This window comes from Temnothorax longispinosus, chromosome 5, assembly GCF_030848805.1.
Source record: "Temnothorax longispinosus isolate EJ_2023e chromosome 5, Tlon_JGU_v1, whole genome shotgun sequence".
NCBI classification, from domain to species: Eukaryota; Metazoa; Arthropoda; class Insecta; order Hymenoptera; family Formicidae; genus Temnothorax; species Temnothorax longispinosus.
In genome coordinates, this window is record NC_092362.1 from 536,758 (window position 1) to 605,469 (window position 68,712).

The following is a 68,712-nucleotide window of genomic DNA, read 5'->3' on the forward strand; positions in this document are numbered from 1 at the left end:
GGCATCATCCGGGACGATCGCGTTTCGAGGTGACGCCGACGTACGCAGTGGAACTTCTGAAAGACATTAGACTGTTACAGCGTCTTTGATTTATATCTCAATGTTTGATCGCGATTATATCTGTTGTCTGCGAAGTCAGACGATTTCTACGTAAAAAAACTGTGGAGCATTCGCAATTTGGAAATTACTGACATTTTTAATCTGATTAATTAACACTCACTTGGAGTCGTTTTATTGTTTGTTGCTAGACTTGAAAATTAATTATGTGCGTATACTTTAAAGGGTTTATCCACAAGTTCTCACTGCATCTACATCTGGCGCAAATCGAGAGAATATTCTCGAGTAAAATGCGATTCAAGGAAACTGCGTTCTCACAGATACCTTTGAGAACCTCACCTTCGCACAAGGCTTACCGACTTACCTCGGCTTCCGGGGGTCCCTTCCGGCCCTTAATCCACCTCTGAATCCCGGTCCACCCTTCGGCTCGCGTACACCACGCACACGCGTGCCTGAGCATTCGCACGCGTATACACGGTTCGAGTCGAACGCTTCGGAAAGGGGATGGGCGATGCGGAGCGAAGGAGAGGGCTCATTCAATTCAATTACGTAATGAATTGTCGTGTCTTGAGTAAACACCCTTCCTCGCCGCGACTTGCCGGCGGAAAATTCAGGGCGGTATCCACGGCACCCTCCTTCCTCTCTCTCTCTCTCTCTCTCTCTCTCTCTCTCTCTGATTTCCAGCAAGAGGGGGACGGGATAGCGGTTTAGGTAAACCAAATCAATCTGGCACCGGCCGTACAAAATCTCCCCTTTCGCGTGCGCGTGTGGGTGTCCTGCCCGTGTGCCATGCACGCAAATCCGGATTTCCGCGTGCGGCGTCGGTGATGGTCCTTTACGTGCGCGCGCGAAAGCGCGAACGTGCACGCGCCCGTAAAACGCAAACACGCGTGCGATAATGCGTGATTACATTGCGTGTAGACTCGATTTCGACTCGGTCGTGCGCGGGATCGGGATTCTATAAGTCCCGGCTCGTTCGATCCGAACTCGGAATCGATCTTTTTCTCTGATGCGCGTGGATCATTTTACAGGCGTTGGTGGCGGCTCTCTGATTATGAAGAGGATCGAAAATCGCTATCTTCACGAAACTAAAAGGGCAATAACGATTGAAATGGCGTTATTTTTATATAATGGAGGCATTTCTAAACATATATGTATACTTACATATTGTCATTGCAATTTTGCTGATTAGCTTAAAAATGTTCGGCCTTGCCGACGTCCTGGATGCATATTCCTGAATTTATTCGGACGAGATCTGCAAATCTCGATAATTTTTTTATTCCTAATTTATAATTCGGAATCGAAGAGCCCCTTATTGATTATATATAACAGCGTTAAAGACCTCCTCTCGTCTCTCATTTACAAGAGGCATCGATAATTCTGGCGTTCTCCCCGAATTAACTGGAACGGCTCGACTGGCGGGAATTGCTCGCCGGGGGGATTTGTAATGTTTGTATCATCGGGCTCTAATTCAAAGGAGCCAAATCGACGGTGCTATACGGCGCCGATCGAATTAGCGCCGCGTCAGGACAAACGACCGTCGACCGCAGCCTCGTGCCTCGATTCAATCGCGAAATCATATCCAACCCCTCGCAAATATTCTCGCGCTTTCTCTGGGATCTCATGCACGGTGAAACGATATCGCATCTTCGAATTTGTCGATCTGCATCTGTATAAAAACTCTTCTTCTCGCGGTCGCCTAGAACGGTCAATTTGGATAAGGAAATGATTTTAAAGTTATCGTTGCCGTTTTCAAAATGGCGAAGATGATTCGAGGAAAATGAGAAAGTGAGATGAATTATATTACGAGCATTCGATCGCCTTCGTGACTCCTTCGAATAAGCTTCGCGTCAGATCGTAATAATGGAGCGGCATTGCCACTATTGCTAGTAAGGTGTAGGTGACAATCTTAATTCATAATCTCCGTCTACAATACCAATATTGGCGGTACAAAGCGTCAATTAGAAATCATTACGTGACAAAGGACGCGTGACAAAGGGTAATAATGCGGCGGAATGGCGGGAGATGGGCGCGCTTTCTGGTGGAGTTCTCGGGAAGATCTTTGCGGATCATTGGATAATTCGCATTATAATCCGAAAGAATAGATTCCTGTATTACCACCTGTTTTACCTTGCTGCTCCATTTAATCAGGTTCCTGCATTATCAACGTTCGACTCTCTTGTCCAAAATCCAAAATCACTGTTGTTTTCATAATAAAACATAAAACATCACGAGGTGAGTACGACGATAATTGACCTAACAAGTCACTGCTTTTCACTCATATTACGCAGTTATTATTACGAATTCTTTTAATAGTAAGCGGAGAAAAATAGATTGAGTAAATAAAAAAATGAATTTTTTTAGATTAATTATATATTTAATGTTAAACAGATGACTTGTAAAAATCTTGTGTATGCAGCACTTTCTGAGGCATTTTTAGCCCTTTTTAATATTACAACTTTTTTCTGCTAGTTCTATAGGCATTTTTTAAGATATTGTGCTTCTATAGGATCGGTTGCAGGTTGCAGGGTCATCACAAATGGGTATCATCGAGTCATGGGACTGATAAGAAACAGTCACGTAAGCATGTTGTTACAGCTCAGCAGGATGTGAAAGGAAGATAAATCAACCTGAAGGAATACATTTACTGCATCGCACTGCTACTTATTATGTACTTGTCGAGTTGAAACACATAAATCATGTATCATTTTGAAAAATTAAAGTCAGTGTTTCACAGGCAAGTGGCATATGATATCTTTTCAATATTTTCTTTTGTTGTATGTATTATCTTAATACATATTAATTACTAACGTGATCGTAGGAGTCAGCTAACCTCGTACGTCCGGGGTACGCACCAGTCGGCTTCCAGGATCGACAGGATCAACAAGGTCAGTTTCCAGAATGACTGATTGTCGCTCAAGAGATACGCTTATTTCAACATAGATCCGTGTTGCAGATTCTGATAGCAAACCGAGGAGAGATAGCATGTCGCATAACGAAAACTGCCAAGAAGCTCGGCGTAAGGACCGTGGCGGTGTACAGCGAGGCAGACAGGAATTCCATGCACGTGGAGCAGGCCGATGAGGCTTACTGCATCGGTCCGGCTCAATCAAGCCAGAGTTACCTGCGACAGGACAAGATTATATCGGTGGCCAAGCAGGCGAAGTGCCAAGCCGTGCATCCGGGATATGGATTTCTTTCGGAGAATACAGAATTCGCGGAGCTGTGCCAGAAGGAGAATATCATATTTATTGGTCCACCAGCCAGTGCCATCAGAGATATGGGTATAAAGAACACCTCAAAGGCTATCATGACAAAAGCTGGAGTTCCTATCATAGAAGGTGGATTTTTTTCCTATTCTAAATATATATATACATATGTATAAAATAAAACAGAATCATATTTTTCAAATATTCTGCATGTTTGTAGGATATCACGGTGAGGATCAGACGAACGAAACCCTGTTGGCAGAAGCCAGGAAGATTGGCTTCCCATTGATGATCAAGGCCGTGCGCGGTGGCGGCGGGAAAGGTATGAGGATCGCTCAGAGGGAGTCCGATTTCGTCGAGGCGCTGGAATCCGCGAGAACCGAGTCCGAGAAGGCGTTTGGCGATTCAGCGGTGCTTCTGGAAAAATATGTTATCGACCCTAGGCATGTGGAAGTACAGATCTTCGCTGACAAGCACGGGAATGTCGTCTATCTATTTGAAAGAGACTGCTCCGTGCAAAGGAGGCATCAGAAAGTGATCGAGGAAGCGCCTGCTGTACGTATCCTTTCCCTATTGTAGAGATTTACGGAACGATGGAAAACCAAAGCGATTATATGTGACCCTTTATTTTACAGCCTGGCATTTCTCAGCAGCTGAGGCAGGAATTGGGCGAAGCGGCTGTGCGTGCCGCTAAAGCAGTGGGATATGTAGGCGCCGGAACGGTGGAGTTCATAATGGATCGGAATAATCACAGTTTCCACTTTATGGAGATGAATACGCGTCTCCAGGTAGAGCATCCCGTCACCGAGGCGATTACCGGCTTGGATCTGGTTGAGTGGCAACTGAGAATTGCGAGCGGCGAGGAACTCCCGCTTAAGCAAGAACAGATTGGTCTTAACGGCCACGCGTTTGAAGCGAGAATTTATGCCGAGGTAATGGCTCATCGTATTTTGTCTATTCGCGTTCCATGTGCCTAAAGATCCTAGAATTAGAGTCTGGCCATAAAGTAATTTTGTCAAAATTCTGCGAGAGAGAGAAGGATATACATTCGCTATCTACAATATCGCTATTTATCTATTACTGCGATACTTATAAAACTTTTACAGCATGGACTGTCATGTATGAACAGAAAAGGCTAAGTTAAAGAGAAATAGAAAGCGAATGTACTCTAACTCGAGGATCTCTACATGTGTCAAGATGAATGTGTATAAGTGTAATTTTATTTATCATGGAATGGATTTATCGTTGTGATATCACAGAATCCAAGGAATGGTTTCTTACCAGGAGCCGGGCAGCTTTTGTACTTAAAGCCTCCTGAAGCAACGGGCAATGTCAGAGTCGAAACTGGAGTGCGACAGAACGATGAGGTATCTGTACATTACGATCCGATGATAGCGAAATTAGTGGTCTGGGGAAAGGACAGGGGCGAAGCCCTTAATGTACTTATATCGAAGCTCAGTGACTACAATGTAAGTAGCGCAATTAAAAAATTTAAAATTTATGGCAAACGAAGATTGAACTTATTATATTATAGAATTTATGATATATTTATAATATAGGACTGTACTATTATATATTTAATTGATAATTGAAATAATTATATTTACAGATAGCTGGCTTGGATACGAACATAGAATTTATTAAAGATCTCTGTGCGCATCCGAAATTTCAAAATGGCGAAGTGCATACGGGGTTTATTGAGGAAAATTTTGAGCAACTATTCCCTAAGTTACACATATCTAACAGAATACTGATACAGGGTACTCTCGCCTCGATACTGTATGAAGATATGGAGTCGTTAAGCGTGTCTTTGGAGACAAAGGATCCTTTTACACCATTCGCTGTGGAAACGGGCCTCAGATTAAATCACGTGTTAAACCGTACATTTCTCTTCGATGTTGGAAAAGAAAATAACATAGTGGAGGTGAAATACCCTGAACCGGATGTGTATCTGATGAGAGTCAATAGATTAGGACCATGGAGGAAAGTAACTGGAACTTTGAAGAAGACTGATGGTGCTTTAGAATTGTTTGCGGAAATTGACGAGATTGTCACTAAGGCGCGAACGGTGAAACTTAATAACAAGCTACACATATTTACCAAGGTGATTAATTAATTGCGTAGCATTTAATGACTGTAATGCTTTGCGTATTAATTTCTATGGAGCGATTTTGTTCGTAGGATCGTGAATGGCAATTGGTTATTCCCACTCCCAAGTTTGTGACCGCGATTACGAGCCAGGACGAGCAAAATCCATACACCGCTTTGAGCCCGATGCCTGGATTAGTTGACAAGGTTTTCATCGACAAGGGGGACACAGTAAAGAAGGGCGATTCGTTGCTTGTTATTGTCGCTATGAAAATGGAGGTGAATTTATTGGATCATTAATATCCATGCGCGATACGCGTATGATGTAGCTAACGTTTTTCTGTTTGCAGCATATTATTAAAGCGTCTGTAGATGGAATTGTTGAGGACGTGCTGTGCTCTATAGGTGATAACGTTGCCAAAAATAAGCTTCTCGTGAAATTGACCAAGTGCCAAATATAATATATATTTTATAATAAAGATAGCACTGAGATAAAAGGTACTGAAATAAGGATGCAGAACTTATAATTGTTGAATGATTATCGTTAAATCTAAAATAAATTATATTTTGTTACATGTATTTTTTAATAAAAAAGAAAGAGACAATAAATTTTGCAAAACAGACAATCTGTATTTTGTGTATTTATAAATGTAGTGTCAAAATTTATATGTTAGGAAAGCTGAAGTTATCATTTCGAAAAAATCTATTTTGTTTTGAATAACAGTGTAGTTAACATAATAAAAAAATGTTACTCTCCTTGCATAATGTACGGAAAACTGTTGGCAGCAGTTACAAAACACATTTTGAAGTTGAAAGCGGAGCAAAGTGGAGTGTGGAGCCGCGAAAGCGAGGGAAATAATATAGTAGTTCTCTCGGAATTCAGAGTAATAATAATTGTTTAACATTAGCGTGATATAGATTTTTTAACATGAGCAACTTCAACTCTCCTATGAAATGCATATCTTCTAACGCGAGGTAAACATTCTTTACAAGTTATTACGAGATGAGGTTAGAACGCACTCCTCAAAGAATGTTATTTTCTAAAACCACGTGTTACTTGCAGAGTTTTAACGCCCAAGCCGCAAGTGCAGCAGTTACTGGATCTAAGGCAAACGCAGAACAAAGCTCGCAACAGTATCATATGGTTTTTTATCAACAGTGTGTTGCTTAGCATCGTAGTCTTTGATATGTGAGACTTCCTTTCTCTTAAATCGCATCTGAAGCGATAGCGATTATTACAAGCTCGGCTTTGTTTTGCAGATTCTACGGTGGATTCACGTACAAACCGGTTTATTGGGTCGAGTGGTGCCTAGCATCGATACTTGCTTTGAATGCTCTGTACCACATTATACAATATACCTGGGCCACTTTGAGCCTGAAGCCGATTACGCTTAGCCCTAAACAAAGGCCGCTTTTAGGAGTCACAGAAGATGATCCCCTATTCAAGGACGAGATGCCGCAGAAGCAGATGACTCCGGAGCCAAGTCCCTCGTTGAATTTGTCTTGCATAAACCTTAGCAGACGTTCAACGACTCTTGGATCTTCGGTTCTGAGTGATATCAGTACGTAAAATACTTCCTTCTATTGTAATTATGCCTTAAATTTTATTATGCAAAACGTAGCTTTTTATATTTGGCTTTTTCTTTTTTTTAAGAGGATTATTCGCCATCAGTCCCATTTCTTAAGTACAGTAATTTTGTATCTTCTAAAACGACCACGAGCTCCAACGGATCGCTAAGTAGATCCACGAATATTTCTTTAAATGGCAGCCTGACAAACGAGGATCTCATTCAGGACGAATGCGAACTTGAGAGTTATCTCAAAGAGGTTGAACAGCAAAGGAAGTGCGCATTATCCACGACTGTCGATCAACCTTCTAATCTCTTGAGTTCCTTTTGGTCTCATCCTGCTACCCGAAGTCCTGGTGAGGTATCACCATTGTTAAGAAGATGCGCTTATCAGCTTGCGCCTACAATAGGTAAATCTGAAATTTATTTTATGTCTCGTACTTCTCTATGAAAATTCTTAAAAATCATTTACATCGTTATTTAGATAAAACAAAAGCGACCAGCCCTGCTGAAGAGGGAAGTTCTCCTAGAGGTACATTTGGTGCACTAGATATATGGAGAAAGTACAGAGTTGATTCCAACAAAGTCAATGAATGGACTGCCAATCTCCGGATGGTAAGAATTACGATACAAAACAGAAAAATATATTGTGCTATGAAGAATTGTCTGGTTTAATATTTCAAATATGTAAATAATATTTTAGTGGGTCAGCAAGACAGTCGTCGAACGCGTGGCTTTGGAAATAGATAATATATGTGCAACATTAGTACGCCACGGCTTGAGCGACTCACAGCCGGGCCACGTAGGACTGGACAGACTCAGGAAACTCGCGCAAGCACAATTTCTAGTCTGTGTGATTCCCACTCTGCCCACTTTGGTTCCCTTTTTGGAACTCTGTAACAATCAGGAGTACCTCGTGAAGAGAATCAAAACGCTCGCAAAGGGAGGATCCATGAGCGAATTTAAATGGAACGGTGGTGGGTCTCACAACGGTAAAGAATGGGACTCTAGCTTGCCAACGGATTCCGCTGTAAGCAGCATAGAAAATTATAAATTTTTTATATCGAAGAGATTGTAGCTCCTCCGAAATTTTTACTGATCTTTTCTGGCATACTCTCTCTACGTCTCTCTATGCAGATAATAATGCATCTAATTTCGACCTATATGGACACACAATTGGAAGCGCCCTTGGATCAACCAGACGCCAGGCCGTTTACATCAAGATATATGGCGAGATCTGGCATGGAATTGCCGCGGAACAAGGGCCCGGTAATAGTCTGTCAATCTATAAATCCACCGCACTACAGTCTAGCGCTATCCGGTGATTCTCTTCCGAGCGATTACGAGGAAGTACAACGGGTAATTAAAATCTCATGTAGATAGATATACTTATATCGCTTACATTTCTCGCTTTATAATGGCGATTATATTTTTAGGGACGCAATAATTTGTTCCATACGCTCTTACTCTTTTTATACATAGTCAAGACGCGAGATCACGGCATGTTAGGGCGAGTTAATTCAGGATCTTCCGGAATCAATATTCTGTGGGTGATAGACGGCTGAAACAAAATGACTTTTTTATACGCTGCCCAATGAAAATGAAAGGAAAAAAAAAGAGAAGGATTGTGATTATCATATAGATTCAGATTTACGCCCATAAGACTGCGCTTAATATTTTGTGTGTAATATTTTATATTGTTTGTTTTATAGTGTTGATTTAACAAACGCGACTAAATAAAACAAATATTTATACTAAAAAGATTGGTTACACTGAGTACTTGAATACCATTATTTCTTTATTCTTATTGCAGTTATATTTGATATCATCATAAGATAACAGGAATTATGACTTTCGACTGTTATAAGTTTCTCGTTTGTCATTCTTCATTTAACAAAAATCAACCTGTGTATTTCTCTTGCCAAAATCGAGTCAAGACTGATAGTTTCGTCAACCATCGATAATAGCTCAATAAAAAAATGTATACATACATATTTTTATAAAATATAGTTCTATAAATGCGCATAATGCAATTGAAAATATTTCATTAATTACAACTGTTACAAGATCACTCAATCGTTATTATCACTTTGCGTGAAGATCTCGAATAATTAATTCAAACCTTCTCACACGTCTAAGACAAAAGGAAAAAAAAGATTATATGTGTGAACTTCCATTTCTCTTTCTCATTGCTATGATCAACTTATCATTGAAACATATTCGATATGATGAGGTAAATCGTACTTAAACGAAGTTCTATAATTTATTACATTATTCTTTGGATTAGGATGTATATTGTAAAATTACAAAGGATTCTTTCAGTTCGAACCAATATATACAATAAAAGTATATCAATACAGTAAATTTAATAACTCCGATAACCATAAACCACGATGTAAGATTAGAACAAATACTTTATTTATTACAACAAAAACTAATAAGAATTGTCTCACACATATGTAATAACAACGTTTATATGATATATGTAGTTTATACATGTGGTTTAGTTTCGTATTAATTTTACATATGTTATGCAGACATGAATTAATATTATGTGTAAGAGCACATTGCATGTGAAACTTATCTATTATAAAATTTATATTATCATTTTTTTCATTTTGCTATGTTTTAATGAAAAAAATTAGTTAACTTATTGCAATATGGAATTTAATAATAATTTTTGTAATCGTAACTGTTCTCTCTCTCCGTAACTATTTTTGTAAAAAACTGTTTAGTTTTAAATATACAAGAAATATAAGAGTTAAAATTTTATGCGAATTAATTCCAATAGACGATATTACACACAACATCGCTTTAGGATACTCCTTCTACAAGAATCAATGATAACGTAATATAATATATTTGCATAATATTAATTAAACAAAAATATAAAAGAGTTAACAAATTCAGTTTTATAGAGAATTAAATGATGCCCGATTATGTCTTCACTTAGGATTAGTGTAATTTCTAAATATAATTATTATGTAATTATATCAATAATTATATATATTATAATTACATCGTCACTTTATTATCATTTTGTATTATAATTGCGTATATAATTACATATAATTATACAATTACATGTTACAAAAAACCTTTATTATAAACATAATTAAAATGACGAAATTGTCAGATTTATAACTTTTAAGTTGTTTGCAAATCAATTTTTTTTTAAATAAAAATGGTAGTATTCAATTAAAGAAAACGAAGAAAGATCTCTGGAAGAATAAACTAAGCGAAAGAGTAAATCTAATATTGTTTAATACATGCTAAACTTTAAGTATTTAAAAACTATTCTCTTATCCATATTATATCTCTTAAAGAAAATCAATCTATATTACAACACACATTCGTGATAGACATTTGCCTCTTCCTGTCCTTTTCATAATTCGTCACGTTTTCAAAATGTTTACACTATTCATTCTCGGTAATATATGGGAATGAATAGTGTATTATGTCAACGTACATATATTTAAAATTTCTAGATAAATTATACATATATCACTTATTAATGCCTTCACCGTTGCAAAAATAAACTTCAATATAACGTTTCGTACATAATCAAAATGATACTCCCTCTGTTAAATCCATACATTTATCGTACACCTAATGGAGCATCGCACCCTTTCTTATACAATCTAAGGAAAAATCCCTCGATAACGTGAACCATCTCGTCGCGAAGTCATCATTTCCGGATTTCCCGTGCGGAAGTGTGGGAATGAAAACGATGGTCACAGGGTGTCAGGAGAACAAAAGTCACTCTGATTCGCATTCATATCGTTAACATGCGCTTTCATCCTCTTGAACGGCACACACGTCCCTTCTTTCCTATATTATTTAACGAGCACGAGAAAAACAGCTCGATTAAGAGGTGGTGTATATCTTTGTACCCTCGGGTAGTATCACCTCCTCGCCTACGTCGGTGAGAGTGACGGTAAGCGGCAGGATTAGAGGCATCAGTATCTCCTGATGCTGCATAACTTGTTGCGCCGTGGTTACCGTGGTAGGCTCAGCCGGTCTCGCTATAGCGATCGTTTTGATGTTCTGCGCCTTGACTACTTGCGCCTGGCCGATCGTTTGATGCAACCTGACTGAATGCGGCTGCTGCTGCACCTGTATCTGCACTTGCTGCGGCTGCGGCTGCTGCTGTTGCTGCTGCTGCTGCTGCTGTGGATGCTGTTGCTGTTGCTGATGCTGTGTCGTCTGCTGGATCATCTGCTGCGCCCGGTTCTGATTCTGCAAAAGATTCTGCTTACACCGCTTGCTGTGCGCATAGCGGCTGCCATTATTGTTGAACTTCCTGTCGCAAGTTGGACACTCGTAAGGCCGCTGACCCGTATGAATAAACATGTGCTCCTTCAGCGATTTCAATCGTCGGAAGTTCTTCGGACAGCACTTGCAGTGATACTTGGCCTCGCCAGTGTGCGACGTCAGATGATTCGCCAAGGTGTCGGCGCGCGCGAACGCTCGCGAACAGTACTGGCAGATGTACGGACGTTCCTGCGTGTGCGTGCGCATATGCATCTTCAAGTAGGCGTTGGTGGTGAACGGCCTGGAGCATACCTCGCACACGTACGGCTTGATACCGTTGTGGGCGCGCAGATGCGCTATCAGCGTCGTCGATTGCGTGAAGCTCTTGCTGCAGATCTCGCAGAGGAATCTCTTGGAGCTGTCGGTCTCCTTGGTCTTCTTGAACGTGCGATCGTGCTTAGGCAGGTGATTGTTGAGCTGCTCCTCCTTGATGAAGCGCTTGGTGCATCGGGTGCATTTGTACGGCTTGATCATGTTGTGCTTGGCCACGTGGATCTTCAGATGTTCCCGCCGGTAGAACTTCTTCGGGCATATGTCGCACAGGTACTTCTTGCCCTCGTGCACCTGAATGTGCCGCAGTAGACCTTTTCTGGAGGTGTACTGTTTGTTGCATTCGGTACACTCGAGCCCCACGATATCGGTTCTCCTCTTCCGACCGATCTTCTCGCCCGGTTTCTTCTCTTCGGATTTCGGCTCGATGTCCCTCAGATCCTCCTCCGTTAAGATGCCTTCAGTGACGTGCTTGGCTCTGTGCTCGCGCAGGATCTCGTTGTTCTCGAAGCTGTCGCCGCAGATATTGCACTTCCTCACCTGGTCGGGATTCTTCTCGGAACACTTGTCGTAGTGCGCCTTCAGCTTGTCCTTGCGATAGAACTTGGCGTTGCAGATGTCACACTCGAAGTTCGGCTCCTCGTGCAACAGCTGGTGGCGCAGCAGCGACTTCTTCGTGCTGTATCGTTTCTTGCACGTGGTGCATTCGTGACTGTCCATCGGCCAGTCGAGGCCGCTCTCGAAATCGGAGTCGATATCGTCATCATCGTTATCACCGATGCTGCTCGTCGTCTCCTTCTTCTGCGCCTCCTTCTTCTCCAAAGCGGCTTTCTTCAGCTTCTCCGCCGCCTTCTCCGCTGCTTTTTCCGCTTTCTCCTCCTTCACATGCTGCTCCATGTGCTTTGTCAACGCTTGCTTCGAGCTGTACCTCTTGCTACAGGTCGCGCACTCAAACTCCTTCTTATAACTGTACTTCTTTGGTGTAGCGTCGCGCTTACGGCGATAATGCCCGTCCAACTTGGCGTCGTAATCGGTATTGTCGTCGTTATCGTCGTCGTAATCCTCGAGGCCGTCCTCCGTCTTGATCTTGTCGATGATCTTCTGCGCCGCTCTCGCCGCCACGCGCTTTATACGCTTATTCGGATCGTATTCCTGCCCGTGTACGAATGTCTTGTGATTCGTGGCAACCAGGTGATTTCTCAGCGTGAGCTCGTTGCCGAAGGTCTTATTGCACTGGGTACACTTGTAGGTCTTCACTCGTGCGTGCTGCTCGGCATGCCTGCGCAGGAGATCCTTCCGTGTGAATTGTTGACAGCATATCTTGCATTCGTAAGAGCGGGTGCTGGAGTGCGTCGTCTCAATGTGTCTGGACAGCGCTTTCTTACGCGAGAACGTCATCGAGCACGTCGGGCACTTCAGTTCCTTCGTGTTTTCGGTGGGTTCGCCGTTGCGCTCCTCAATCTCGATGTTCTTGTTGTCTTCATCGTTGTTCTCGCTCTTCATCTGCTTCATGTCCTCTTCCAAATCCTGTTCGGTGAGCACTCCTTCGACCACGTGCTTCGTTCGATGATTTCTCAGTTGTTCCAGAGTGTCGTACTCCTCGTTACACACGCTGCATTCGAAGCTAACATGCGTGATCGAATGCTTATGCAAGCCTCGCTTTGTGTCGAATTTTTCTGAACATTTGTCACACGCAAACTCCTCAACGTGACTGCGCTTTCTTCTTTTATCCTGATCGCTGTCGCTCGTGTCATCGTCGGCTGTATTTCCTCTCTTTCGTTTCTTGCACTCGCTATCCGATCTGTTGCCGCTATCGAAGTCTAGACTGTGCTCATCCTCATGGAACGATATCTCGAGTGGCATTGGATCCTCCTTCGCTTCCTCCCGCTCCCGCTCGTGTTGCTTAATGTGTTTGGTAAACGAGATTATGTACAGATACTCTTTACCACAATAAGGGCACTTGTTGGCTTTCTTTCCGGATGGCGGCGTCTTCGCGGAAGCGCCGGCCTGCACCTTCTGCGGTTTCTCCGGTGTTTTCTTCAGAGATAGTGTTTTTCTCACTTCTTCGTGGGAATGCATATGTTCTTTCAGGACGCTCTTCGAAAGGAATTGCTTATCGCACAAGTAACACATGAAAAAGATCTTCTCCGTCTTGTCTGACTGCGCTTTTTTCAATCGAGAACTGAGATTCAAATTTTCGAAATAATTCTCCTCGTCGGAATTCCGCTCGGTAAATATCCGACGAGCCAATCTACGTTTACTTCTCCTCGTTTCATTCTGGGATGATTCCTGTTCCACTGGCTCATCAGTATTAGCTGTGAGCGTTTCCTCCTTGAATAATACCTCTATGTCATTTTGATTTTGCTCAGCTTGATTCTCCTGCTCAACTTGAGCTTCTTGATCTAATTCAGCCTGAATCTCTTGATTTATTTCAGCCTGAATCTCTTGATTTATTTCAACCTGAATCTCTTGGTTTATTTCAGCCTGAATCTCTTGGTTTTGCTCAGCTTGAATTTCGTGAATTTGCTCAGTTTCAATCTCTTGATCTTCCTCAGCTTGAATCTCTTGATTTTGTTCAGCCTGAATCTCTTGGTTTTGTTCAGACGATGTTTCTTGGCATTCAAGTGTGTCTTGCTCAAGTTCTGGTACATTTTCCTGCATTTCTTCCTGCAAGGAGAGTTGTTCAGCAGGCAAACTACATTGCTGCATAATGTAATCATGTTCCTCTGTTGGAATTGCATCTGCGCAACTTCGAATGATATTCTCGTCGCTGGAAGCTTCTTCCGCCCTAGATTCATCGATACCATCTGATATATCATTGTCTTCCGCGTCGGCCAATTCTTGCTGCAATTCTTCCACAATGCTTTCTCGCGAGTTATCTTGTTCTGAATCTAAACAGTAAAGTCAGTATTAATAAAACATTTGGAAAAACTGTATAAACATCATTGATTCGTCAAACGGATTTTACTCACCTTGTTGAATTTCCTCTGTCTCTGACAATTTCTCAGCTTCCAAAATTATTAACTGATTTTTCAGAAAGTTCTTGTCAGCTGCTGACTCCACTGGCAATACCGTAGTGGTAGATTCATAATCAGTACTGACACTTATCTCTTCTATATTGTCATTTCTCTCGGCATCCAAGTGTATTTCGACTTCATTAAGAAACAACTCCTCCTTTATTATTCCACCGACGAGCTTTCCTCGAAGAACGTTGTCGGCTTGCTCCACTTGTAACTTAAACTCGTACGCCGACTCCAACTTGGCGGCGCACATGCAGCACACCTGTGCCGGTAGACCGTCGCCTGGTAACATCTGATCGAAGAATACGGTTCAGTACATCTTAGAAGAAAAACATTGACGCTGATAATTATGCAAGGAATAAAGCTAGTCCGATGTCGCGATTACCACCCTGGCTGCCACGCGCATCACCAGTGATACACACAAAATTTTTACTTGTGTGTCACATGCATTACTCCTGGCCTCGACAAGTCATCTATTTAACATGTATTATTCTGCGTGGTCTCTGAGGTAACATTATAACGGTTTTACGGTGGCAGCGAAGATGTGTGCTAAAGGCAGGACGCGCGAGAACGCGTCGTGCAGGTTCAACAAGCCAAGGAACTTGATCTAACGCGGGAATGGCGGAGGGAAGGTGGGAGAATCGCGAGAAACTCGAGAATCGTCGGGGAGAGGTCTAAAAATCCGTCCGGAACCAGAAGCAGGAGAGCGACGGTAAAGGCGAGGAGCTCGGGATACAGCGTCGGCACCTAACCTCCAAATTGCGCATCTAACCTTAACGTTGGCGAAGCTCATCGCTTTCGCCGACAGGGACGCGACCTCGCTCTCCAGGAAAAGGTCGCGCATCATCAGGTTGCCGAGCAGGCAGACGCGGCATATCTTCATGCCGGACGCGATCGCGTCCTCGCCCTGCGGCGGACCCGACGTATTTATCTCCACGGCGTCCATGTTTCGTTCGGCGGAACTGACTTGGACCGACCTGGGAACGAATCGGGCTGCCCGGCCACGCTCCTCCTCGCTGGTCCCGCGCACCGTCTTCCTTCACCCACCACTAACTAGGAGATGCGGAAAAATATGTTTCTCTTTATTACATCGTTTTCGTTTTGACATAACGAGAGGTCGACACGTTCAGACATATGAAGGCTGTTCTCGGTAGCTGCACTATCGGCATACTTTTTGCACCTAAAATGGGAATATAATCGGAGTATCGGAGTAATCGGCGAGAGAAAGAGGAAGGGTGTGAAGAGTACAGCTGCAAAGAGCAACCATATGCGCTCGTGCTATCGAAACGGCACGGAGTCGCCGAGAAATTCGCGAGCCATGAAAATCGTGATTTCTCGGAGAATTGCTATCTTTGCAATTTCAATTATCTGCTGATTATAATTCTAGTAAATTCTGGTGATTTTCGCAGGCTATCTTCACTCCTCGGCGATTCTGCAAATCTAGTAATTTCCATTTACTTCCGGGAGATTTTATTACAACTTCCGGCGATCACGTTTCCCTCCGCAGTTTTGAAAGGAAATGCAGAAAAGAAAAATTTCTTTTGAATTTGTTTCAACCTCTTTTATATCGTAATAAATATTTTGATATTTAACATTTACAATTGAAATTTAAAATTTTATTAATGTAATTATTATGTAACGATACGTGTAATCGACATTGTAATTCGCTTATAATTACACATTGATGTAACCGTCACCTTAAATGCTATTAAAAAATTGCGTTAATACTTAATGTTCAACATTGAAAAAAAATATAGTCTCCTTTTATACCTCATGTTGCCCCGAGGTCGAATTTTGTATTTTATTTGGAGATCGAACGCTATTGAGCTTTTGACACGACTCCATGATCAGAGACGCGTCACCGCCACCAGATATGGTACATTTTCCTATCTTCTCCGTTATCTCGGACTCAATTAAACAGCTTTCCGTTTCTGGCCTACCAGTTTGGCATAGTTTTTCCACGATGTTGAAAGCCAATTTCTTATTTACGTTCTGTGAAGATACGTTTTCTACTTCTGACAATTGGCACGACGAGAACGTTGCATTTTCCGACGTGGACGACGAAGTTATCTTCGCTAAGGCAGCTGAAACGGCTTCCAATGTAATCACAGTTATTATCTAGACGGCCTTTTCAAGTATATTACCTGTTAAATCCATGCTTTCTTCAGCTATGTCGAAGTCGACGTGAATACTGAAGCTATCTCTGCTAAAAAGATGTTGTCTAATGCTAGACAGATTCCTAGGGGATATCTCGTTTTTAACGGCTGGCTCCGCTATATTTTTGTTCTTATGCGGCGTATTGTACATAATGGAATGCTCGCTGCGCAATGTACGGCCGTTCCTTATGTAAGGTATCAAATATGACAAATCCGACGGTTTTTGTACTATACTGTTTGCCGGTTGAATGGATACCTGCGGTTTGTGCGTTTTTACTAAAACACAGAGAAGACTTGACATTAATTCGAAGGCATATAAGCAATTTGTATGGAGAATAAAAGTTTTCACAAACCTGTATAGGGCGTTCTAATGTAAACCGAACTATTTTTATCGCGCGGCAAACCGTAAATTGTAGATGGAAAATTCATGGCATTTGATACGCTACCTGTAACATACATAGAATTTAATTAATTTAATTCTTCCTTAACGTTACTTGCCCTTTCTTGCATTTTAATAAACGGTATTCCGTACCATGACTGGAATCTCCTTGGCCTCTCGCAGATTTTTCATGCGTCGTATTGTTTATAATTATAGACAGGGCGGGCTGCAATCTTTGAACGACATTTAATATTAATTCACACCGTTTTATCACCCGCAACTGTTGAGGCTCCGTTGCGTTTTCCACCAGAAGAGTTTTTGCAGCTTTGTTGGCTTCATATATAGCTATAATAAAAAAAAGACATGCCAAATATCCACTGACAAAATATATGTTTCAATCGTAAGTAATACGGCATCGCAATTACCTGCTTTTAATTCTCTCGTCATCATTATCGTTTGACAATCGATGTTTTCAGGACCAATGTCGTCTACGATCGCTGTAACTTGACTAGATAAAGCTGAAGCACGCTGAACGATACCTTGCACTTGAAGCTGCGTTACTGGCTCTCTGTTATCCAGACAATCCGAGATTGTTCTTATACGTTCTTGAAGATCGTCCATAACTACCTGGATAAAAAATATATTTAAGTACTCGTAAAATCCTTATAATCTTTTATAATCCGTTATACTTACTTGACAGAAGGCAGCCGAGTTTATAATGAGATTTACGGCATTCTGAAACTTATTCATCTCTATTTGCCATTGCGTAGTCAACAACTTGACACTGGAACGCATTTCTTTGTTATCTGGATGCAGATAGAAGGAAGTTATAGCAGAAATTAATTCAGTTTCTAAGGATTCGAATCCTGCGAGACAATTACGAATTTTGTTATTGCCTGAAATAACCAAATCTATATTAGATATATATATTTTATTACTTGAAAAAATTGTTAGCAGCTTTTTATGAAGAAAAATAATTATGATAAAGAGCAACTAACGGTTCTTGTCTTTGCAACAAGCGATCGCAAATATTCCAATTTGCACAGTTTGATCAAAGAGTTGATCAAAGTCTTCTATGAGATCGTTTAAATCACTCTTCGATCTTCTTTTCGCGCTCAACGAATTTCCGCACGTCATAACGAGTTTCTTCAAAGCCGCGTAAGGATTGCTGAACACCTCCATCGCGAGCGTTAATACAGCTATGTTAACTTTACGTTCCAAACGATGAAGCGCGTCAGTCAAGGTATGCGTGAACAAATTGTTTAACGCCGGATCAGGGATTTCCGATAGTAATTGGTGTTTTAGTTTCTCGTATTCCAACACTATGGACTGGCACGAACCAGTTATGGCTTTAAAATTATACGGCTGACACACTTGAGTAATTGCCATAGCATGAGAGAAGACATCCTCCAGTCTCAACCACAGTTCCGCGCATTCGGATAGTTGCTCCTCGCGCGTTTTGCCCGGTATTTCTAATACAATGTCTAATGCCAAATCCATTCTGCAAGTGTACCATTAAAATTACTTGCGCGAATACAATTATAAAACATAAAAAAAAAATATGTTTATTTTCTCACCTGTAGACGAAATGATTCTCCCTCTCGCAAGTTTCCTTTTCCGGCGATGGGTTGGGACCGTTCAACAAGTTTAAAATCATTTCGCAGCACGTACATGTTCTCTCGCAAACGTACTTCTTGCAAGCCTGCGCATATTCATACAATGTAGATACAGAAGCAGCTTAAATTGTGCAAGAAAATTAAATATGTAATTATTACGTAAATCGGCGCATTTAACTGATGCTGCTCCTGAGCCAGTTGTACTAGCATCTCGAATGACGTGCACAGTTGAGAGGTATATAAAGCTAGTTTCTGTGACAGGAAAGCAGACGCTAAACTTTTTCTGTAATTCTGCAGTGGTTCGAGTATCTCCAATATTGAAGTGCCCAGTTCCTGTGAAAGCACAAAGGGAATTAATATTCGTGTTAAAAGATTAATTATTATCTGGAGTTTATTTCGTTACCTTTATATTTTGAAGATCCTCAATCTCGTTCGCTGTGCTCATTTCTCTAACGTAATCCAGACAGTCCTGAAGTCTCTGCTTCAACGGCAAGCACTCTAATTCTTCTAATGTTCGTAAAGCTAACACGAGATTATCGAGCAGTAATTCCATCTTATGTTTGACTGCATTGCCATCAGTATTGTCATATTTAATATCCTTAATCTAAAAAAGATAGCAAGAAGTAATTGAAATTTATTTAATGGAAATAAAAGCAGTATCAAGTATCGTATCAAGAATCTTCTGCCACTTACAAGCTCGTCGACATTTTTCAATAGAGAAACATATTTCAAATTTGTTGCTGCATCAGCAAACTTTACATTTGCCTCCTCATAGTCGCAATTATCATCGCCTGTTAAATTGTTGAATCTCTGAGTTAAAGAATGCAGTTGCTCGTAGAGTACTGACTTTGCGGTCAAAATTTCTGACGGATTAACGGGAGCGGTAGTCAGCAACAGATGTAACTTGTCCACCTGAAAAGAAAGTTTGACTTTTGTTCTCAAGCAATAAAGTTAACTGCGGTCTCTACAATTTTTTATATTTTGCAACGCGGAGTCTCCGTCAAGTGGTTTCATCGAACGCATCGACTACTGAAATGAATCGAAGATAGCGATCGAAGATAGCGAGCTTGTTTACTTGCTGCCGCAGGAGCTCCAGCAACTTCCTCGTTTGCCCCGTTTTCACCTCCATCGTCGGATTTTTCTCTCGATCCCCACGGCGCTTTGAAACTTCAAAATTCATACGTCTCAACGGCGGAATGTAAATAAGGTGAATTTAGTAACTAACCAGGCACATGGCAACAAACAACCAACCAATATACCAATGTGCTCAACCAATATCTGAATGTCACAGGAAGTAGTTTCCTTGTGGTTGCGTTGCACCACGCTTTTCGCACCTAAAATGAGATTGGTGTTCAATTGGACATTAGGGAAAAAAGATGGAAAAAAGGACCCGAAAGGTTCAACAAGAAACAATGCGGATTGACTTCGATAACCTAACCTGATTTTTTCCTAACCTTAACTTGAGAGACGCGCGAAAGCGTCGCGTTGAATGCAGACGCGAGTCGCTCTGACAGTCATTTCTTTTTTTTTTTGACGCACGGATATTTGAAAATAAATCTCCACAGGTCCTCAGGCTCGGGGAATTCGGCATTCGCTCCTTTCCACGATGTTCTCCAGAGACAGAAAGGGCGAGATGGAGATCGACGTGATGTTGGACGAGCCGCTGACCAGCGACTCGTGCACGAAGGTTGTGATGGAGCTCATAAAGTACATTCTGTATCAGAAGCAGCAGATACCGTTCACGTACGAGGCGCTAGCTCAATTCCAGACGAGCGTGAAGACGACAGACAGGAACGCGGTTTCCTTCAGAGCCCTGTCGGGCACGTTGAAAACCGTCTCGGATCACCTGTCCTCGCAGTTCTTCCTCAAGGGTTGTGATATAAAGGAGGTTGCCATAATACTCGGCGCTACGATACTGTCGCCGAAACTCTACATTGGGATAGATCTTCCCTCGTATGTTCTCAACAGCAAGCAGCACAAAGAGTATCAGCATTCCTCCAGGAAACCGCTTTTGAAGCTCATGAGGTCAACAAGAAAGATGAACTTCACGGAGCACGCTTGTAAATATATGTTAGAGGATCGTGAGATACACGTGTCATTTTATATTTGCAGGTCTATGTTGGAGTGCGACGAGTTCCAGGAGGCCATGAACGTTCCTCTAAACATGACAAACATGTTTGTCATGCTGAGGAAAAACGACAGTAACTCGGTGTCCGATTTCTTCCTGCCCAAGCCGCAATACGTGCCGCCTATGCAGACGGCAAGTTGCTTCAGGATTAAACTGTGCCAGAGTGACCAAGCGGATATGCGGTGCAACTGCAGGACGCTGGTCAAAGTGTATCACGATTCGTGCAAGACTTATTTGGAGAACGAAGATGACGTGCAATATACTCAGTACAATAGTGCCACTCAGTCCTCCTACCGATGGTATCAGTCAAAGCAGATCATAAAGGGATTTAAATTCTCTTCATGACCGTAACTTCGCGATACAGCACAGTTGTAGCAGAATTGAACATTTTTTCATAGGATGAACAATTTTCTCTAGGATGTTAAATAGATTAAATGCTGTGTAATCGTATTATAATTAAGAGCAACGAGACCATATTAAGCATTGATGTGTTTAACAGCATTAATGTGTTTGTACTGCTGACATCGCATTGATGTCACAACATGACTCGACAAGTGTCCTGAGGTCACATATGATAGAAATTTCCATTCATTATCAGAAAGAGCAAACCAGTATTTTTATTCGTATCAATATACAACAAACGTGATAAGTCTTATACGCCAGTAATCGGAATTATGTAATCAAGGTTGCAGTACAAAATTGTGTAATAATGAATTTTATTGATTAACCAAGATATTTACAGTAAAATAGACAAGATAAGATGTTGTTGCTGATTTATTATAAGAAAAATTTTGTATAATTGCTAGAAATATTTTATATTATATACATAATTATAACGTTAAATTTTTATCTTATCGAGTTGCAGTTAATTACTCCGCCACTAAATCTATGTTATAAGTTTTATGCGACTATTTATTAAGGAATTTTGTAAGAACAGGAAATACGCAAGAAAATCGTGCGATTGTTAGACAACTCGATTGTGCATGAATCTAAAGTTTTAATCACGTACAGATAATCCCTCCTATAGAACCGCTTTTGGAGTAGGGCAATACATATATTAATACTTGTCGTAAGACGCGATATTGCATTTCGTGAGGCTGAGAGAAAGCGAGAGTATCATCATTTTACATGAGAGAAGTTTAAATTTTGCGATTGAAAATGGGTTCCCTAAAATTTTTAACGTCAGAACAGAAACAATTCTGGAAGGAAAATGGTTACATCAAATTGTCGAATGTATACTCTGTGAAGGAAATGAATGAAATATCGGACGCCTATGATGAGCTATTCGAAAGGAAACGTCGTGAAAATCTACCTTTGGAGGCAAGATGGGCCGGAGAAGCTATGAAAAAAGAGGCTGGAAATATTGACTATTCCGTAAGCAAAAAACATTTATCATAGCCATTCTACTTTCTGTAAAATTTATATCTATTATAGAAGATTTATGTTATTTGTAGATTACATATAATATATATTATATAATTTATATATTATGTTAGACGTATTCTCATTTATGTATCAGGTAAGATCTATCCATGCTCTGCAAATGCACAGCGGCGTTTTCACTCGGGCTATTACGCACCCAAATTTGTTGGACGCTCTCGAGGATGTCATGGACACTAAGGACATATTGCTGCATCACACTAAGGCGCATATGAAGCCGCCGGAGAAGGGAGCGCCTTACCTGATGCATCAAGACTATCATTATTTTCCCCACAAGAAGCACACCATGCTGGCTGTGTTTCTACATTTGGACGACACAACGCCGGAAAATGGTGGCTTGGCGGTATATCCCGGGAGTCATAAGCTGGGACCATTGGAGGATCACGGTGACCGAACGGTGACCGATAAGATGGGTGAGCAGTTCCATTACGCCGATCCCGAAAAATACCCTTTGTCCAAGGCCGTTCCCGTGCACGCCAAAAAGGGTGAAGTCATCATCTTCTCTTACCTGCTGCTGCACGGTTCGTACCTGAACTTGTCCACCAGAAGTCGACGCATGTTTCTCATACAAGTGAGAGCCGCCGACGACGAGCCGATCGAGGACGTGCACACATCCGCTTGTCAAGGCATGGTGCTTCGCGGTAAAAATATTTACAGAGACGCATCGTACGAAAACAGATATCTCCATTAATCTAACCCACCGAATCTAACATAAGCGAATATTTACTCTTTTTAAAATCTGTTTGATTGAATGAAGAATGATCTGTATCGACTCTATTTTTAAATCTGATTGATTGAATGAAGAAATGTTTTTGACTAAATTTTATCGCGTATATTATTGTATGCTCAATTATTTTTTCTATTCACGACTTTTTCCTATTGCCATCCTTCTTTTCCCTCGGACTTCTTTAATCTTGCGGTATCTTAAGGATTTTTCTGAAATCATCGACTTGTGAAACGCGCAAGTATTGCGAATCCAGTGACATAATCCTGAAACAGCATCTCGATAAATATCTCATAAATTATTATCTGCAACACATAAAACTTGTTGCATACATCACATTCATCAATAATTTAAAGAGACATAATTGTATAATCATTACGAGATAACGCATTCAAGAGATTAATTAACATAATTAATCGCCGCACGTTTTATACACCGAAGTGGAAGTATTTGTCAAATATTTCGTATTTCCTTTTTCCATTTTTGTTTATGATATCACAACTGCGAGGGAAAGATCAAAGAGCAGCGTGGAAAGGATGATTCTCGATTAAAAAGTACACGTAAATATTGATCTCTGTCAGTTTTCTTCCAACGATATTTTCAACATGTAGCTTTACTTTATCCTCATTATTATTATATTACTTGTATTCTGGTGTTATTCCAGCCGTCTTTCCAGCACATAGAAAACAATCATATGATTCTGAACCCGCAAGAGAAAAAGTACACGGAAATAAAATCTGCCTCGTAATCGTAAATAGCGACCACAATATTTTTAATCGGGCTGGCTCGATCGAATGGCAACATCGTGAAAATGTTCTTGTCACCCAAAAAAGACAAATAACCATCGGAAACGTCCTACTGCACGGGCGACCATCTCTCTACATATGGAAATTGCGAAAGAATTGCGTAACAGAGATATATTTATAATACATAGAGACTAGAATAGCTGTATGCGGACAGGACGTCTAGAAGGTAAACAGATATTTGCCAGATCTATAAAAACGACATTTCCGCGCGGCGTCTCGCTTGACCAGCACGAAATGCTCCTCCAGGAGGTCCGTTTCACTCGAGTGACGCGAACCATCGGCATCTGGGAGGAAAGGAGAAAGAAATAAAAAAAAAAAGCGAAGAGGAAGTTCCTTCTGGCGCGTTGAATCGCGTCCGCGCCGATACGAATTTCGCGCGCGTTCCCGTTCGCGCCGCGATGAGGCACGGGAGTCTCGGGACGAGCGGAATGTTCCGCGATTTGACACAAACGAGACGAAACGCGAACATTTCGGCAAGGAGGGCGGGAGGGAGAGCAGCGGGAGAGAGAGAAAACGAGAGAGAGAGAGATGGGAAAAGAGTTCGCGCGGGTTTGATTTTTATCGAGTGGGACGGGGGGGGACGTTGCAATTTCACGGGGGGAACGAGAATTATACCGGACGCGGATTCGAGCTCGTCGCGAATGTCGCGATCATCCACGAAGATCTCGCGCGGGTCGAGATCGCGGAAATCGCGCGCGAGAGAGAGAGAGAGAGATCGCGCGCAAGATGGCGAGGGGGGCGGGAAGGGAGAGGAGCAGGGAGGCGCGAGGAACGCGCGGAACGCGAACCGCCACCGCCACCAGTGTTGTCGACGAGAAGGGTCGACACCGTCGACTCGAGGAGGCGATCGGATCGGAGTAGTGCTTCTACGCTCTTTTACCCCTCCCCTCCCCCAACTCCCCCCCAGCGGACGGCAGGCACGGGGGCCGAGAGGAAACGTCGCGAGAGCGAGCGAGCAAAAACGGACGGACGGACTCGGTGTAACGGCTGGTGCGCTCTGCGGATTACGCGTGTGCTCGTGTGGGCGAACGACACGGGGGGCTCCGTGCCGGCGACAACGCGGACGCGCCACTCGGACCACAGCTCGCTCGGGGTGTAGCGAAACACATGTGTCGCGGCCGTGCGGTGTTCCCCACCGCCGCGGACTGCCGCCCGTCGCCGTACCGTCCCGCAGGCTGCACGAGGCCGTCCCGGGCTGCACGCGGACCGCGGGAGCACGGGGCGCCCGTCCCCGCGGACCTACCCGAGGACGATGCGCCGCGCGCCGACGGCGGCGGTCTAGCCACCACCAGCAGCAGCAGAAGAAGCGGAAGGCGGTAGTGCGTGCGTGGGTGGGTTGGGTGTCTCTGGCACTGGCGGAGTGGCGGCCGCCTGCCGCCGCCAACACGCTCGTCGCACACCGGATTTCACCGCGGGGGCCCCGCGAGCTGTGCGAAAACCGATACCGTATCGCGCCACAACCCGACGCGACGTCGGCAGCCCTCGCCCGGAGTGAGGAACCCGGCGCCGCAGCCGCACGCCACACGCGCGCACACGTTGTATTTCCCCTCCGGAGCGAGAAGAGGAAAGGAGAGGATAAAAAAAAAAGGAGAATGAAATATGTCGCCCCTCCGCCGTCCGCGGCATTTGACGCCGCTGCCCGCGCGCTGGTGACTCCGCTGGTACGATGACACCGCGACCGAGCCAGCGACGGATCGCACCGGAGAACGGTCACGCGTTCCTGTCCGCCAGCGAGTAAAATCCTCGGCCGTACGGTTCCGCGGCCGCGGACCGAACCGAACCTGCGTGTATACCGTCTGTCAGCCATCATGATACTCGCCCGCGAGTCGTGACTTCTGGTGTGCTCCACTATAATCTCCGACGTCCCGTCCGAGTGGCATGAGTTTTGACCGACTGTCCGCGCCGCGACACACGTGCCTCAGACTTTTGTTAATTGCAGGTCCCCGTTACGTCGGATGTTTAGTGGTGAGAGATTCCCGGAGGAGTGCGAGGATGCATCATCGCGCCGCCCGCGCCGAGGCCGAACGCCGCCGCGACGTCTCGTGCGCACGGGTCTGATTCTCTGAGAGAAAGTCAACAAGCTGCTACCTTGTTGTGTCACACGCCCGGAGAGGTCCAAGTATGAGTGGCCCAGCGGAGGAAAATGGATACCGGTAAAGTGTCAGCATGCGCGAAAAGTCAGCAGAATGTCATGCTCACACAGGTCACGTGAGGGGCACGACAGAGATGTGCTCGCGTGATCCACCTACACTGCACCCGACCCTCGCCAAGGCAAATGGTAAAAATTCGAGTCCCCAGCCAGCTCATCACACGGAGGCGCAACGTATCGACGGCAACCTGCTGCCAACTCCCGGCGGTCGCTTGAAATTCTTCAAAGATGGAAAGTTCATCCTGGAACTGTCTCACCGCAGGGACGGGGAAAAGACTACGTGGTTTCCCGTGCCGAAGAAAACCTTCTGGCCGCCCGCCAGCACCATCCCGAATCGGCAGGAGAGCTCTACTTCCCTCAGTGGTGGGTCCAAGGATGCATTCATGCGTATTATGCAAAGTTTTTTTTTACATTTTGTGATTTCTTTTGCATACGTTTATTATATTTCCAAGAATAGATTTGTAAATATTGTTTCTCAGGTTTTTTACACAAGCCAGATAACGCGTAACATCGCATTCTGTCCTCAGTTTCCGATGACAATTCGTCGGTCCAATCCAGTCCTTGGCAGAGAGATCATTGCTGGAAGCAGACCCATCCCCGACGTAGGATAACCACGGAGTTCAATTTTTATTACCGTCGAAATCCGAGGACTCGCTTGTGCGCGCATCTTCGCTTGATAGCGAGGAAACGCAGGCGCCCGTTAGATTCCACGACCGCGACCTCGGTTCCGGAATCGACGACGGCCTATCCAACGAGAGGGTCGCGAAAATTGAACGGCACGTCGTCGTCATTGTCGTCGTCGTCGTCGTCGTCGTCGGGCAGGTTAATTCAGATCGTCGATAAACTGGCGCGCCTGCTGGATCCTAATGTCGTGTCGCCTCGCAAACGCATCCTGCGAGAGCTGGAGAGAGTCTCGTTGGAGGATCAGGCGTCCAAGAGGCGGGCCACTCCGCAGCCGCCGGTTTGCACGACGAGTGCGCCACCGACTCCTTCCTCGAAGCAAGTGTCGTCATACAGTATAACGAGTATCCTGGGGGAGGACAAGCCGAGTCCCGAGCCGGGTTTCTTGAGGACACTGCTGAAGCCGGACGACCGGCAGCCTGTGAAATACTCATCGACTAACGCCTATCCGAGGGTACGAATCGATCCCTATATCGGGTCCAGCAATACATCCGTTCATCATCCGCTGTACGGGATACCGATGTTGCCACCTGGACCATATAGGGCGGCGCCTCTATGGATGGCGCCTCATTATCCGTCTCCCGTCCACTATTCGCCTCCTATGCACGTGTACGCACCGCCGCATTCTCATCCATCGTCCCCACATTACAAAGACTATAGGGAACAAACTCTCACACCTCCTTCAGGTATATGTTCGATTTACTTATCATAAATATAAGTATCAGGATGAATGGGATATATTCGAAAATGTGCTCATGTCTCTATTTTTCGTTTGCAGATATGCCTCTGAATCTGTCGAAGCATTCGGGTTGAATCTCAGGATCCCAATAGAGTTGGTGCCTTACGAGTGGACAAAATACTGCGCAAACACTGCCCGTGCAACGACAATGCGATATATATTAGTATTTTTTTATTCATAAAACAATAGTATCTTAGTAAGTAGAGGAAGAGAGAGAGAGAGAGAGAGAGAGAGAAAGAGAGAGTGAGAGCGACAAATATGATGAAGCCAGATAGTTGGATTTTGGGAGAGCTATACTTGTACATACAAATGCATAAATTTGTCAATGGCGGCATAGGTATTTTATATTAATATTACACGCAAGATTAAAAAAAAAAGAAGGAAAAATCGTGAGTGGTAATATACAAAAAACGTTATATAAAAAATGCAGCTGTATGTGTGTATATGTTACACATATTTTTATCGTACGCGACCTGCGAGTAAAGCCGCGTAGAAAGAAAAAAAAATAGAAAGAGGTAAAAGAATCGGTGTGCGGTTTCTTTAATTATTTAAAACGATTGTAAACGATCCATATGTAGTCAACGCGGGAATGTATTGGCAATTGATCGAATCATTCGTACGTTTTTTTTACTCTTTCGACATTGCTACTCTTATTTTATATAGACGAAGACGGGGGAGCGCACGCGTAAACCTGTGCAGGAGTGCAGGTCTCATCCTGTGCATCTCATTTATGCATTTTCCCGTTATTCTTATAACGTTACTGTCATTATTATCATTAATGGAAAAAAAATGGTACATTATCTTAAAGGAGTCGATAAGAAAAGACATAGGATTATGTACAGAACAGATTATTGCCTCTATATCTCTAGCGTATTAATTATTCTTAAAGATAGAAATGCATAATAAATTTAGGCTCTAATAGAATATATCCACAATGGTATACAGTTATTTATACGATATTATATATAACGCAAAAAATATACGAGAGAACACAAAATTACTTTGGTAACGACCGTGGGGTGTGCCTTACAGAGAGAACTAACGAAATTCCATGAAATTAAATTATGAACGTTCTTGCGGATGTGTATTATTATAAAAAGGAGGCACTATATATTGTGTATATAATAAATATATCTTTGTGTTACGTGTATTTTCATCAAATCGACATTCTATTCGTTGCTCTATTTATTATTAGTCAGGCGCATCGAGAAACATTTTCACGTGAAAGCAAGGCAAGCTCGCACAGGTTCTACAAATTAAGTGAGTAATTTTAATTGTTCGGCGCGTGTGTGTACGCGATTCCCTTTAGCGATTCCGACAAAAAAGTATGGAGGAGTACATATGTGACTGCGCATTAGCAATTGTATAGAAAAAGACTAATTTCGTAAATATAAATATTTCATATACTACGTACAAATATTATTTCATTTACCACGAGCATTCCCCCAATTCAGGAATCTACAATTGTCTCTTTCTTCTAATTATTGTGCTATTCGATACTTCAATAGAAATTGTTTCTTCAATTATATTATTGTTATTTATATGTATTACTTTCTCATTACGATCGCAATAATTGCTCCGTCATTTGTCTTCCGTAGCAACAATGTAAATTCATATTTGAAGGGGTAAAAGCTATAGTGGTGTAAGTAAAATTTTTTGAAATATCGACTCGTGTGCATAGATGCAATCTATACAATATATAAATTGCATCTATGCACACGAAACAATATTTTAAAAAATTTGACTTACACCACTATGGCTTTTACCGCTCCATTTATAATAATGTAAATTTATGGCGATTTGGCGACATAATTCAAAATAACCGCCTTTAGTTTTAAACGCAGGGTGACCACTAGTGTTTCATGGCAACTGCACGTTAAAATTTAATTAAGCGCGCAAATTAACACAAGATATTAATTAGTTTCATTACGGTAGTATAAAAAAAATTAAATCTTCAAAGTGCCAGTTTATTTATTACATTCAATCAAAATAGAATTTTTAGAAAAACTAGTACAAATAAAAAAAATGGCGGACCAATCGCGGGTCACCGTCTCGGGCTTCGACCAGAAAGTCTCTAGACGGGCCGTCCGGTTTTTCTTGAGTTTTTCTCGCGCGATTCCCCGGCAGATCCGCGCGGCGGCGCTCGCGCTCGCCATCGGTTATTTCTCCGTTACTCGAACGCGCCGGGGAGTGCGTTGGCTTCTCGCGACTCGCACAGGCGCGGGCGAGCGGTGCGGTGTGATCGCGAGTCAAAAAGGGACGTGGTACTATCGCGACGCGGCGACCGTGGACGCCGCTCGAGAGTGTGCGAACGGGTGAGGTGGGTCTCTCGCGGACGCGGACAGCGGGACACGTAATAGGTGCGCGGTGTAACTTCGCGCGGACAGGACGGACGGCCGACTCGGGGTCCCGGTGCGGCGAGAGGCAACTCCGGCGCAGCCCCTCGGTCCGCGCGCGTTAGCGGCTCGCGCTCGCCGCCGCGACGAACGAAAATGGCGGGCCGTGTCGGCCTCGATGCTACGAGCGGCGGCAGCGGCGGTCGCCGACGACCTTGTTAGCCCCCGCGTCTCGCGCGGTGACACGTGTGTGCGAGCTCGACGACGAGACGGTCGCGTGAATCGACGCCGACCGTACGGGGGATTTTCCCGCCCTCCCGGTGTGTTGCGTGCTGCGTGTCGCTCGCACGCATACACGGACGGACGGACGCACGCACGCACGCACGTTTCTTCACGGGTACGTACGCACCGCATTCACGCATTTACGCACGCACGCACGCTCGTTCGTCCGTCGTCGGGTAAGCGTGTCGTTGAAAAACGGAACGAGCCGAACGGAACCGCGGAACGTTATATCTGAGTGTTGTGAATAACAGTTCGACGGTGGGCAGCACGCACATAGTACTCCGGCCCGCGGGAGAGAAGGAGACGGAGAAGACACAGGTAGCGACCGTGCGAACCCCCGCAGGTGGGAGGAAGGAAGGGCAGGAAGGAAGGAAGGAGAGAAAGAGAGAAAGAGACGGAGCGGAAAGAGGGAGAGACGGAGGAGGACGGAGATAGGGCAATAGAAAGAGCGAAACCCCCCCTCTCCTCTCCTCCCCGGGAGAGAGAGAACAGAGACAGACGGACAGAGGACGCACTGGCGGCGAGAGGCAGACGGCAACGAAAGTTTAATAGTGGCGGATCGACGATGGGCAAACAAACACGATGGAGTGAGTTCGCCGCGAGGTGTTGACCGTGCCGTTCAGGTGACGAAAGAGAGAGAAAAATACGAGTGAGTACGCGGGGAACTGCCGGAGTAAGATAGAGAGCGACGGTGATAATTAGACGGAGGGAGACAGAGAGTGCGAGAGTGCCGCGATCGGCGGCAGCGACCGCGGGGGATTGTAACACACGTTGCGGGAGGACGACGAAGTCTTGATGCCGATGCCGGCCGAATACCACGAGGGCCACAGTAACCACGAGAACGCCAATTTCGCTCTCGGGTCCACGCAGGACGCCAACGACATGACGGCCAACATGTACCGGGTGGGAGGTAAAGTATAACCGCATGCATTCCGCGGCCTGTGTTGTCCGGACTCCGGAGTCGAGGGGAACGTTGTCCGGCGACAACGACGACGATGACCGACGACGATAGCGATGTCGATCGTCAACGTCGTCGTCGACGTCGTCGTCGTCGTCGTTTTCGTGAATTCGAGAATGTGAGAGACGAAGAGAGGGAGAGAGAGAGATAGCGGCTTTAATTAACTCCGAGAAATTAATGTTTGCAAATGGCATCGCAATGGCGTCCCCTATACCCTCCGCGCGCGGCGCGTTCTTCCCCCTTCCCCTCCCGCTTTTACCGCTCGCCCCCGCTCCCCGCGCGCCCTCTCTTCTTTCCACTCTTCATCTGGATCTCCCTCGTCCTCTCCGCCACCCCTCGGCCCCCCTTCTCCCCCCCTTCGGTAACGTCCTATACCTACGCTCCAGCTTTTCCTCCCCCCCTCCTCGCCCATCCGACTCCACCATTCTTCCTTCTCTCTCTCGCTCTCTTTGACTCTCTCTCTCTCTCTCTCTCTCTCTCTCTCTCTCTCTCCCTCTCCCCCTGCCCTTCGTTCGCCACCTTCCTCCCCCACGTCCCCCTTCCCCCCGTGCAACCGTCCTCTCTCACGTCCAGGTCACGCTAATTTCTTACGCGACAAATCTCGCGGATCAAAATTGGATCCTGGCGATTACCGCCTGGAGCCCGCCGTATTCGTTGTATCGATGCGCCCGTACACGAGGTGCCGCGCGCTAGATCTCGGCGACGAGAGCGAGAGACCGTTTTCCCTTTCCCCTTCCTTTCGTCCTCTCACCCCTACTCTTCCCTCTCTTTTCGATTTTGTATCACCGGTAGCGACGGCAGCGGCAGCGTGCACGTCCGGCCGAAATCTCTACTTCCGCCTTGACCTCAACGAATTTTTTCGAGAATGATCTCAAAGATCTAGGAGAAGATCATTTCACCGGTCTCTCTTCCCTTTTTTCGAGAGAGGACGTCGGTTATGCCAAACGCGAGACAATTTAAAGCTCATTGAGATGGATAATTTATAGTTCTTATATACGCTTTTCTCTCGCATTTTTCTTTTTGCAAGATTGTTGATCTACGATTGCTGTTTTTTTTTTTTAGATTACGTGTATTTCGAGACTGCCACCTCGTCGCCGTATCAGATTAGGAGGATAGAAGAATTAAATAAGGTAAGATATTTAAGAGCGGAGTCTCTCGCGGCGCAGCAGCGGCGCTTTTGCATTTTAGCGAGAAATTTATAATGAGGATCGACCGGCTATTTATATTCATCCGTACTCTCGTATCTAAATATATTTAAGTCCTCTTAATAATGCAGATACACGCATACGCTTAAGCTGCCGTGGTTAGGCTCGGCGTTAAAAATTCGTTAAACCTTTTTTATTTTTTCGTTTCCCGTTTCTTCCAGACCGCGAACGGGAATGTGGAGGCAAAAGTCATGTGTTTCTTCAGGCGGAGGGATTTGCCGGCTACCTTAGTTATGCTGGCGGACAAACATCAATGTAAGTAACACACGTCCACGCGCGCAAAAGCTATATCGTGTTATCGTGAACATTTGTAAAAGGTGTGGGAAGACCATGCGTCTCTCTCAGAGAGTCTCACGTTAGTATAGAATTATTCCGATTTTTCTCCTATATATATATACATACGTCTCGCTTCACGCACATATTTTCACGTACGAGGAAAATAATACTTCCCTTTTTCTAGATAGCTAAAACACGCTTCCTCTCGAGAAGATCTATTCCGATATGCGATTTTGTAACAGTCTCCGGTTTTTTTGAATTGTATACTAACGTATTACTACTAATACTAACAACCGCACGAATGCCTGCTTTCGTTAGTTGCGACACGGGAAAAAAAATAGAGCGAAAATCTCCTGCCGCGTGTATCTCGCCCGTCGGAGATCGTCTCTCCTTAAGCGCGAACGCTACCCCGCTCGCGGCCGGCGGTCCGGCGAAATCGCGGTTTTCGAGCGTATATGCAAAATGCGACGACACGAGCGAGACGCTGAAAATTACCATAAAGTACGAGAAGGACGAGTTAGTTTTAACGCTCGCCGGCGTACAGATCGATAACCGTTCATAGGTGAGGAAAATTCATCCGCGAGCACGGTTTCATCTCTCCAGCATGGAAGATTCTGGCCGCAATTTCCAGGCGGTATCGATTTTCTCCGCTTTGGCAATCATTATTGACGAGAGACACCTCTCTCTCGCGATACAGGCGGTACGAAAATTCGAGAGATATCGGGGGGGTAGAAGAGGAGGGGGGGGGGAAGAGCGCGTGCGACACCGCGTGCATCTGTGTGTGTGCGTGTGTGCTGTGCCGTGTAATATGACTCGCACAGAGCCGGAAGAGTCGCGAGGCGTCACTGCCTTTGCGATCGTCGCCGTATAACACGGTTGTAATCAGGGGGAGGGCGAGGAGGGGGGAGCTTAGTTCGATTTGCGGAATCTATCGCGGCGAAAATCTACGTAAATGTGTCTCTATTAGAGAGGAAATAACCGGTTCCCGAAAAAATTGTCCTCTCGTACTCCTTCCTAGATCGATCAATCCCGGAGGATGCTTTTAGGAAGACTCGCGCTCGAGGTGCGCGCATTTCGCGCCTGGCTGATCTTGGACGCGATACGCGAGATCCGCTTACTCGTTCGATATTAATCCGTTCTTCGAGGATCGAAAAAGAAAGGATCGAAAAAATCGCGTTCCCAGGAGACAAGCGAGACCATATACGAGCATACGCACGTATACGCATACAACACAGAGACGCGCAGACGCACGCACGCACGCACGTATACGCACGCACGCATTTCTGTTTCGCTCGCCGCGCGCGTAGAGTTGCACATTATCCCGGGGCTTTCTCGATTTTTCCTTCGCAATGACAAAGATAATGAGACGCGGGGATTTGGGGTGGGAATGTATAATAAGTAAAGTTGCGGGGGTGGTTGGGCGGGTTGTGGGAGACGGGGGTTGTATCGATCTGCCTGGGGGGGATGGGGGTGGACGAAAGGGGGGACGCTGGTGCACCCGCTAGGTCCCCCTTTTCCACCTCCTCATCCTCCTCCATCTCCATCTACCTCCCGGCCCTCCTCCGCCTCCTCCTCCTCCTCTACCACCCCCTTTTTCCCCCTACACCCACTCCCGGTCCACCCACCACCCTCAACTAAATGGATGGCTGACGCAGGGGTTGCTTGGGTATATGTTACGTGTATTCCCTCACACCGACGCACACCGACACGTGTGTACGTGTGTGCCCGGGCGAAAATGGTGGGCCCCACTAGCCATCTTCGTTTTAAGCATTTGCTACCACTCTCCCCCCCCGTACGTTCGTCCCCCTCGCCTCGCCAGGCTCCCCCCTTTTCCCCCCCGTTCTTCCTCTCCTTCTCTTCCTCTTCTCCTCCTCTTCTTTCGCGCCCCATGTATATATATATATATATATAATATATATGTACACGTTTCTCTCTCTTTGTCTGTGTTTCTGAGTATGTGTATGTATTATACATATATATACATATATATATATATATACATGTATGTAACGGCCTCGTCGTCCATGTATATGCTTTCGTCCGGCGGTATTTGCTCCGAATTGGGTTCTCTCCCCTTTTCGTCGTATTCTCTCGCACTCTCTTTTTCTCTCTCTTTCTCTCTTGCTCCTCCGAGGTATGTACTTCGAATTTTCGTGTAAAAAAAAAAAAAAGGAATATACGTTTCTCCTTTGTCTTTCGCGGAAGTCGATACACACGCACTACGGGCGCTATCGCACCCGGGTGTGTCCGCGTGTGACTGCAAGCGAGAACGGAAGGGGGCGAAGGGGGTTCGAAGGAAAAGGGCTCTATGGAGAAATCGGTCGCGGCCCGTGCTCACGCCGGCCGGCCGGCGGAACGCTCGCGTACGGACTGCATTGGAAGGATCAACGGCTAATTAGACGGACGGCGAAAGTCCGGCCGAGCGTAATGAATTTTTATCTCGGTCCGCGCCCCGCGGTCGCCGGTCGATCGCGGAGTGCAAAAACGTCGCGCTGACGATCCGCCGCTGTCTCGTTCCGCGCGCGCTTTTCCATGCCGAGGAAGCGCCCGGCATGCGAAGGGCCACTCGGGCCACGCGAAAATATACGCTAATTATGGGGTATCTGTACTCCATCGCGTTATGCATACGTCCGCGAAACTCGAAATGAGGGTTCGACCGCCGGAGGTGGTATTTTGATCCACTCTCTTGCGGAGGAACGGTCAACGTGGCGTAGGTATTGATCTCGCACGTCGTTGCACGAATGAAAATACGACGTGGAGCTATGAATTGTAAATAGAAACGCGGACGGAATTGGCCGAGATAATCATGATCGCGATTTCGCACGTAACGCAATTGCGCAATCACGATTGCGCTTGATGAGCCGGACGACGTGTTCGTTCGGCCGGCGTGGAACGGAATCGATAGGATAGAAAAGCGTAAGGAACGTAAGGTGGATGACACGGTATAGAGCTCGTAAGGGCTGTAAGATATGGTATTTGTGCTTTATAGCACAGTCGTACGTATCTTCCTGCGTCCTATTCTGTACAAGATTAGAAAGACGAGAAATACGTAGAGTGGGTGTCTTGTAATGAAAATTCCAGTGGCAAGCGCGGAGCAGCAGAGGTCAGAATCCCCTGCGAGTACACAGAATCAGAAACTCGAGAATCCCGACACTACTAAGGAAATGACTAATAAAGATGGTATCGGGCCCAAAGTGATGATCAAAGGGGGCGGGAAAGGGGGCTGGCTGAAGGCCCCATTATCGGAGGCCCAAGAGCCCCATGGTGAGTGAGAGTAGTCGATCGAAAGATGACCAATTACCGACGAATCTAATCGAGCTTTTGCGTCTGCGAAACAGCGATTGCAAAAGTAGCAATTGTAAGGAACGCACATGTCTTTTCGCTTGTATAAAATGCGTACGTTTAGTTGGCATACAAAATTTAATTTTTGTACATTTTTCGAGTAATGCGAGATCAGTTTTTGAGCACAAGCATTTTTTAATACTTTACTGATAATACATTTTTAATTTATAGTCTTATAAAATTGACGTTAAAATAAATAATTATTTAAGGTAGACACAGAAATATATAAGTTATGTATTGAATTGTAAAACCTTATCTTATTTTAACATGTTATTGGTAAAATTGAAATTGATAAGTGTTTTCGTTCTCTCTCTCTCTCTATCTCTCTCTCTCTCTCTCACATACACACACACAAAGCGTTTAATAATGCGTAGATTCGTCGGTAAACGGCATACAACTTGCATCTTTTGATTATCTCATTAGTCTTATATAGAAGCCAGTGACGATACAAGGCTATTGATTTAGCGGCGGGATTTATCAAAATTCTTTGTAATCTTGGTGTATGTCGCGAGTCAAGGCAAATTTCACTGTAAGGCCAAAGAGACAACAAATTGGGCGTAGCCCGAGCTCCTTTCTTTTAGTTAATTGACAAGGGGTTCGGTGACTTTTATCACAAAAGTGCCCGTACAAATCATTCATTCGCGTTCATTCACAATCACATTCATATAAATACCTCGCCCAGTATTATTGATTTTTCGTATTTATTCAACTTCTTATATTTAGAACAGTAGATTCTCTCGCGAACATCTTATTTATCAGCATCTTTATCGTATCGCCAGCTTTAAATATTCTCGATCCTCCCGTTAGTCCAGCTAGAGTCTCGTCGACGTGGCACACCTTCACCTATCATTCACATATACATAAAAAGAAGAATCCCGCCGCATTATATATGATGACACTTTAGTAATCTGAGGCTTCTTTAAACGACGTAATTTTTTATCGACAGTTAATCGCCTTTCCGTTGCAGATTATTGTTTTTGCCTTGCAATTTTTCTTCGTTTGCCTTTATGTTGCCCGCTCTTGCTGATGTTTCTCTTTTTGGTTCAATACCACGCTCGAGTTTTCATTGATTCTGCCGTATCCCCGCATTTCATTTACTTCAATACTTTAACTTCCTGCGAAATAGATGAGACGAGTAAGAGATTAATTAAAAAGATAATGCTGTAGGTACTCAGGACGTACGTTAGTCTTGGGTTAACCGAAAGCTACAAGACGTCGCGTGAATTAACTTCCACTCGATACCAAACCGATATAGAATTTTATTACAAAAATTATTAAGACAATTAGTTAAAGGTACGAGCGACAAAGATGATAATGAAAAATGAAAATAGCTTCATGGATGTTCAAGTATGAGGATTTAAGCATTTCGTCTCCTCGCGTGTTTAGCCTTTATGTTTATCTTCTTTATATTTACATTTTGATAGGCTTTACCGTTATTGCATACCTCTTCTGCATGTTCTTTAGAAAATAATCTCTTCCTTATAGTGATGTGACTGCTTTCAATCGATATATATATATTAATGAAAAGTAAAGTGCAACAATTTATATGGTTTCAAGTTTTAAAATTATTTGCTTAGAAAATTAAATGTATTATTTTATAAATATATGAGTATTCAGCTTTTTTAACTTTTTCATTGTTGATAACATATTCTTTTTTTTCTGTTATTCGAACTTATATTGATTTACACAATGATATTCTATCTCACGAGATACACGAATATTATTTCGCTTTTTTTTCGTCGTGTATAGGGATGGAAGAAGGTGTTCCTGGAGGAGTAACGGAGTTAAGTTCTAAGCAACGTCACCAAATGAAACACAGGGAACTGTTTTTATCGCGGCAAGTGGAGACGATGCCCGCCACGCACATTAGGGGCAAATGCTGCGTTACGTTATTGAATGAAACCGAATCCTTGACGAGCTACCTGAACAAGGAGGATTCATTTTTTTATTGCTTAGTATTTGATCCTGCTCAACGTACTTTGCTTGCTGACAAAGGTAAGATATCAAGGTGCACATTTCTATTACGAGCGATATACGAGAAACGAATCGAGATTAACTTAATACTTGTTATGTTGTAGGCGAAATTAGAGTAGGTAATAGATATCAAGCAACAGATATACCGGCGGTTTTGACGCTTGCGGAGAGAGAGGCGGATTCTCGCAGGTTACAAGACTTGGAGACCTTGGTTTGGACTCCGAGACACAATTTGACAGATCGTCAAATTGATCAATTCCTCGTCGTTAGCAGATCAGTAGGCACCTTCGCGAGAGCCTTAGACTGTTCGTCCTCCATTAAGCAGCCCTCCTTGCATATGTCCGCAGCTGCTGCATCTAGAGACATCACTCTGGTGAGGGACGTTCCGTTTGGCGCATGTTCTGCGGACAGATAAATATAAATAGATAAATGAATGTTCTTACAGAGAGTATTGTGTCATTAAATTTTGTCAATTGTATTGCAGTTTCACGCGATGGATACATTGCACCTGCATGCCTATGACTTATCGAATGCCTTAGCGTCTCTAGTACCTAGCACCGGCCCCGTATTGTGCCGGGACGAGATGGAAGAATGGAGCGCGTCCGAGGCGAATCTGTTCGAAGAGGCGCTCGAGAAATATGGGAAGGATTTCGCCGACATACGAGCGGACTTTGTGAGCGCGAATTAATACATATGAATGAATAAGAACGTAGCTACATTTGAGCAGGTTTATTAACGTACGTTTCTTATGTCTTCCAGTTACCGTGGAAAACGCTGAAGAATGTAATTGAGTACTATTACATGTGGAAAACGACGGATCGGTATGTCCAACAGAAAAGAGTAAAAGCTGTAGAGGCGGAAAGTAAACTGAAGCAAGTATACATACCGAATTACAACAAGAGTCCCGCGTCGACAACCGCTCCTTCCACCGCCACGATTGTACCTCTGGGCAATAGTAACAACAACAACAACGGAAAGCCGACCAGCATTTTGAACGGTAATAGTAACGGCAGTATGGTGGGCGACAATTCTGGAATACTTATGGTCGGAGTCGGTGGGAAGCCATGCGAGAGTTGTCAAGTCGTCCAAAGTCCACAGTGGTATGCCTGGGGACCACCGCACATGCAGTACCGTCTCTGTCAAACCTGTTGGACATATTGGAAGAAGTACGGAGGGCTCAAGGTATGCGTACGATCACTTCAACGAGATTGTCGCGGTAATGACGAACTTGTACATCTCATGCCACTTTCTCTTTGCCACGAAATAGGTGCCGTCGCGCATAGACGACGTCGATCTCGAAAGGAAACGTGCTGGCGCCGGATCGGATGAAGAGAGCAAAGGGGTGGGCGGCGCGCACAGGCCGCATCGATGCAGCATTCCCACCTGTGGCAAGGAGTTCAAACTGAAGGCTCACCTGAGCCGTCACTATGCGAGCGCACATGGAGTGGATCTGCGCGGCGCCGCCGGAAGCGGCGGCGGCGGCGGCGGATCGCCGCGACCGGTCATGAAGACCCGGTCCGCATTCTACTTGCGCACCTCCTTGTTGGCGCGTGCCGCGCGACGTCTGTGCGCTGTGCAATTGCGCACACGTCACGCCGCGCGGGCGCCCCATCAGCCGGTGAATGCCGCGCCGTTGCGGCACCTATGCGCCCAGCTAGCATCCAAGACACCTTCGGAGCTACGTCTCCTTTCACGCGCCGTACGACTTCGGACGCGTCCTAAAGTGATCGACATCGCCTCGCGCCTAGGCGATCATCCAGCACCACGGCAACCCGGCGACTGGGACTGGCTGACATTGACTTCCCCGGCGCAACGCAAGCAGCCCGATCGAGTCTCATTTCCACGTCCGCCAAAAGCACCGGGTACATAACATGCATTTATTTTATATATATACATGATTTAAAAAATTAGACAAAAATCAGGTAAGGTATGTAAGATCTTTTGAGATGGTAGTCTTGACAAGTTTTTCAGTAATAAAGAAATGAAGTAGGTATATACCTGTAATATATTGTTAAGAAGAACGCGATGATTTTTTGTTTGTTGTATTGGGAATATTACTCATTATATTATCTCATTATTTATCCAACATTCTTGATTATTTCAATTTACTCTATGTATACTATAATTACAACACGATTATAAGTATATAATACATGCTAATGATGCATATACAACAGAATATTTTCGTATTCCGTCTTGTTTGAGATAATTTTACACGAAGCAGAAAGAAATTACACTACAAAGTATTTGTATTACTGATAAAACCAGAGATAATTTAGTTAATTACCTTCATATACATATGTGTATGACACACATTATCTGATCACAAAGTATTAACGTTTTAGATGGCAGTCTTTTATACGAGAGGGTACCAAACAAGCCTGAGGTGGACAGGCTCACGTTGACGCCACCCCAGCCGCAGCCTGTCATGTCGACCCAGCAGAATATCTTGAAACGCCCAAGACCGTTCGACGAAATCAACGGTTCAGATGGTAAGTTTCACTATCACGCTCAATGCGCTTAATATCATTCGTGTTTCATTACGATTGAAAGATAATTTTATGCAAATGCAAGATTTTTTTATTGATTAATGGTAACAATGATAATTAATTCATGGATAGGGAATATCCAAACAAAATACCTTTTTCGTTTATATAAACTGTTATTATAAGTAATGAAAAAAAAGAGAGAATTTTATGTGCATCTCAATAAAGCGTCTAAGCAAGAATCTGTTTAAATAATTTGTCTTTTTATGTAGAAATATTAGCCAGACAAGATCTTATATCTCAATAGCGATTAGTACCTGACAAATGGGACTTTTATAATCGTGTATTAATACACATTAAATAATTTAGAAAAGCATATTTTTTTGACGTGATATTAATATTGATAATCGTTAACACGCCATGAAGATATCTTGCAAGTACGATTATATATCAAAGTAACTGAAGTGTTCTTTAAAATTGTCACGAGTCTTTGTCTTTCCGTTTCTAGGTATCGCCCTGAACGCAGGGCTCCCTTCTGGCGCACCGCCCACGAAAAGAACTCATCATCCACAGCAACTGCATCCGAAGCACACGCTGGAGCATTCCGCGCCCGCAGTTCTTCCTCTTGCGCCACCTCTCAATGGTAGGGCTTCTCATCCACATACGCTGCCTCATGGTCCACCGCTATCCAGAAGTAACGCGCGTAAACAAGTCATGTCGTGGATGGATGCGCCTGATGATGTCTACTTCCGCGCCACCGAACAGATCAAGTTAGTATAAAAAGTCAGATGATCGAAGACAAGCATAAATCTCGAGGAATAATCAATGTAAAGAATGTAAAGAAATTTTTAAAAAAATCTTTGATTATGACATTTATTAATTACGTAATGAAAATAATTTCAAAGAAGTAAGATAATGCAAAAAAAAATACAATAATTTTTTATCTTAATTCTTAATGTTTTAATAATCATGATTATATGGTAATAACGCATGCATTTGCTATGCTAATTCTTCTAATTTACCGAATTGCAGAAGAGCCAGAAGAGCCCTGTCCTCGGTAGAGTTACGAAGAGCGGCACGCAAACCGTGGCGCAGAATGTCGCTTCCCCTGAATCCGCTTCACCTCCAAAGAGCAGGTCGTCAAGATGACATGGTTGTTATCTTGGATTGAATCCGCACAATCAGGACAAACACAATCGGACGATATTGTATTGTCGGTTCACTAATTGCAAAGCGTGACGCTGTTAACGTAATCTTTAATCAAGTGAAGTTACATATAGTGAAGATCACAGTTTTGTGTATTGTCATCGGTAGCTCCGATCGAGCAACAATCGTTAACTTTAGAATCGGAAGATTTCGAAAGCTCCTCCATGACGAGATTTCTTTTTTTTCTCTTGGAAGACGAGCAAATCGTGTGGTAATAGAAAAGAAAGGCCTCGCTTGACCGAACGTGTATGTTGAACAATCGAGAACATCGTTGAACTGTAACGACTTCACTACTTATGGAGTACTATTGAAGAATTAATGTTCAGCGAACTAAGTCATTCAACGTGAAACATGATTTTCTATCCGTATTAATTATTGTTGTTATTAATAATAATTATTAATAATTGAATGTACATATACATTATACTACACACATAGCCATGCAACATAACACACAGCTATGCGACACGACAAACACAAACATACATATACACACATTTCACAAACACACTCTAAATATATACATGGACACATCCAAGTACCAAAATTTGGTATGAATTTAATAGCGATAAAAAAATATTGGCCGATATCTGCGGATAAGCTCATGAACAGTTGTGCGCAGAACACACAATGGTAGTACAATTTTCGAATAACATTTGGAACGGACGGAACGGAGTATATTTCTAAGTATAACATACTTCCAAATCGATACCAATATGTTTTTCGGAAGTTAATTACTCGAGCGTTGTATTTTCTGAGCGCAACTAACGTTACGGCCGTGCAGGTAAAAGAGACGAATGTCTGATCGGAAGCGAATGCGTTAGGGAGAAAAAGAGTAAGCGAGAGAGAGAGAGAGAGAGAGAGAAAGAGAGTGTGCGCGAGAGAATATGTAACCGAGCGAGAGAACATGTAACCAAGTGAGAGAATATGTAATCGAGTGAGAGAGAATGAATTAGTACGTATGGGAGACAGAAAGAAGGAGTGCTCACTGTGAATATTTTTATTAAATTTTCAAGTTTGATGACTTCCGTCTAAAAAATTAATAAATAAACATAAGCATAAGTGAAAACAGTATCCTAATCGTTCTCGGCTGCCGTTGATTCTTGTTCCAAAAAGGTTTAACTGCATGCGAAAGGCTTCGTTGTCGCGATACCATCGAATTTCCCGTGTTTAACGAATTTTCCCCAACTCTTCCTCGTTCTATCCCTGAAGCGATGAAATAATTTCGACTTTCGTTTCTACGTTGAATAATATCGCGATTAGTTTGTCTTTCGCCCGTGAGAAATTGTCGGGATTATTTCGCAAAGTATTCGTTTGTGAGTACTCTTGACTCACGAGTACTCACAAACGAATATTTTGCGAATACGAGTCGTGAGTATTCGCTTATATAAAAGCTTATATGTTCTCCAAGAGAATCATTGGTCTTAAATATATGATTTTACTCAGAATCGAGAATCGCGCGCATGTTAATAGAACGAATGTAATAGAACTTAATTAATTATTGATCATTAGATTTAAATAAACTATAATAAAGAAACTATAAATCGATCTAAAAACGATGAAGGAATGGAAAGACCGATGATGGATAACGCAACATGTTAGTTACCTTCTGCAATATATGTCTGTTCCTGTTTTATCATGAAGCGGTCAACGCAAATGTTTTAAAAATCTTTAGTATCCAGATCGTTTTAACAATAATATAATTTTTTCTATCGGAAATAAGTTGGCGCTGGAATATTTTTTAATACGATTGCTCCTTCAGAATCAAGAATTGTTCCCCTTTCAAAATTTTCATTTTTTTTTAATATTTAAAATAAAAAAAAATTTATAATTTTCACTCAAAAACATTTCTAATAGCTTTGTGCAACTAAAGGCTGATTTATGATGGCCGTAACCGTTCATTTAAGCCGTAAGCTCTAAGAAATTGACCAATCACAGTCGATTATTCTTCTCACATTCGACTGTGATTAGTCAATTTGCTTAGGGCTTCCGGCTTAATTAAGGGTCGACAGGAGTAACACTACCGACCTCTGTCGGGTTGCTTAGCTGCGAGTCCGTATTTTATTTATTATAAATTTTTTAAGAACCAAAATGGAAAATCCGGCTCTGTACCAGCTTGCGGCTGATCTTACTGATTAAAACGAGCATAAGTTTAATGAGATTCGTTAATTAATTTGGCTAAAATTTGGGATAACCGTTCCTAAGCAGCTTTGCAGCTCTAAGCAAGCCTGAAAAAGCTGCTTAGAAAAGGTTATCCCAAATTTTAGCCAAATTAATTAACAAATCTCATTAAACTTATGCTCGTTTTAATCAGTAAGATCAGCCGCAAGCTGGTACAGAGCCGGATTTTCCATTTTGGCTTTTAAAAAATTTATAATAAATAAAATACGGACTCGCAGCTAAGCAACCCGATAGAGGTCGGTAGTGTTACTCCTGTCGACCCTTAAATCAACGGTTACAACCATCATAAATCGACCTTAAGCAGGGCACACACACTTTTCGTAGAACGTAACAGTAAGTTTCGACCAATCGCGTTGCTCAATTCTTACTTCTACGTTTACAGACGGCCGAATTCCGTTCCGTTTTTTCTACGTGGGACTGCACCCTTATTTAATTATTTTATTTCAATAGCGTAGTTTACACCAATCACTTGATACGCGTTTTAAATAGTAAATAACTATAGTAAATTATATATATATATTATAGTTTTATTATTGGTTGATCAACTCAAATATATAATATTTGATACGCGTATCAAGAGATCGGTGTAAACTAGGCCAATGCACGTGCATTAATACACGGCTTCCGATAGGTTGAAAATCTATTGCCTGTGCTATTCTCTGCTCCTATTGCCTGTACCTTTGGATTGTGTTTACGCCTGAAAGACATCAACCAATCAAAATCCTCTATTTCTAACAACAGAATAAAAATAAAGAATTTTGATTGGTTGATGTCTTTATCCATTATGCATTATGTGTTATGCAAAAGTCTATGCTTCGGCCTTTAATTTGTTAGTTTTTAAATAAAAATGCAATAAATTATGAAAGTAATGATGAAGAAATGCGAAGCAATTAAGGAGCAATCGTTTTATATGGACTATACTTGCAGAAGACTATGGAAAGTAATGTTTTTCCGAGAAAATAAATGGCTTTTTGCTAAAATATCATATAAAATTAGTTATATAAATGGAGCGATTGAATATCCCAACAGAGCAAGCGAAGAATAATTATTCTACTAAAAATTAATATAACTAACATTTCCTATTGATTTTTCCCTAAGAGTTTTTTTTGAGATATAGTTATAAACAATAGAGCTGTTATATTACGTTTAAATATTCCCGCCTTTAGTTGCCGAGCCATATAGTTACAATAGGCGGCCGATAGGTGGCAACGTCGTCACTGGTCGTCACTTGTGAAATGATAATATTTATTAATTTTTTAATAAAAATGCAATAAATCATTAAAGTAATGATGGAGCAATAAAAAGTAAGGAATCATTTTTAATTTTTAGGAATAATCGTTTTGTGCTGGATTTAATTGCACAAAGAAGCTATGTTTTTTAAATAAAAATTATAAATTGTACATTTTTCGTAAATATTTAAAATAATATTAATTTTAAAAGAGGAGAAATTCTTGATTCTGAAGAAGCAATTAAGAAGCAATCGTTGAAGTATTGTTCATTAAAAAATATGAACTTCCAGCGCCAACTTATTTCGGTATTTTTTCTTATTTCGATCTGTATAGTCCTCGGTTGGTATTCATAGAAAGATCGGCCCGGGCACATAGGCCGGTATTCATAGTCGGTTCTTATATTTAAGGGGATCCTAAAGCCGTTTGTATTACCGACCAAATTCTATATCTGTCCTTGTATAGACAATGATGATAGACAAGGATAGACATGGTTATAGGTTATAATTTCTTCGAACGTCTCATTTTTATTCCAGGCTTTCAATCTCAATTTCAAAGGTACGTTATTGTTTGTGCACGTCTTCTGAAGGGTGGGAACATTTCATTTCGTACATATTACTTATACAACTGTTTATATTAGAAAATGAGGTAACAGCATTTTTAATTTTTTTCAATTATTACTAATTATTTTACACCCTTTTTTCCCACCCTTCATTAGTACCTATACTTTATTCCTGTAAAAGGATTTTGCGATCTATAAAGCCGTTTCAAAATTAGACCTTTGACTGTAATTGTAAAACGAATTGTATATACATTTCTTATTCTTTTGGTGCATTATCGGTTTTTACAATAAATATCCCCACCGCTCGGCTCTCTGTAACTCTCTGTTCCAGGTTCCAGATCTGGGTGCACTCTGTCGCCGACCCCTGGGCGTACCTTGTCTCCCGCGTCTGCGCAGATGTTCCAAGCAGTATTGGATACTATGGCCGGTATTCATAATCAGATCTTATTTCAAGTATGTAAAAATGTGATAATATTAATATTGAGTGTTTCGTCAATCAAGATATTTATTTTATATTTCTATAATTAAAAAACTTTATGTATGATGTAAATTTCAGTTGCACTAGTACAAAGTATTGCAAACCTAATTAAATTTTCTGCGAGATTGTTGTCATTCTTGTAGAAAATAATTTTCTTTTTTTTACATGCTCTTAAAATCTCGATGAATTCCAAAATTGCGCAAAACGGCATGAAAATGCTATGTAAAGTACTTCGAAAACAGCAATTTTTGAAATTATTCTTTTAAATAATATCCTACCTACATATACATATATATTGTTATGCCCGGGACACACTCGTGCTCCGCACACTGCCACTCGCGTTGGCGCATTTCCGAACTCGCGGAAATAAAAAGAGAAAACTAGCGGAAAAGAACTGCTTTATTCAGCAAGTTACAGAACGGTCCATTTTGTACTTTAGTAAGCTTTATTCAGTAAAGTACAAGTTCATTCGGTTCAAAGTCTTCGCTTCCACAATCTTCATAGCGTTATTCAACCAATCGTCGCATCAAGGGGGACGTCGCGACTTGCGACTTCTTCTCCGGCATCTTTTTTTTGTTTCTCGCAGGAAGAGAAGAAATGCCTCGCACACCTCCGGGGGCCGGCCACACCGCAGTATGTGGGGCTTGCACCCACTAAAACTCCTCTCTCTAAATACAGCACAAAAGGACTACAGTCACGATACGTGGACAACGAGGCACTACATCACGTGGCGAGACAGTCCACACGCACAAATGATAAAAACACGTAAACCGTAAGACTAGGACCACACCCAGTAGATCAATCCCAGAGGAGCTTCAATCTAGCGAGGGAAATCATTCTTAGTCGAATGGCAAAGACACACCTGCGCTGCCATTCGACCGCTTCGGGGAGGCCTCATGATAATAGCCTGCACAGGCCTATTGCATAGTTAAAATATGTGAAATCACGTGATATTAGAAAAAGTTGTTTGAAATGTCGTTAAAAGTTTCTCTAGACAATTTGTAATTCGCGTCAGAATTTAGAGTAAAATTTCATATATAATTCATATAAAATCATTTCATGTATAATTTTTATGCGCTGTAAGTATAATGCAAGAAACAATTAAGTGGGAATTGAAATACACTTATCTATCAAATATACATACACGGAGAAAATTTTATAGTAAATATTACTATGGTGTCGCACTAGCTGCGGACCATCGAGGAATTTCAAGTTAAAATACTATAATTATTGTTTTAAAAACGATTAAATAACGTAATTTTTACCATAAACATAGTAATTTAACTTAAAATTCCTCGATGGTCCGCAGCTAGTGCGACACCATAGTAATATTTACTATAAAATTTTCTCCGTGTACATATATTAAGATATGTACATGCATTATTATAGATGATGTATTAGGAAATAGAATTCTGATAATATTTAAGGATGTTCTGACTATACAATCCCGGACAAAAGTTACTTCAATTTGAAATTGGGTGAAATTCTATGCTTTTGTGAGTTAAGACATGCATCATATGTATTTATATCCGTGTAAAGGACTTAAATAATGCTAGTTAATATGATATTTAGCACCACAAATAAATATATATTTGCACATTTTGCAAATTTTATGATTGTCAGCAAAAAACTTTGGACGTGAATTTCACCTGAAACAAATTTTGAGAACTGACAAAACGTAACGTCTATTAGTAATATTTTATGTATACATCAAATAATACTTGAAAACGCATAAGATGTGCAAAAAAATGTTATTGACATAATATTTACCTTTCTAGCCCTGTATATCATAACATATTTTCGGAATTTTGCATTGCTTTTTCATTAATAACTCAAGAACGCGTTAGTAAATCAATATCAATTTTTTTTTAAAAACGTTACTCAGTATTTTTTTTACTCACAAACAAAGTTTCAGAATATTATTGTCAATGATGCTTTCTTATAATTTTGTTTATATAAGTGGGAATATGCTGCTATTCCATAACGACTCATGCAAAATTGAAAGTTAAATAACTCGTAAACCGGTTAGGGAATTGATTTGAAATTTTACATACGTGGTCAGATAATAAATAGAAGCAATATTTATTTTTTATATTTTTTTTTCTTTTTAATTTGCTCTTAAATTCTAAAGTACAAAGTTATCACTAAAAAATTAAAAAAGTTACAAAAATTAAAATATCAAATAAAATGTCTACATCGACCGGAATCAAGTATTATCATTAAAATACAAGAAAATATAATCGAATTGTCCTAATTAATTTTCGCTCAATTTCTTATAATATTTCCGCAATTTCTTATAATAGTAACGAAAATTTATATGTGAGCGCTGATTACAAAATTCTATGCAATACAAAACTGGAAACTGTTACTGGAGTCGTCGAGTATACGTTCGGAAGATATACGCAAAACCAAGGAAAGAGATTTCGCGTTAAGCGCGCGATTTATGTTTGCTAGAATCGTTCTAGTAATATATCTCGATAAAGGGTCTTTATGTGCAATAATCATTTTGCATAAAAAGATATCCAATTATTTGAGATTCGCTTTGCACTTGCCTCTCCATCAGCTTCTACATTAATATAACAAATTTTATTAATAGAATAGAGTGGAACTAATTGAGCATAGGGGCAAGTTGGGCGACGCAAATATATCTCAGTGAACAAAACACATATGAACATGTCAATACGCGCTTAGAAAAGTGACAACATTTCGCTATATACTTAAATCTACGTTCGGCCGTCAGTTAGTGAATATATGTGATTTGTTTCTTTTGTACAGAAGGCGTCATTAATGCCTTCCTAGCTGTGTTCTTGCAATTTCTATAGTGCACGTTACATGTACTATGGTTCAGGTGGAAGGCATTAATGACGCCTTCTGTACACTGAAAGTAAAATTATCATTTCGTTATAGTTATTGGTCTACAATCTACATATGGTAATTAAAGTGACTATCAAAAGTCTGGTAAATCTTTTTGACATAAGTAAAATTGTGCTTCCTAACTGTAATGTTCAACTTACTGTTTTATTTATGGTTTTTTCGTTATAACAAAATATTTCAACCGATACTGGTATGGGGCTAGTTGGGCAAAGAAAGTGTCCCAACCAACTAATAAAGATTTCCTTTTTGTAATTTTTATTAAAGAGGTTAATTTTTATTTTTATTTTATTTTTGACGATTAAATATTTTGAAAATTTTTATGTTTAATTTTTGTTGCAAGAAGTTAAGTGTTCAGTTCAATTTTTGTTGATTAAAGCATTTTGTACTTAGATAATTCTATTGATTTTTTAAAATAATATGTAACCTTATTAACCTTGTTGTCTTTGTTGTATGTAACCTTATTGTCTTTATAGCTCAATTTACTCCTATAGGTGCCTCAATATGCCCCATTTACTCTGACTCTTTGTATTCAAAACGAATTTTTTTTCTATTTTTTCTTTTCTTCATTAATTTCTGATTTGTAATTAATATGATAGTAATAAAAATATTTAATAATATAAAAGAGGAACGCAAAAAATATATCTTACGTAAAAAATCCATCTTCCATTAGACAAAGCTTTTACTATGGTAAGTCAACAAACCTTCTAAGGTTTAATCCAATCTAAGATTTTCTTTTATACGTTTCCTCTTTCAATTTTTTTGTCATTGCGCGCAATCCGGGTCATTTCCATGTCGTCATAAATTTCTAAACATAAAAGTAACTACCGTAAGAGGTAGAAAAATATAGGAAAAAGTGCACTTGCGGGACCTCTGAACAACGCTGTGTCCGCATTTCGTCAAAAACATTCAGCAAGACGCTAATAAAACAAGGAGGAGTGAAGTAATAAATGGCGGATCCATCATATCTATACTAATATACATATATAATATGTACATATACGATTATACAGATCCGTTATTTATTGTCTCATTCCTTGTGCACCGCGTACGCAAACGCTTTCTCATATAAGGTAAAGGTACCGATACCCGGACATGTACCTATATCCGGACACCTTTATTATTTATAAGTATAACGCGAATTAAAATCAAAGATAAAAGTATTTTTTTTGAAACTTTTTTTGATACTTCAGTTATAATATCCAAACGTTTATTTTCATAAATTTATATTTTTTTAAAGGTATCCAGGCACAGATACGTGTCCAGGTATTGGTACATTTCCTATGCTTAAGTGTCCGGGTATTGGTACCTTTACCTTACACAAATGTACACACAATCTCACACACGTATTTACCTACATACGTGTATACAAAATTTTGTACAATTCTTTCTATACGCAAATTTATTTGTAAGTTATTCACGCACGTCACTTTCTCCGCAGTTTCAGTTAGCTGGTACCGTTACTATTTTCCTTCGATTCCGCCCAGTTCGACATGCTTCTTAAAATACCATTTATCTGAAATACTTGGTGGAAGGTACAGACGGCAGATCCATATTTTTCTAACCAATCTGCGAATTTAGTACCGTACTCTAACATGACAGCAAATTCCGGCGGAAGGGAGTTTTCAGATGTTTTGTTGTCAACATGATCGACATTACTATTATTATTGTTCATCGCATTATTGGCTAGTATTTCTGCAATACTACACTCTGACTGTCCGGCACCTGGCTGACGTAATATGTCATCAAGTTTTTTACAGTCTTCGGATGATTTTGAATTATTCGCCACACTGCCGCTGTTCGCCGATGTTGATGGCATGGGAAAGGTACGATTGTTCGTCGGTTGGGAGATGCTCCCGGACAGTTTTTCCGCATTCGGTGATTGGTTATTTTGTCTGCTCGCTGTGACTCTCGGCTGTATCTTCGCAGTGAATGTAAGTTCATGAGCGTACTTCATTCTTACGCCGTTAATATGTACATTGCTAGTAAGCAATTTATTCGTCATTGACATCATCATTGTGCTGCCCATTCGAGCCACTGTCGACATGTTATTCATGTTAATTGTAGCGGCAGCGGCAACGAATGTCAAATTGTTATCTATTTTTGGTCGCTTTGGCGCTGGTCCGGCCTCAGACTCCTCGTTGACTCTCTCTGCAACTCCACAAGTCGACATTCCCATTGTGTTTTGGGTTGGCGTTGACTGTGACGTATGATCGTAGGTCCCCGCAGTTCTTGCATTATTTAATTGAGCGCGGATTTTGTCTTCCGCCTTACACCATCCGCGTAGAGTCGATTCGGAGATTCCGAGCATTCGTGACGTATCCGCTTTGGATCTTCTATCGCGCACCATGTCGATAGCAACCAATTTTTGTTCTGGACTGTACATCGTCTTCTTTCGTTTGCCCGTGGATTGCGATGATTCATTCCGCGGCATCGTTTGCAATATAGACGATTGGCTGGTGCTAGGACCGGGATCGCTGACGTTTAGAGTATTGTATCTTGACAAGTCGTAATTTGGACAATAGTTTAAACTAAGCTGTTGACGCTCGCAAGTTTGTCTACAGTCCCTCCGATCCGTATCTCTCGGCGTTTGAAGGAAGGGAGCCAAGGCTTCTCCTGCTTGTAATTGATTCATGTTGCTGTCCTTCACAATGACAATCCGGTACCTGGATTTCGTCAATTTTTAGACTCGCATTATTCGACTTATTCTATTCCCGAATCGTGCGTAAAAATACATAAAAAAAATTTAATTATCGTTCGTTTCGAGATCGATATACGCACACAAAGTTTCTCTCCAGACGACGAACACGAAGATGATTTGTCAGTTCTTCTCCTCTCCTACACGTCCTCTTGCCCTTCGTCGAAGCAAGGCTCTGCCGTCATTGGCTGGCTTACGCCACTCCACTTCTGGTCCTCTCCCGTTAACGACACTAGCGTAAATAAAACGGATTGGTGCTCCTCGGCTCGGCGCTCCTCTCCGCTCCACGGTTGCGTCTTTAGCCAATCCGTACTGCGCGTAGAATACGATATTAAGTATTGCTGTAGAATGGCATGAAGGTGGTAGTCGGAGCGTGAGCAAGATAGACGAAACGGATAAAATGGAGATGGCAAGAGCCACATACGTTCTGCCCGTCTACGTTTGCGTTTACGTCTCTAGACCAGTCAAAAAGTAGCTGCTGGCGCGTGCGATTCGCGATTTCCGTTCTGATTGGTCAAAAGACGTAGACGCAAACGTAAACGCAATCGCCAATCGCTAGTGTGATGATACGGGCATTCTGGGCCGGGCAAAATTCGCGAACGCGACGCGTCACGACCGCGTAATACTCCGATGGATTCGCATCGTCCGTTTCGCGTCTGACTTGCGTTCTTTCTCTGCATTCGCAATGTCTGATGAGTTTCTCGTCGCCTAGTCGCATCTTTTGCAAGCGAGATTGAGCACAATCACAAACAAAAGGAGGAAAACACCGATTACGCCATGTTCTCGCGTTGTCGCGAGATATATATATGTATATGTATATATATCTTCCGGAAGTATGTTCCGGGACTTTTATTTTTGATATCGGTATATTCCGGGACATTTGGCAGTTTCCAGGACTGTCCTGGAAAAAATTCATGTCCTACGGCAATTTTCGGGACAGTTTTTTGAATCTGATTACATATATATGCGTTATATTCCAGGACTGTACATTTCAAAAAACGTAAACAGTCCCGGAACATATCTCTGGACCTACATATATATATATATGTGTAAAACGTATATATATATACGTATATATATATATATATATATATATATATATATATATATATATATATATATTCCAACGTTTTACTACGCGCCGATCACAGCCGGACTTGAAACACAGTTGTCGTTGGAACATTAAAAAACCCTTTCCCTCCCCACAATTAAATCGACACGATCGTGTGGGGTACCTTGTGACATAAGCTTATAGACAGGTTAAATAGGTTATAACGTAATCTATATGTCTATTTTGGTATTCTGCAGATTATAAGAAGATTGAATGTCTTTTCAAGATGGACAAAACGTCAAATGCAGAAAAAAAACAAAATTAGCAGAGCTAATATAAGGTGGACGAGGCGACAATGAAAGCTGCAGCGGTGTTTCAAGTCGTCAAAGGAAATCAAAGCATTCGAAGCAGAAAATTAATATTGAGCTGCCTAAGATCTAAAAGCTTAGACCGAAAACGACTTGTATCTTATTCGATTTCATTAAAATTATTATTTCTCATGAAAAAAATTCACGGAAATAGCATTTTTTCCGACCGTCACAGTGAATTCCTCCCTTAACTTGACTAGCACGGGCACGATTGATTTGATTACCGCGGGCGCGATTGACTTGACCGCGAGTAAAAAGCGGGGAAAAAACTCGTAACACCTAACACGCGGTCCACACTCCGACTCCAAAATAATAAAATTGTCACTCACCACTCCAAGTGTGTCCACCGTCGAAAAGATTAACTCGTGCTCTGACTTCTCGCCGATCGTACGTTTAATTGTGTATCTTACGAGATTACCAATGTACTCTGGCACTGCGTCGACTTTGGCTGTCCTTTGGCAAGACTCAAACTGAGACTGACTCCGATTGATCAGCGATCGATCAAATCGTTAGCGATCAAACTCGCAGCCGAATACGAACCGCAACTAAACGCAGCGCGCTCCGTGTCTGCTCAGGTCCAGGTTGAGAGTGTGTGATCTAGGTAATGAGCATTCTGAATTCTGGACTACTCTGAGCAGCGAGCCTCCCCTCCATTTCCTGCTGCGCGCTACGTCATACATTTTGCGCATTCCCTCCTCTCACCAACGGCGCGAGGAAACCGTCCCTTCCAAATCCATTTCGGGGCAGAAAGAAGAAGAAGAAGAAAAAGACCTATAAGGCTTCCCCCAAAGTCATATGCTTGTGGTGCGCACGCAGGTTGTACACAAGCACATGCTTCTCTGCTTTTGCATTCGCAAATATGGTAAAGTTCCTTTCGAAACTTAGAAATTTTTTGACTCGACCGATATATAAAAAGTTCTCGCGATTTTTCGCATGCCGGGTCGAAAAATTTCCAAGTTCCGAAGGATAAATTTTTTTTTTCGTAAACCGGGCAATTTTATCAAAGTTCTGGGTAGCACCTCACGAATTCTACCAAAAACTATTATTGCTCGAAGTGCTACGACCGATATATAAAAAGTTCTCGCGATTTTTCGTATGATCAAAAATTTTTTTGAAAGTTCTGGAAGTTCTGCTGTGAGTTCTGGGTAGCACCTTTCGAGTTCTGTCAATAACTATTAATGCCCGAACCCCTGAGACCTATATACAAAAATTTCTCGATATTCCGTTTTTGAGTTTAGGGATACGTATAGTATGTCGATGTCGATCGACGATCATGGATGATAGTGATGGAGAGGAGTATGGTTGGATGTAACGATGGCACGTGGAGGATGCGTCCCCAAAAATACCATGCGACTCTCTACGAGTCGCGATGTGCCATTCCACTATATGCCCGCATAACTGTTGTCGTCCGGTAAGATCGTCGGTGAGATGTCGATCAGGGCGATGAATATTGTTGTCGAATTTGTTTATATATTTAAGTCGGCGCGGTCGAGCGCTCGCGAGAAAACGGTTAATTAATGTGTTGCCATCTCGGTAGGGGCGCGCGCTCATCGACTCAACTAGAGTTCCTCTAATAAAAGTCGCGACACGTAGCAGCAACTTTTGATCGGTTCACATTTTCGGCAAAAGTACGTGAAACAGAAAGAGAAAGAGATATAAGAGAGAAAGAGAAAACGATATACAAGTAACATACATTCATATCGCTTTCTCTTTCTCTCTTATTTTGCCGAAACTCAAGATGTCGCGACTCTTATTAGAGGAACTCTAGACTCAACTAGAGATCCTCAAGTAAGAGATTGGACACCGTTTAAACAACTTTTAATTGGTGCTTTGATCCGCCATATTGTTCAGAACAACTACAAGGAAAATTTAAGTTATCATTATTAAATATTTATAAGATACTTAAATAATAAATTATTTTCTTCAAAATTATAAAGTATTAAATCAAAACATTACAATTATAATTATTTAATACATAGATTAGATTTCAATCACGACTTTGACTGGGATAACGTCGAAATTCTGGATAAAGAAAGGTTTTTATCGAAGCGATTGGTATCAGAGATGCTGTATATTAAATTGCAAAAGAACGATTTGAACTCTCAGGCCGATACAGAGTTTTTGCACCATGCATATGTTTCTATCTTGGATAAACTGTAAACCATGTCCATGACGCTTTACTTTTCCACAAGTTCTCAATCTTTTTTACAATTTTATATATTTATTACCGCTGATTTATATTTTTTGAATTTTTTTTTATCTGTTAACCGACGTTTTATATTTATTTGTAATGTAAACCATGTCCATGACGCTTTGCTTTTCCACAAGTTCTCAATCTTTTTTACAATTTTATGTATTTATTACCGCTGATTTATATTTTTTGAATTTTTATTTTTATCTGTTGACCGACGTTTTATATTTATTTGTACAAATTTGACTTTATACATCCCTGACTATATACCTTTGTATTTATCGTCGACCACCGTATATTATTTATTACTTTATGACCTACACGTTGTCAAGTTTGTTATAAGACGTTTATCTGCGTGCGTTTACCGAATCAGTCTTTCGTCGTGTCGATGGGATCTCGTCTTACAGATCGCTCTGCACAGATCATTCTCTTTGCCTTATTTTCTTATTATTCGGTTTGACTGCGATGTATTTTTTCTCCAGACTAACTGGTGAGTTTTTCTAGAATTTTAATTTAAGACAAAGATGTAACTCTTAATTACGTTACAGATTTGGACCTTTTAGTCTCACTAAATTTCTGTCAAATTGAAACAGTAAACTCACCATGTTAAGGGAGAATATATATTTTTGATATTAATATTATACCACTGAGGATGGCTCGGACAAGACAATTTTGTAATTCGAGGAATAAATCACATTTATATCTGAACGCACCGTGATCCGCGTTGTGACCCTTACAGCCCTTTTTACTTATATAATTATTTAATAAAATGAAATTATTTAGACTCCAGCGAATTAAATCAAAATTGTAATAATAATGCTAATATAGGTAAAAAATTATGTTTAGTGTAAAGAAATTGATCAAATTTATCAATTATAATATTGACGTTTCTGCTTGGCGCTTTTTGGATATTGTTGTTGCAAAAAGTCGACAATTAAAAAAAAACAAAACCAAAGAGAATTTGTCAAATAATAATAATATAGTACAAACAAATATAAGTAATATTTGTGATAACTAGAATATTATGTTTAATAATATAAGTCTAAACTGTTTATATTATTTAGGAGGGTACGTAATGTATATAAAATAAAAAAGAGATATAATATTTGTGATAATTGCATTATATATAGTGCAACAGGTAGTACAATTGCAACTACATATCCATATGCTGCATTAACGCGTATACGTTGTTTTAAAAATAACACATTATTTTTTATTGATGAGAAAACATTTTATTTTATTTTAAATATTGAGAAAATATTCAGATTTTATTTTTAAAAAATTATACTGTATTTTATTGGAGTAAGGTTAAAACAAATGTCTGTGTAATATCACCTGATAAATATGTAAATAATAATACTTTTGCAAGTAAAAGTGTAGCTATGCACACATGTATTAAATAATAAAATTTTTTATTGATTTCAGATATTTATTTATTTATTAGAACTAGCTGTCGATGCATCCATGGCGCAGGTGCAATGGCGGGGAACGTTTTCTCCCGCTGTGTTCCGACATAGCGTGGAAGGGGGGGGCGTTGCCGGACGGTACCCGATTATCGTGAATCACTCGACATCCTATATTGAGTATATTGTATATATATATGAGTAATTTCATGTCAAATCGGACAATGACCTCGTATTTTTTAAATCAATTAAAACTTTATTCACGTAAAACATACATTATTGGGATGTTCAGTCGTGACGTAGCCGTGACGTCACAAGGCCAAGATGGCTGGCCTATTCCTGAAAGTAATAGAGCTGTCATATGTAAACACATATAAAGCTTACGTTTTTCATAAATAATTAGTGAAATAACGATGTGTGTGATAAAAAAAAGTGCGATGGGTGAACATATTTCCAAACATGTTTTTTTTTTTCAGTATAGAACTTTCCTTTAGGTGGAAACATGTGGAATCGCACAGAGGTATCCGACATGTTTCCACCTAAAGGAAAGTTCTATACTGAAAAAAAAAAAAACATGTTTGGAAGTATGTTCACCCATCGCACTTTTTTTTATCACACACATCGTTATTTTATTAATTATTTATGAAAAACGTAAGCTTTATATGTGTTTACATATAACAGCTCTATTACTTTCAGGAATAGGCCAGCCATCTTGGCCTTGTGACGTCACGGCTACGTCACGACTGAACATCCCAATAAAATAAGACATGTATTTTTTTATTTGTCCGAAAAATTCTTTTTACAGAAGTTATAAGCAATACAATTTTTTTCGTGAAAAATGAAGTCTTCAACTTTACAACAATTAACATCTAATTATATTTGTCGTAGAGAAATCTTAAAAAATGTATTTTAAAGCTAAAAGATAATCTTTCTTATAAAATTAGTTTAAATCACAAGAAATTGCAAATTCTCCAACTATTATAAGCAATTGTTTAATAATTTTTTTCATCAAACACTTTTACACAAGTTTTAAATAATGATATTTTATTCTCCATTTCATTCTGAAAGTATACATATTTTTTAATTTATGAAAAACGACGGACTTTATTTTTTTCAAATGAGCGTATACATATTTTTTATATATGATGTCTTTTTTAAGATATTCCTTGAGCTTCAAGAACAGGAACCAGATACACATGGAACCAGATAAAAGATTTTCCAGTTTTGCCCTATCCTGCCCCAATAACGTCCTGACTTGGTTCCATGTGAATTTCCTGTTCCTGAAACTCAAGGAATATCTTAAAGGACATCATTACAGTTCAAATGCTGAAGATATTCAATCAGCGGTAAGGAAGTGGAGCCGGAATCAGGACCCTGCATTTTTTATCTCGACGATATGTTACAACTGACGCACCGTTGGCATAAGTGTGTGGACTTAGACGACGACGTGGAGAAATAAAGGTATCTATCTGTAAAGAACATTTCAAGATATCTTCATGCTGGGTTTCAAGAATCCTTTCAACAATATTGATTTTATTACGCATGGCATCATTACATTTCAACCCGTTATCTTCCTTCAGAAATCGATATTTCGATCACGCTCGCGTCATTGATTCGATGAAGTAGTGTGACGCCGATGCGCCGGTTCAGACGTTTTTCAGAAATCGATATTTCTGAAAGTTCTAAAGAGTTAAAATATAAATAGTTAAAATATCGATTTCTGAAAAATGACTGAACCGGCGCATCGGCGCCACACTATTTCATCAAACCATAGTTACGCGAGAACGGTGTGGCATTTCAGTCATTAGAAATACGAAAACGGGCAGAAATCTTTTGTAGGAAAAATGTATCTACGTATAATTAACATAATTTATAATATAGAATATAATCAACATTATACAAATCACATTCGTTAGCTTTAAACGGCTTCCAACATTCACTGCTTGAATACATTTTTGTCATGGGAGAAAACTGCTCTTTTGGCATGAAAAATCATATTGTGTTTTTCATATGCGCGACTTCTGAGTTATTTCGTACAAATACTAGACGCTATACTTATTGAGCAAATGTCCGTAGGATACAACTTTCTCCTGTCGAAAGGTCTACTTTCAAGATGGAATTATCAAATTATTAATGACAAAAATTGAAAATCTTCTCTATTGTAGGGTAACTCCGGTGTATACGTCGCAGTTAAAAGAAACTTAATTTATCGAGTACTATTTACTATGTTTAAGGCAAATGAATTATACCAATAAAAACTTTATACTGTCTACTACTATAAAAAAAATAGAAATATAAAATATTTATTCTTTGTATTTAATAAAAAAAAAACGTTTAGAAACTCTTGCATTTTTGCCATAATGTCCCAGAGGGGTTGTGACATTCATGAATGAAATATACGCCTTATAAAAAATTACAAATAATGATTATAAATAAGGCAATAAAATGTCATAATAAGTTATAAAATGTACGTAAGAAGTTTATTAAAATGTAAAAATAATAAATAAATTATAAAACTAAAAAATTTTAAAAAGAAAATAGAAGAGCAATATGCATTAAAGATTATTGTTATACGATCCAAAAAAAGAAGGAAAAAGAACACATAGGAGATTTCGAGTTTTACAAAGTGTCTGTACTATGGCATAAATCCCGCATGATAACTTGCCGTATATCCTAAATAAGAAGGATATACAAGATATTAAGTTAAACAAAAAATACAAGAGCTATATGCACTTTTATTTTGCTGTATTCCATCATTTACTATCCCTCTACACTTATATATCATGAAATAACCATTAAACCTTTTACATTCCCTACAGTAATCATTTTACGTAAGTCGTAACACAAGATCGCGCTTCTTACTACGGTGAGAAATCGATTCAACTCACGACAGTTTCGTTAATATTAACAGTAAAGAACTGAAATTACAACACAATACTAATATGCCATAAAGGCACATAACAGAATAATTGTGAGCACCTTCATTCTTTCTATTTTTTCTGATATCTGCGGAGTAAAACACCGCGCACGGTAAATACCGGAGTTACCCTATCAGTTTAAAGCTGAAGATATAACGAATAAAGTGTGCCGTGCGTGTGTCCATAATTTTGATTCTGACTTAATTTACAGGCATCTATACAGGGTGTCTAATAATAAAAGTGTAACACGTGCATAGGGTAGATAGAGAGGGTTAGACTGGATAAAAAAGTCTATACTCCGTCCAATGATAGATCATGGTTGATCAAACGTAAATAACGATAGTGCACAGAGCCGCAACGAGGTGTTCGAGGTTTAATAGGTAACGAGGTTTAATAGTGTTGGAAAATATCTATTAAAAATAAAAATAATTTAACGCGAACACGTATTATGGAACTTTTTGGAATAGATTCCGATTAAATTTGTTCAATTATTTCCTAAATTTCTATTGTATTTTCTATTAAAGAAAACAGAATAATTCTGATCGAAATCCATTCCGAAAAGTTCATAATACGTGCCCTGTACCATTATGCGATTATGACAATAAGTAATGAGTTATTAATTAATGAAGATCTGCGAATTAGTGTACGTTCGGCGAGAAAAGGCAACTTAGCATTTACGTTGTTACGCCCGCTACGAGACATTGAGAGAGACTCTGTGTAAATAATAAATAACTCATTATTTGTTGTCATATTGCAAAACGGTACAGGACTTTTTTTTATTCAGTTTAACCCGCTTTACTTATCCTCTGCGGCTATTATATTTATTATCAGACATTCTGCATATTGAAATGCGTAGAAACATCGTGATCTTCTAAGAAGAAAAAATCTGTCGTATTTGTCATTTGCCATTTGTCATAGAGAAAACTTCCTCTAAATCTTTTCCTTTAAATTCCAAAGCCTGTGAAAGGACATCATTGTCTACACTGTAAAAAAATTTTGTAAAATTACAACTATTATAGTGGATAATTTTGAGACCCACTATAATAGGTGTAAATTTCCACACATCTTTAATTTGTGTAATTGTAATACAAAATTACTTTTTCCTTCCGTATTGTAATTTTACAAAATTTTTTTACAGTGTAACGGACGTTGAAACGTTCAGTCAGGCACTGAAACAGCGATAGAAAGCAGGTAGGAAGTTCAAGAGCTTCCTACCAGAAAAAAATGAACTGCGTTGTATTTCTAGCCAAAAAGTACTTGCCAAAAAGATTCACGTCCAAAACGTTATTTGGAGAATTCTTTGCCTTCTTTCTTTAAATTAGATATTTAGACAAACAAAAAATGTTTGCCTAATTTAACAATCGCGAATTTTTCTTGTCTCTTTTCAGAAAGAAGGCCAGAAAATATTAAGTTATATTACAGCACCTGATGTGGACATTTCGCTAAGTTAATAAAATAATAAAAGCAATTTTCAAGTCGCAGAAACATTGTCGCAGACAAAAGTAAACTCCCCAGTGTGTTGAACTTGAGCCGCTTGAGCGTAATATGGCGGAACGTGAAAATTAACACCACTGCAATTGATCAAGATTTCGCCTAAAAAAAAAAACAAACATTTATCTTTTTAAGAAGTAACGAGATTTTAATAATCTATTTATTATTACCATCGGGGATTCAATCTTGAAGCCTGAAAATGCATCATTAGCTGCTATGCAACGTCCACATCAACTTGTCGAAGCCTAGGAAAACCATATAAATGTATAACCATACGAATAAACCATTCGCCGCTTAACACAATCTCATTAGCAGTAAATTATTCCATTTGCATTGCTGCTTCCATTAAACATAACTGCACAGAAATTGAAAGAAATTGTCAATGACTCTAATGTATTAGATTTATCGAATAAGAATAAAAACCATTTTTGGTCCGAGCTTTAGATCTTTGGCAGCTCAATATTAATTTCCGTGTATATGTATTATCTATAATACATATCTATACATATATATATATATATATATATATATATATATTCCAACTTATTAAACTGCGCGCCGATCACAGTCGGACTTGAAACTTAGATGTTTTAAATTATAAGAAAGATTTATGTACTCTCCGATCGCAGGCATTGATCGCTGAAATTATGCTTAAAATATATATTGAAAACTTACTGCCGGTAATTGATACATTAAATTGCAATTTCGGATCGAAACGTTAAATAACGAACAGATACTGTATAATATTTGTGATATCTTACGGGACAGAACTGTAGCCTTCCTTCCGACATAGCGAGCGATTCTTCGAGCATTCCTTTAAATGCAGTGCTGCAATTTACACCTTCGAAGACTCGAAATGCACAAAGACGAATCCAACAAAGAACAATTTTGATCTCGTTTTAATTCCTGAAATAGACACAGTATTAAGATGTATAATAATGAAGTAGTGGTAAAGTATAATAGTGGTTCTAATAATGTTTTACGTATCTATAATGTCTGATACGATAACGAATCCAAATTCTTTTAGGAATTATCAGATGAGCATAATTAATTTCTTCCTTAAATGAAATATTATACTAGAATTTTTTTCTCCCGATCGACGCTCTTACCGACGATCTCGTCGGATTATCATCTCGACGACATGAGCTATAAACGGGTATGTATATGTGGAGTCATACTATCGCGACCCGCAGAGAGTCGCATCGTATTGTTGGGGACTCATATGCCACATGACTAATTATACATTACTACACTTCTTCGAATACTTACTGGAAGCATTGAAAATCTAGCGCCATGCGACTGCTTCTTGGTTTCTGAAGAGAGTTTGATATCTCTTGCATTTATACTGTACAATATTACAATGATTTCTCAGATGGTGATTCACGTAATGTCCCTTAGATGTAACACTGTAAAATATTGAAACAAGTTAATTTTCATTATTAAGGAGAGTATTAAGAGGGGTATTCTTCAAATGCTGAAATTTTTCACATTAATCGCACAGCATTTTGCCGTGTAGAATTCTTTGAAGAGCTGGACACAAAATGTAGTCTGATTGCTCCGATTTTAAAGTTACATCGTTGTAAGGGTTGGTACCAGAATTGAGTAAAAAAAAAATTTTTTTGTTAATGATCCCCTAACTCGCACAATAATATTTTACTGTAAACGAACACGTTTTATTCACAACACACAAACAAATAATCTTCTGCCAAGGAAAGCACTTTACTTATTTTATTTTACTTATTTCAAGTAAGTTTTCTTACACCCACGAATATTTTCTTACTAATAGTTTTAAAATATCTTGTCACAACTCAAGAATATTGTTTTGAGTAAATGTAATAAGAGTCACGATGCGGTCGTGAGGCAAGAATGATGTCTTCGGTTCTAGAAAGAAATCTCTCCGGAAAAATCCTCCCCGGAAATGAGCTCCCAGGAAAATCTCCCCGGAAAAAATTGTTCAATCACAATTGAATTTGAAAAGAATAATTGACTGTGATTGGTCAATTTTTAGGGCTTAGGGCTTAAAACACCTATGCACCACTTTGCACCACTCAACACTCAAGATTTCTAGTAATTTACTAGATCGCTTGATTATCGTCAACGATGTCCCTTTCCACTTCCGAACCGTTCGGCATTCTTTCCTTCGACGTTGACCCTTCGGCGTTGTTATTCTCCTCGGATTCCCTACTCGTGGCGGTGGTCGTCGCGACGCTGAACAGCGAGTTCCTGTTGCAAATCTTGATGACCAAACTTCTATCGGACGAAGCAACAGCGTTAAATGAAACCGAGGCCTGAGATTCAGTGGTGTTCGTCGTGACAGGTTTCTCCACTTCTTGCCTTACGACTGCAATAGGCCCATCTACAATAAGTGTTTTAAGCCCTAAGCCCTAAAAATTGACCAATCACAGTCAATTATTCTCTTCAAATTCAATTGTGATTGAACAATTTTTTCCGGGGAGATTTTCCTGGGAGCTCATTTCCGGGGAGGATTTTTCCGGAGAGATTTCTTTCTAGAACCGAAGACATCATTCTTGCCTCACGACCGCATCGTGACTCTTATTACATTTACTCAAAACAATATTCTTGAGTTGTGACAAGATATTTTAAAACTATTAGTAAGAAAATATTCGTGGGTGTAAGAAAACTTACTTGAAATAAGTAAAATAAAATAAGTAAAGTGCTTTCCTTGGCAGAAGATTATTTGTTTGTGTGTTGTGAATAAAACGTGTTCGTTTACAGTAAAATATTATTGTGCGAGTTAGGGGATCATTAACAAAAAAATTTTTTTTTTACTCAATTCTGGTACCAACCCTTACAACGATGTAACTTTAAAATCGGAGCAATCAGACTACATTTTATGTGCGGCTCTTCAAAGAATTCTACACGGCAAAATGCTGTGCGATTAATGTGAAAAATTTCATCATTTGAAGAATACCCCCCTTAATACTCTCCTTAATAATGAAAATTAACTTGTTTCAATATTTTACAGTGTTACATCTAAGGGACATTACATGAATCACCATCTGAGAAATCATTGTAATATTGTACAGTATAATGCAAGAGATATCAAACTCTCTTCAGAAACCAAGAAGCAGTTACATGGCACTAGATTTTCAATGTTTCCAGTAAGTATTCGAAGAAGTGTAGTAATGTATAATTGGTCATGTGGCATATGAGTCCCCAACAATACGATGCGACTCTCTGCGGGTCGCGATAGTATGACTCCACATGTACATACCCGTTTATAGCTCATGTCGTCGAGATGATAATCCGACGAGATCGTCGGTAAGAGCGTCGATCGGGGGAAAAAAATTCTGGTATAATATTTTATTTAAGGAAGAAATTAATTATGCTCATCTGATAACTCCTAAAAGAATTTGGATTCGTTATCGTATACATTATAGATACGTAAAACATTATTAGAACCACTATTATACTTTACCACTACTTCATTATTATACATCTTAATACTGTGTCTATTTCAGAAATTAAAACGAGATCAAAATTGTTCTTTGTTGGATCCGTCTTTGTGCATTTCGATTCTTTGAAGGTGTATCATTGCTGCAGCACTGCATCTAAAGGAATGCTCGAAGAATCGTTTGCTACATCGGAAGGAAGGCTACAATTCTGTCCCGTAAGATATCACAAATATTATACAGTATCTGTTCGTTATTTAACGTTTTGATCCGAAATTTCAATTTAATGTATCAATTACCGGCAGTAAGTTTTCAATATATATTTTAAGCATAATTTCAGCGTCAATGCCTGCGATCGGAGAGTACATAAATCTTTCTTATAATTTGAAACATCTAAGTTTCAAGTCCGACTGTGATCGGCGCGCAGTTTAATAAGTTGGAATATATATATGTATAGATATGTATTATAGATAATACATATACACGGAAATTAATATTGAGCTGCTAAAGATCTAAAGCTCGGACCAAAAATGGTTTTTATTCTTATTCGATAAATCTAATACATTAGAGTCATTGACAATTTCTTTCAATTTCTGTTCAATTATGTTTAATGGAAGCAGCAATGCAAATGGAATAATTTACTGCTAATGAGACGATTGTGTTAAGTCGAATGGTTAAGACGAATGGTTTCGTCGCTTAAATATTCAGCGACAATAATCTTCCAATGGTTTTCCTAGGTTTCGACAAGTTGATGTGGAGCTTTCATGAGGCTGTATATCCAATCAAAGTCTGTATTTATGAAATACATCATCCTGGAAGCGTAATTCAAATTTGGGCTCAAGATTCTAATAATAAGTGGTTTAAGTTGTGGCATAAACCGTTTCTTATTGCATAGCAGCTAATGATGCATTTTCAAACTTCAAGATTGAATCCCTGATGGTAATAATAAATAGATTATTAAAATCTCGTTACTTCTTAGAAAAGATAAATGTTCGTTTTTTTTTTTAGGCGAAATCTTGATCAACTGCAGTGATGTTAATTTTCACGTTCCGCCATATTACGCTCAAGTTCAACACACTGGAGAGTTTACTTTTGTCTGCGACAATGTTTCTGCGACTTGAAAATTGCTTTTATTATTTTATTAACTTAGCGGAATGTCCACATCAGGTGCTGCAATATAACTTGATATTTTCTGGCCTTCTTTCTGAAAGGAGGCAAGGAGAATTCGCGATTGTTAAATTAGGCAAACATTTTTTGTTTGTCTAAATATCTAATTTAAAGAAAGAAGGCAAAGAATTCTCTCAAATAACGTTTTGGACGTGAATATTTTTGGCAAGTACTTGTTGGCTAGAAATACAACGCAGTTCATTTTTCGCTACAGCTCTTGAACTTCCTACCTGCTTTCTATCGCTGTTTCAGTGTCTGACTCGAACGTTTCAACGTCCGTTAGACAATGATGTCCTTTCACAGACTTTGGAATTTAAAGGAAAAGATTTAGAGGAAGTTTTCTCTATGACAAATGGCAAATGACAAATACGACAGATTTTTCCTTCTTAGAAGATCACGACGTTTCTGCGCATTTCAATATGCAGAATGTCTGATAATAAATATAATAGCCGCAGAGGATAAGCAAAGCGGGTTAAACTGAATTAAAAAAGTCCTGTACCGTTTTGCAATATGACAATAAATAATGAGTTATTTATTATTTACACAGCGTCTCTCTCAATGCCTCGTGGCGAGCGTAACAACGTAAATGCTAAGTTGCCTCTTCTCGCCGAATCGCGCGAACGTACGCTAATTCGCAGATCTTCGTTAATTAATAACTCATTACTTATTGTCATAATCGCATAATGGTACAGGGCACGTATTATGAACTTTTCGGAATGGATTTCGATCAGAATTATTCCGTTTTCTCTAATAGAAATCTAGGAAATAATTGAACAAATCTAATCGGAATCTATTCCGAAAAGTTCCATAATACGTGTTCGCGTTAAATTATTTTTATTTTTAATAGATATTTTCCAACACTATTAAAAATAATAATAATTTAACGCGAACACCTCGTTGCGGCTCTGTGCCCTATCGTTATTTACGTTTGATCAACCATGATCTCTCGTTGAACGGAATATAGACTTTTTTATTCAGTCTAATCCTCTCTATCTACCCTATGCACGTGTTACATTTTTATTATTAGACACCCTGTATAGATGCTGTAAATTAAGTCAGAATCATAATTGGACACGCATGGCACACTTTATTCGTTATATCTTGAGCTTCAAGCTCTGATAAAGCAGAGAAAAATGTTTCTCAATTTCTGTTATTAATAACACTGTTCAACAAAAAAAAGCACAAGAACGAATCTTGCAGCATTCGATAGTTTTTTTGGACGCAGAAAACGGTTCCGTTTGTCAAATTGCTCTATCACGTCACAATTTTGAGATATTTGCGGTTAAAGTTGCAAAAATGGGCTATTTTAGACTTCTGTTAAGCTGGACCCCCCACCATCGCAAATCAAGTTCGCTCCCGGTCAAAAATTTAGTGCTATTTAGGTGCTAATTAAGTGCCCTAGTCAGAATTTTAGTGCTCAATCTGTTTAGCAAAAAATCGCGTAAAAAATGGGCTTCAAGGGAGATATAATCGGATGTCAATAGTTTTTTTGTAGGTGGAAATGTGGAGAAGATGCGAAGTGGACAACTTCGTTTTTTTATATATATATATATATAGAATTGTATGATTTTTTTTACGTAATATGATTCTTCTTGTTATTCTGCATATAAAAGTAAAGGTAGAGTTTTAAAAAAATTAATAGTTTATGAGATATTTTATACTTCATTCTGGAACATTTTGACATGAAATATAAAGCGACAATGTGTCTTCTTTACACCAATTGATTCAACTTATTATTCTGTACATAGAAGTGTTAAGGTACAGTTACCAGAAAATGAATAGTTTACGAGATATTTTATATTTCATGTCAAAATGTGCCAAAATAAAGTATAAAATATTTCGTTCCCTACTTCCGCTGGGTATCATTTTGTATATTTATATTGTATATAAACTGCAATATTTTTCTTTAAGCAAATATTGTCGTTAGGTGACAGCTGTATGCTGTATGTGCCCAAATTTTTAATTTTTTTCGTTTTTGATATGAAATCGTGTGTCCAGAAATAGATTTTTATGCGTATATACTTTAATTCTGTAAAATAATTCCACAAGTCTGTAAAGCCAATTCAAAGATTTCTTCTAATTAAGAAATGTCGGTATAATTACTGCCACTATAGGATCCCCTTAAAAGTCACAATATCTTTAAAACATAGGAACAACATTTTAAATCTAAATTATTCAGAAATTATCTAATCTACTCATTTTTTTCAGCTATTTCTTCAATAATATTATTATATAATAGAAATTTGGAAAATCTCTCTATTAGGTAAGTTTTATTCCTTCTATCCTCTCCGCCAATATATATATATATAGTAAAAGGCCCAAATTTCATCCCCTAGTCACTTTTTCGTACCTAGAGACCGTATTAAATGATGTAAGAACTTATAAATTTTACATTACCTTTGCTAAATATCCCTTTATCAGGATACCAAGCCAAATCGCCTGTACTGTACAGTGATAAAAATATGTATTTAGTTAAAATATAGAGTAATTTTTGAAATTTTATCTCAAAACGTTAAACTTACTTTAAACGAAATTAAGCTTTCATTAAATATTTTTTCTGTTTGGTGATAAAAGTACTTGATTTATAATAATATTCACTTTAGCACAGTAAATTTACTTCTAATATAAAATAGCAATTTTCGATATAACTGCTATTCGAGAAATTATATGATTATAATAGTGTTTAATTATAGATTATGTTTTCATGAGTAAAGTCACAAATTTCATATCTCATTATAGATACTGAAGATATTTGGCTATTTATTTAACCTTCTATTACTGCAATGATTTCGAATATACCGTAATATTACGCTACTGAGAGTAAAATCCCAGAGTGTAAATTTACTGTATAGAAATAAAATTTAAATACATGTATGTAATGTGTTATGGATGAATTTAACAATACCGAGAAGTAATTTACAAATGATATGTAAAAATAGCCGATTTGAGTTAATTTTTTATAAAATTCCTGTATTTTTAACTAAAACAAGAGAAAAAAAATGCAAATACATACAAGTAAAAAACTATAAAAATTCAGTAAATTTTTCAAAAAGATAAATAAATTTCTTCTGTAAATTTGCATCGATTTTTATCAGTGTATAATCAATTGTTAGTACCTAAAAAAATTAATTTCAAAAGTACCTACTTTCGGCAAAACCAAAAAAGTGTTCCTAATTTCGTCCTCATATTGAATTCCAAAAAAATAAGGTAATTACGATTTGTATTTGTAATTTTTAACTTTATTCATATCTATTATTTACTAAAAGTTATTACAAAAGTGAACAT

The 68,712-nt window shown here is 40.2% G+C and overlaps 9 protein-coding genes and 3 long non-coding RNA genes across 22 annotated transcripts in view; 8 read left to right on the plus strand and 4 right to left on the minus strand.

Moving 5' to 3' along the window:
* The first annotated feature begins 2,319 nt into the window (after positions 1 to 2,319).
* On the plus strand, positions 2,320 to 5,980 carry Mccc1 (Methylcrotonoyl-CoA carboxylase 1). The gene is made up of 10 exons (XM_071779392.1): positions 2,320 to 2,395; positions 2,567 to 2,794; positions 2,879 to 2,945; positions 3,014 to 3,398; positions 3,487 to 3,821; positions 3,902 to 4,198; positions 4,526 to 4,735; positions 4,876 to 5,370; positions 5,448 to 5,633; positions 5,705 to 5,980. Exons 2-10 carry the CDS (start codon positions 2,757 to 2,759, stop codon positions 5,813 to 5,815), a joined length of 2,124 nt encoding a protein of 707 aa, XP_071635493.1. The 5' UTR covers positions 2,320 to 2,395; positions 2,567 to 2,756; the 3' UTR covers positions 5,816 to 5,980.
* A 157-nt stretch (positions 5,981 to 6,137) lies between these two features.
* Positions 6,138 to 8,683, plus strand: LOC139813725 (transmembrane protein 209). Its single transcript, XM_071779393.1, has 8 exons — positions 6,138 to 6,329; positions 6,418 to 6,543; positions 6,615 to 6,916; positions 7,009 to 7,332; positions 7,407 to 7,537; positions 7,626 to 7,952; positions 8,060 to 8,281; positions 8,359 to 8,683. The coding sequence occupies exons 1-8, from the start codon at positions 6,283 to 6,285 to the stop codon at positions 8,485 to 8,487; spliced, it is 1,608 nt and encodes a 535-aa protein (XP_071635494.1). The 5' UTR covers positions 6,138 to 6,282; the 3' UTR covers positions 8,488 to 8,683.
* A 635-nt stretch (positions 8,684 to 9,318) lies between these two features.
* On the minus strand, positions 9,319 to 15,901 carry LOC139813721 (uncharacterized). The gene is made up of 3 exons (XM_071779390.1): positions 15,299 to 15,901; positions 14,479 to 14,818; positions 9,319 to 14,397 (listed from the first exon to the last, which is right to left on the minus strand). Exons 1-3 carry the CDS (start codon positions 15,470 to 15,472, stop codon positions 10,790 to 10,792), a joined length of 4,122 nt encoding a protein of 1,373 aa, XP_071635491.1. The 5' UTR covers positions 15,473 to 15,901; the 3' UTR covers positions 9,319 to 10,789.
* Positions 15,902 to 16,120: 219 nt separating this feature from the next.
* On the minus strand, positions 16,121 to 19,838 carry Spt (Spitting Image). Its single transcript, XM_071779391.1, has 12 exons — positions 19,753 to 19,838; positions 19,371 to 19,589; positions 19,081 to 19,281; positions 18,837 to 19,010; positions 18,639 to 18,763; positions 18,060 to 18,562; positions 17,755 to 17,957; positions 17,487 to 17,688; positions 17,215 to 17,406; positions 17,036 to 17,128; positions 16,671 to 16,958; positions 16,121 to 16,610 (listed from the first exon to the last, which is right to left on the minus strand). Exons 1-12 carry the CDS (start codon positions 19,804 to 19,806, stop codon positions 16,291 to 16,293), a joined length of 2,574 nt encoding a protein of 857 aa, XP_071635492.1. The 5' UTR covers positions 19,807 to 19,838; the 3' UTR covers positions 16,121 to 16,290.
* Positions 19,839 to 20,283: 445 nt separating this feature from the next.
* On the plus strand, positions 20,284 to 21,691 carry LOC139813727 (MAD2L1-binding protein). Its single transcript, XM_071779395.1, has 2 exons — positions 20,284 to 20,702; positions 20,790 to 21,691. Exons 1-2 carry the CDS (start codon positions 20,284 to 20,286, stop codon positions 21,148 to 21,150), a joined length of 780 nt encoding a protein of 259 aa, XP_071635496.1. The 3' UTR covers positions 21,151 to 21,691.
* A 267-nt stretch (positions 21,692 to 21,958) lies between these two features.
* LOC139813728 (probable alpha-ketoglutarate-dependent hypophosphite dioxygenase) lies at positions 21,959 to 23,066 on the plus strand. The gene is made up of 2 exons (XM_071779396.1): positions 21,959 to 22,179; positions 22,325 to 23,066. The coding sequence occupies exons 1-2, from the start codon at positions 21,964 to 21,966 to the stop codon at positions 22,934 to 22,936; spliced, it is 828 nt and encodes a 275-aa protein (XP_071635497.1). The 5' UTR covers positions 21,959 to 21,963; the 3' UTR covers positions 22,937 to 23,066.
* Positions 23,067 to 23,975: 909 nt separating this feature from the next.
* On the plus strand, positions 23,976 to 28,753 carry H (transcriptional corepressor hairless). The gene is made up of 3 exons (XM_071779394.1): positions 23,976 to 26,287; positions 26,452 to 27,291; positions 27,384 to 28,753. The coding sequence occupies exons 1-3, from the start codon at positions 25,942 to 25,944 to the stop codon at positions 27,416 to 27,418; spliced, it is 1,221 nt and encodes a 406-aa protein (XP_071635495.1). The 5' UTR covers positions 23,976 to 25,941; the 3' UTR covers positions 27,419 to 28,753.
* Positions 28,754 to 29,522: 769 nt separating this feature from the next.
* Positions 29,523 to 42,483, plus strand: Mta1-like (metastasis associated 1-like). 3 transcript variants are annotated; one of them, XM_071777757.1, is made up of 13 exons: positions 29,523 to 30,077; positions 30,214 to 30,872; positions 31,983 to 32,050; positions 32,287 to 32,380; positions 35,483 to 35,665; positions 37,493 to 37,738; positions 37,822 to 38,090; positions 38,202 to 38,390; positions 38,477 to 38,899; positions 38,985 to 39,579; positions 40,063 to 40,209; positions 40,712 to 40,973; positions 41,236 to 42,483. In XM_071777757.1, exons 2-13 carry the CDS (start codon positions 30,758 to 30,760, stop codon positions 41,372 to 41,374), a joined length of 2,730 nt encoding a protein of 909 aa, XP_071633858.1. In that variant the 5' UTR covers positions 29,523 to 30,077; positions 30,214 to 30,757; the 3' UTR covers positions 41,375 to 42,483. The 3 variants fall into 3 exon arrangements, with proteins under 3 accessions (XP_071633858.1, XP_071633859.1, XP_071633860.1); XM_071777758.1 differs by having other exon boundaries at positions 29,523 to 30,000; XM_071777759.1 differs by lacking the exon at positions 35,483 to 35,665 and having other exon boundaries at positions 29,524 to 30,872.
* A 1,235-nt stretch (positions 42,484 to 43,718) lies between these two features.
* Positions 43,719 to 46,572, plus strand: LOC139812717 (uncharacterized). Its single transcript, XR_011731928.1, has 3 exons — positions 43,719 to 45,374; positions 45,710 to 45,831; positions 46,443 to 46,572. It is a non-coding gene; the product is annotated as an uncharacterized lncRNA (long non-coding RNA).
* Positions 46,573 to 48,542: 1,970 nt separating this feature from the next.
* LOC139812716 (uncharacterized) lies at positions 48,543 to 52,466 on the minus strand. Its single transcript, XM_071777760.1, has 2 exons — positions 51,509 to 52,466; positions 48,543 to 51,393 (listed from the first exon to the last, which is right to left on the minus strand). Exon 2 carries the CDS (start codon positions 51,360 to 51,362, stop codon positions 50,175 to 50,177), a length of 1,188 nt encoding a protein of 395 aa, XP_071633861.1. The 5' UTR covers positions 51,363 to 51,393; positions 51,509 to 52,466; the 3' UTR covers positions 48,543 to 50,174.
* Positions 52,467 to 57,465: 4,999 nt separating this feature from the next.
* Positions 57,466 to 63,049, minus strand: LOC139812828 (uncharacterized). Of its 4 annotated transcripts, none has more exons than XR_011731952.1 (5): positions 62,924 to 63,049; positions 62,117 to 62,783; positions 61,609 to 61,753; positions 61,018 to 61,092; positions 57,466 to 60,949 (listed from the first exon to the last, which is right to left on the minus strand). It is a non-coding gene; the product is annotated as an uncharacterized lncRNA (long non-coding RNA). The 4 variants fall into 4 exon arrangements; XR_011731954.1 differs by lacking the exon at positions 62,924 to 63,049 and having other exon boundaries at positions 62,117 to 62,253; positions 62,347 to 62,792; XR_011731953.1 differs by lacking the exon at positions 62,924 to 63,049 and having other exon boundaries at positions 62,117 to 62,253; positions 62,336 to 62,792.
* Positions 63,027 to 68,712, plus strand: part of LOC139812827 (uncharacterized) — a 7,518-nt gene continuing 1,832 nt past the window's right edge. Inside the window, exons 1-5 of one of the 6 annotated variants that reach the window (XR_011731946.1) lie at positions 63,027 to 63,164; positions 63,834 to 63,969; positions 64,330 to 64,478; positions 64,998 to 65,199; positions 65,269 to 67,690. This is a non-coding gene — a long non-coding RNA (uncharacterized lncRNA). The other 5 variants (XR_011731945.1, XR_011731948.1, XR_011731950.1 and 2 more) reach the window with 5 other exon arrangements.

Coding starts and splice junctions, on each gene's coding strand:
- Mccc1 (XM_071779392.1), top strand. CDS start 2,757: ATGTATCATTTTGAAAAATTAAAGTCAGTGTTTCACAG. Junction 2,946..3,013: donor GGATCGACAGGATCAACAAG/GTCAGTTTCCAG, acceptor TCCGTGTTGCAG/ATTCTGATAGCAAACCGAGG. Junction 5,371..5,447: donor AGCTACACATATTTACCAAG/GTGATTAATTAA, acceptor TTTTGTTCGTAG/GATCGTGAATGGCAATTGGT.
- LOC139813725 (XM_071779393.1), top strand. CDS start 6,283: ATGAGCAACTTCAACTCTCCTATGAAATGCATATCTTCTAACGCGAG. Junction 6,917..7,008: donor TTCGGTTCTGAGTGATATCA/GTACGTAAAATA, acceptor CTTTTTTTTAAG/AGGATTATTCGCCATCAGTC. Junction 7,538..7,625: donor GGACTGCCAATCTCCGGATG/GTAAGAATTACG, acceptor ATAATATTTTAG/TGGGTCAGCAAGACAGTCGT.
- LOC139813721 (XM_071779390.1), bottom strand. CDS start 15,472: ATGGACGCCGTGGAGATAAATACGTCGGGTCCGCCGCAGGGCGAGGAC. Junction 14,819..15,298: donor TGAGCTTCGCCAACGTTAAG/GTTAGATGCGCA, acceptor TTCTTCGATCAG/ATGTTACCAGGCGACGGTCT. Junction 14,398..14,478: donor GACAGAGGAAATTCAACAAG/GTGAGTAAAATC, acceptor TTTACTGTTTAG/ATTCAGAACAAGATAACTCG.
- Spt (XM_071779391.1), bottom strand. CDS start 19,806: ATGGAGGTGAAAACGGGGCAAACGAGGAAGTTGCTGGAGCTCCTGCGG. Junction 18,764..18,836: donor AGTTAAATGCGCCGATTTAC/GTAATAATTACA, acceptor GAATATGCGCAG/GCTTGCAAGAAGTACGTTTG. Junction 18,563..18,638: donor GAGAATCATTTCGTCTACAG/GTGAGAAAATAA, acceptor GTACACTTGCAG/AATGGATTTGGCATTAGACA.
- LOC139813727 (XM_071779395.1), top strand. CDS start 20,284: ATGTTCTCCAGAGACAGAAAGGGCGAGATGGAGATCGACGTGATGTTG. Junction 20,703..20,789: donor CCGCTTTTGAAGCTCATGAG/GTCAACAAGAAA, acceptor TTATATTTGCAG/GTCTATGTTGGAGTGCGACG.
- LOC139813728 (XM_071779396.1), top strand. CDS start 21,964: ATGGGTTCCCTAAAATTTTTAACGTCAGAACAGAAACAATTCTGGAAG. Junction 22,180..22,324: donor CTGGAAATATTGACTATTCC/GTAAGCAAAAAA, acceptor TTTATGTATCAG/GTAAGATCTATCCATGCTCT.
- H (XM_071779394.1), top strand. CDS start 25,942: ATGCGCGAAAAGTCAGCAGAATGTCATGCTCACACAGGTCACGTGAGG. Junction 26,288..26,451: donor GAGCTCTACTTCCCTCAGTG/GTGGGTCCAAGG, acceptor TTCTGTCCTCAG/TTTCCGATGACAATTCGTCG. Junction 27,292..27,383: donor AACTCTCACACCTCCTTCAG/GTATATGTTCGA, acceptor TTTCGTTTGCAG/ATATGCCTCTGAATCTGTCG.
- Mta1-like (XM_071777757.1), top strand. CDS start 30,758: ATGCCGATGCCGGCCGAATACCACGAGGGCCACAGTAACCACGAGAAC. Junction 38,091..38,201: donor CATCTAGAGACATCACTCTG/GTGAGGGACGTT, acceptor ATTGTATTGCAG/TTTCACGCGATGGATACATT. Junction 38,900..38,984: donor AGAAGTACGGAGGGCTCAAG/GTATGCGTACGA, acceptor GCCACGAAATAG/GTGCCGTCGCGCATAGACGA.
- LOC139812716 (XM_071777760.1), bottom strand. CDS start 51,362: ATGAATCAATTACAAGCAGGAGAAGCCTTGGCTCCCTTCCTTCAAACG.